Source organism: Nicotiana tabacum, chromosome 13 (genome assembly GCF_000715075.1).
Source record: "Nicotiana tabacum cultivar K326 chromosome 13, ASM71507v2, whole genome shotgun sequence".
Lineage (NCBI taxonomy): Eukaryota > Viridiplantae > Streptophyta > Magnoliopsida > Solanales > Solanaceae > Nicotiana > Nicotiana tabacum.
Window position 1 is genome coordinate 60,094,758 of NC_134092.1, and position 72,089 is coordinate 60,166,846.

Below are 72,089 nucleotides of genomic sequence, written 5' to 3' on the forward strand. Positions count from 1 at the left end.
AAACCCGAGCTTTCGGGTCGATTGGCCAAATGGGCCGTAGAGATCAGTGGGTACGATATTGAGTTTCAACCCCGAACCGCCATCAAGTCTCAAATCTTGACAGTCGTGGCTGATTTCACGCCGGTCCTCATACCCGAGGTTGAAAAAGAACTACTGATAAAACTAGGTATATCTTCGGGAGTCTGGATCCTCTTTACAGATGGTGCTTCGAATGCGGGGTCCGGACTAGGCATGGTACTAAAATCACCCACAACTAATGTAGTAAGATAGTCTATCAGAACTTCAAAACTTACTAACAATGAGGATGAGGATGAGGCCATGATTGCAGATCTCGAACTAGCTAAAAGCTTGGGAGCAGAGGTCATAGAGGCTAAGTGTGATTCCCTCCTCGTGGTAAACCAAGTTAACGGGACTTTTGAAGTTCGAGAAGACCGAATGCAGAGTTACTTGGATAAACTACAGGTGACTCTACATCAATTTAAGGAATGGACCTTGTAACATGTACCTCTAGAATAGAACAGTGAGGCAAACGCTCTTGCAAACTTAGGTTCGTCGGTTGAGGATGACTAACTCAACTCGGGGACTGTCGTACAACTCATGAGATCGATAATCGAAGAAGGTCACGCAGAGATAAACTCCACAAGTTTAACCTGAGATTGGACAAACAAGTACATAGAGTACTTAAAGAACGGGAAGCTTCCATCGGATCCAAAGGAGTCGAGAACTCTGCGCACGAAGGCAGCACGGTTCACTTTGTCCAAAGACGGAATACTGTTTAGAAGGATGTTCGATGGATCGTTGGCAATATGTTTGAGACCGGGAGATACCAACTACATCCTACGAGAAGTTCACGAGGGCACTTGTGAAAATCATTCTGGTGCCGAATCGCTAGTCCACAAAGTAATCAAAGCAGGGTACTATTGGACCGATATGGGGAAGAATGCAAGGGAGTTCGTTCGAAAATGCGACAAATGCCAAAGGCATGCGCCCATGATTCATCAACCCGGAGAACTACTCCACTCGGTCCTCTCCCCGTGGCCCTTCATGAAATAGGGAATGGACATCGTTGGCCCTCTCCTGTCAGCCCCAGGTAAAGTTCAATTTATTTTGCTTATAACTGATTATTTCTCTAAATGTGTTAAAGCACAGGCTTTTGAGAAAGTCAGAGAAAAAGAAGTCATAGACTTCATTTGGGACCACATCATATGTCGATTTGGGATGCCCTCCGAGATTGTATGTGATAATAAAAAATAATTCATCGGCAGCAAAGTAACTAAATTTCTCGAGGATCACAAGATCAAAAGGATCCTATCAACACCTTATCATCCCAGCGGGAACGGACAAGCCGAATCGACCAACAAAACCATCATCCAAAATCTTAAGAAGAGATTGACCGGCGCCAAAGGAAAATGGAGAGAAATACTACCCGAGGTTCTATGGGCATACCGCACAACATCGAAATCCAGCACCGAAGCAACACCGTTCTCGTTAGTTTACGGCGCCGAAGCTCTAATACCGGTCGAGGTCGGAGAACCTAGCATCAGGTTTCGATATGCAACGGGGGAATCAAATAACGAGGCCATGAATACGAGCCTAGAATTGTTGGACGAAAGACGCAAAGCCTCTCTCGTCCGATTGGCCGGCCAAAAATAGCGGACCGAAAGATATTACAATCGAAGAGCCAATATTCGACATTGTAACATCGAGAACTTGGTGCTAAGAAAAGTCACCCTCAACACCCGAAATCCGAATGAAGGGAAACTGGGTCCGAATTGGGAAGGACCGTACCAGGTCCTCAAAATCATCAAAAAGGATCCTACAAGCTCGGCACGATAAATGGCAAACAACTACCGAGCAATTGGAACATATTGCACCTAAAACGATACTACTGCTAAGGTACGACCCTTTCTGTTTTCATTTATATTTTAAACTAACCCTTGTAGGTGTTCGACCAGAAACAATGAGGGATTCTTCGACACGAAGACTTTAGGTCTGAAAGCACGCGTTGCACTCTTTTTTTCTTAGATCTGTTTTGTCCCAAATGGGTTTTCCAGCGAGGTTTTTAATGAGGCAACCATTGATCGTGCTAACTTAGAACAATTCAACAGTATTCGAGGTTTCTTTACAATCAACCTCGAACACTGGGGGGCATCACCCTCGAATGTCAACTTTGATGCGAGAAAGTTACTTCATGGCATCAGGGTCTCGATAGAAAAAATTTATAAGGGTCAAACGGTTAAACGAACCGCGCTCGCGTAGTTTGCTCGAGCCCTGGCACAAAACATGTACGCATGTATAATCATTTATAAAGAGAAGTATTTTTCTTTACACTTCCATACTCTCGACCTATTATGTAAATAGGCTTAAGGGCCGACTATAACAAGAGTTCGGATAATTACCCCCATGCATGCGCACTGCCGATCGAATTATTAAAACTCCGAGATCATAAGACCTTTTAGGCAACCCTCGATTTCTATAGGCCACGGCCAATCCACTCGGGGACTGACTTTTCAGGCAAGCTCGAAATAAAATGGGAAAATAAGCCCAAGGGGCAAATCCCGAACTAAAGAGGCTATGGCCGAATTAACACGGATCGGAGACGTCCGAATTCCGTAACAAAACAGGCCTTCAAATTCTTTCATAAACCGGTTAAAAAAGGCTACCCCGGCAAAATCATAAAAGGCTTCGATAATATCAAGCCTCGAAAACTCTAATGAGTACAAAATTGTTCGAACTCTTGAACACGTCCTTATTTCGAGCCAAGGCATTACGAGTTTTTTTGCAAATACAAATGATAAAAAACCTTTTCAAGCCGAAAAGGGGAAAACCCCATAAACAACCTTTCTTACAAAAGCCTAAGGGCTACATTACCTCGAGTTCGAGAAAGCACTAACTCGATCAAAAAACCTAAGGGCTATACTAGTTCAGTTCCAATCAAATTGTCTAAATCTCGGACACAATTTTATGCTAAGGCATTTTCGACCTTCGTAAAATAGAGAAAAGCAAAGGAAAAGCACAAGAATCAAAAAAGCAAAAAAAGCCTTATATATATATATATATTCAAAAGTTTTTTACAAAAGGCCGAATCGGACGCAGAAAAGATACAAAAGAAAAACAAGAAACTAATATCCTAAGTGGCTTGGTCTTTATCGGAGGCTGCATCCTCGGGATTTTCTCCGTCCTCAGATTCGCTCGAGCTCTCGAAGTCTTCCTCAGGGAAGGCCAGCCTTCGGGCTCTAGTGTCCTCCACCTTGGCATTTTCAATTTTGGCTGAAACATCGAAGCCCTAAGTACCTGACCTCCTCGAGAGTTTCCCTCCGAGCCTGCCATTTAGCATGTTCGACCATGCTCTTGGCCTTGGCCTAGTTGACCTCAACATCGATCCTGAACTGGGCCACTTTAGCATCAGCTCTTTTATTGGCCTCGGCCACCTCTGATCTGGCCACTTCGAGTTCATCGGCCAAGCCTGCCATATCATAAGTGGCCAAATCCAATTGATGCTAAAGCTCTTTAATCTTCTCGATCTGCACTGAGGCATTTTCTTCTGCAACTCGAAACTGGGTCTCAGCCAACTCCAATTGCGCTTGGACAACCTCCTTTTTCGAGGCAAGGACGTCCATATTTTCTTTGAATTTTTCTGACTCGGCCAGTAGCTCATCTACCTGTGAATTGAGCCATCCAATCTGTTCGATCCTCTGCCGAACCTGCAGAATCGGATCGTTAGTGGTTATCTCCAATTAATCTTCACTGTTGTGGAGAATTCGAAATACCTGCTCAGCCATTTCCTTGTACTCATCTCGAGTCGTTGCCAAATCTGCCCGAAGCTTCTAACTAAGAAGTTTGAAGGAGTCACTCTTTTCAGTGAGGTTCCGAACTTCGGCCCCATGCTCCTCCCGGATTCGGAGGAAAGCTTATGATGCAACACCGAAGCTTACAAACATGGAAAAAGATGTTAGAATTAACTAAAACTCTAAGTGTAAAATAAACGGTAGAGATACCATCGAAGTTACCCGATTCAGAGCATATTGAGCCACGTTGAAAAGGCAAGCGGGTCCTATGGTATTCATCATGGTTTGATCCTCTTCGTTCACCAAGGACCGAAGGTAACTAGCAATCCCCACAGGGGAATAAAAATTCGGACATCCTCCGGGACGGAGAGCACTATCTTCCGCTTACGATCGGGATTAACACTCGGGGCCGGGAATCAGTTCACCAGTTTTGGAACCGATGAAGACCCGGTAGAGCCCGACCATGATGCTTTCTTTGGCACCGATAATCCATCGAACCCGATAATTGCCTCCGAGGCAGCTGACTCGAGCCCATCCAAAAATTCGTGGATATCAGTCGACTCCTGAATACCCTCGTAAGATCTACCTTCCAACATGTTGGCCTCACGAATCATAGCATCCAAAATCTGAGGGGATCTGCTAATGTCGATTACCCCAAGCTCATCCCTCGAGATATCTTCTGCTGCCCGAGAAGTTTTGCCCTCTGTCTCCCCTTCAACCATCTCAGCTCGAGACGAGATAATCTCGGCTTTCCGTTGTTCAAGAAATATGGCCAGGGTTCCCTTATCTACCTCCGCCGATTCGGAGGATTATTGTATCACAACATTAGCCCGTACACATACTGATTCCTCTTCTCCTTCTTCGGTCTCATCCCTTAATCGACGGATCAAGTCCGGAGGCATGATACCGGAGCCCCCCTTGGGCTTGCGAGATTTCTTCGCCGGTTATTTCTTTTTCGAGACCGGGGAACTCGGTGCATCTTTTCTCTTCTTCTCTTTAACCTGCTTCGGGGAAGGGACCTCTTCATCACCAGATGGGGGCCTCATGGAAACATCCTTCCCAAGTCCTACAAAGGGAAAAAGGGAGGTAAGCAAGTGAAGAAGAACAAATGACAAACAAACTAAGAAAGAGACTTACCATGACGGCGGGCCTCCCATCGACTCTTTGATAGTTCCATCCAAGAACACTCGGAGTACGGTCTCTACAGCACCAAACCTTCAACCCATTGTTTAAGACCCGGAATCGGTTCCGGCATCCGAGCCATGACTGTAACAAGAAAGAAAAAGTGGATCAAGAAAATGAAAGGCAGACAGAAATTAAAGCGCTCGAACGGAAATAAGTACTCATGGTTCATATTCCATTTCTCAGGAAATGGCATGTTATCGGTAGGGATCAGGTCCGAGGTTCTAACTCGAACAAATCGGCCCATCCAACCCCGATCACGATTCTCATTTATACTCGAGAACGGCGCTTTGGTGGCTCGGCGAGCAATCCTCAATAGAGTCGGGGATTATAAGGGCGCATAAGGTGATCAAGGGTGAAAAGACACCCCTCGATTTTGCTTGAGAAGAATCGAAGGAGAATCACTATTCTCCAAAAAGATGGGTGGATTTGACCAAGGGTCACGTCATATCTCTTGCAAAAGGCGATGATGACAGGGTCTAATGAACCCAACGTGAAAGGATAAGTATAAACACTTAAGAACCCTTCAACGTGGGAAGTAATTAATTCTTCAGGCGATGGGACTACCACGTGCTTGTCGCCCCAGTTGCATTCCTATTTTACTTTATCGAGAATTTTCTCGGTGATTGAACATTAGTACCTCGAGATCGGCTCACATCAGCCCGGTACCGAAGAAGGTTTTTCAACCTTAAAATCGATGGCAGTTGAGCACCCTACCAGAATGAATTCCTCGGGGCGAGGCTCCGCCGCATCCTCACCATCGGCGGGTCGTGATGAAGAAGCGGCCTCTTTTTGCGGCACCGTTTTGGAGGTTTTCGCCTTTGATGAACAAAGGGAACGAGAATTAGGGTTGTATGCGATGTAAAATGTATGAAGCAAAGGGATTTTTTGAAGAAGATGCAAAAGTAGAGAAAAAGCTTTTGAGTGAAAAGTTTGGATGAGGATGAAAGTGTAAATATTTATAGCCTGGTGATGACGGTTCAGAACCGGTAGCGGCCGACCAATGACTGGAAGGCATTTAATGCCTTGGTAACTGGACCGACGTGATGTTTGTTACATACGTCATAATCGGGCTCATCGTTGACATCATCATCCACCAAGTCGGAGTCCAGCAATTCATATCGTTTCTCATCATCTTTCTTCCGAGAAATGAGGAGACTATCTGTATACGGTCAGAATCGAGTTTTGCCCTTTGTATGATTAATCGAGATTGGAACATGATGGTCCAAGATACATCATTGTAATATCAAGCCATGGTGCGAAGTATATGTTGTCGAGCTCGAGACCCAGAGACTGAGCAAGATCGAGGTCGGCCAAGATCGAACTCGAAGACCCAGAGACCGATCAAGATCGAGATCGGCTAGGATCAAGATCAAGTTAAGGAACAAAAAAGCCGTTATAGCCGCAATTAGGGGGAGAATCTCGGCGGAAATCACGGCACGTATCAAGAAGAAGCCGATTAATTAGCCTATCATGAGAGTCCTTACCGTATTTAGAATTGTATGAAGAGTAGGACTCCCCTACTATATAAAGGGGGTCTGGTCATTTGTAAAAGCAGACTAAAATAGTAAAAAAGCAATATACTACTCTTTTCTTCTCAATACTCTATTACTCTGCTCATATTTCATTTGTTATTTCATTTGGTTCAAGGGCTAAAGCTACACATCTTATTTAGTTTGCTTTTATTTTTCTTTACATTCAATTTCAATATCAATTTGCATATTTTCTCAGTTTGTTCCAAGTAAAATCGCGTGTCTTTAAAATCACATATAAATTCAATTGTTATCCATTTTTAGGGTAAACAATATTATAGTAGGGAATGTATTATTGGATTCAGAAATAAGTGGGAGACTTGGAGATTTTGGGCTTGCAAAGTAGTACGTGCATGGTGCAAATCCTAACACAACAAGAGTGGTGGTTACATTAGGATACTTAGCTCCAAAATTAACCAAGACTAGGCAGCCAACAACAAGTTTAGACTTTGCCTTTGGCGCATTACTGCTGGAAGTTGTTGTGAAAGGAGGCCAATTGAAGCGAAAGCATTGTTGGGTGAGTTAATCTTGGTGGATTGAGTATGGGATAAATGGAAGCAAGGTACCATTCTTAAAGTAGTTGATCCAAGGTGAGTAGATAAGATAGAGGCCGAGGTTGTCATTAAATTAGGATTGATGTGTTCAAACCCAGTGGCGGAGCTACGGTGCTCCAGAGGTGGCTAGGCAAACATTCTTCGTCGAAATAATTACACTGGGTATATAAGTAAAAATATATTGTATTTAAATATATATCACAGTTTACACCACCTTGACACAACTGAGCGTTGTAGCCTTGCGGTAAAGGGTGTACAAAATATGTCAACAAATACAGGTTTGAATCTTATTGAGCGTGTTTCTACATCACAATTTGTTTTATTTAAAAAAAATGATAAAACAGTCAAACTGCAACGTTGAATCACTTTTCCTTTTGCAAAAATAAGAGTACCTACCCAATTCCCAAATCCCAATCGGTTTTGACTTACATTTTTTTATTATTTTATTAAATAAATATTAAAAGCCATTGCCTATTAAAAGCTACTAATAAAAATAGAACTAAAGCTAACTTTATCAAAACAAATACTCCCTCCGTTCCATTTATATGAACCTATTTTCTTTTTGGTCCGTTCCAAAAAGAATGACCCCTTTTAAATTTGAAAACAATTTAGCTTAAACTTACAATTCTACCCTTAATGAGAAACTTTTATAATCACACAAATACTCCGGGCCCCTTTTTGACTTGTTTAGGATCACAAATTCCAAAAGTCTTTATTTTTTTCTTAAATTTCGTGCCCAATCAAACAAATTCACATAAATTGGAACGGAGAGAGTAAGAGAAACGTTCTGCCAATTGCCAAACAAAAGAAAACTCTCGCAAAGGATTTTGCTCTCCGTTTTCGTCTCGTTGCTAGCATGTTCAATTCCAGGTTTGATTCTCTTTCGTCTTTCTTCCTTTTCTTAATTTATTTTGGAATGTATTTGTGGCTTATTTTATTGTTAAAGTCTGAGATTGAAACTTTGCTCAATATTTCTAAATCTCAGAAATAATTTGCAACTAGAATAAAATAGTTGATTCTTAAGATTTTCTTTTAAAGAAGCTTGACATTTTCACTTGTAAGGTAAATGTGTTGTAGCCTACTCATAAAGAAGCATTGCTACAGCCCACTTATAAAGTATTTTTTAAAAGACGTTCTTCCTATTTCTAAGTATTTTTTAAAAGATGTTCTTCCTATTTCTAATAAATCATGCACTTGACTATAATTTTAGTTTGATTTGAAGTTTCAATGAACTTGAGGAATTTTTTTAGAAAAGTCAAAAGAAAATCAACCTAACCAAGATGAAACTTTAGACCAATTAGAAGTACCGTCGCATTCTGTCTTATTTAAATGCTCTAAATCATAATCCAGCTGAAAGGAATCCAATTTTAAATTATCATCCAAACATTCGTGATGAAATAAGGAGGTAATACCTTCGAATTGATCCTTGTCAACCTCGGAGTCATGACTTCCCTCAATCTAATTTTTCTTGATCAATGTATCGTTTTGTTTCTAAATGGTTTGATGATTAAGGTGACTGGTTGGAGTATAGTGTAAGTACAAATGCGGCATATTGTTTATCTTGTTACTTGTTTAAAGGTGATAATATTCATCAAGGTAGAGGTGATGTATATTCAAGTAAAGGATTCAGAAATTGGCATAAGATCAAAGACAGTTTTTCAAAGCATATTGGTGGTCCCAATAGCGTTCATAATCAAGCAAAAAGAAATTGTGAAGATCTAATACAACAACAATAGTCCATTTATGTTGCATTTGACAAACAATCTAATCAAATGAAACATGAATACTAGCTTCGCTTAAATGCTTTATTTGATGTGGTAAGATTTCTCTTGAATCAAGGATCGGCACTCCGTGATCACGGTGAAAGTGAATCGTCACTGAACAAGTGTAATTTTCTTGAAGTTCTTTCTTGGTCTCGAGATAGATGTGAAAATATTAAGCCTTTTGTGTTGGAGAATGCTCCAAAAAATTAAAAAAATGACTTCTCCAGACATCAAAAGAAAAGTGTGACCGCATAGAAATGTCACGACCCAAAATCCTAACATGTCGTGATGGTGCCTATCAATAGTACTAGGCAAGCCGATTCTGGAAAATACTTTCAATGTTTCTCAAAAGATAAGTCAAATGCTTTTACATGACAGAGTTTTCGTAAAAACAGGAGTTAAACTCAAAATATAGTGCGGAAAAATAGCCCCAAACATCGGGTGTCACCAAGTCACAAGCATCTAAACAACCGGTCCAAGAAATAGTGTCTACAAGAGTCTGTGTTAGAGTACCAATACAGAAAAGAAAATATAACAAAGAAGGAGAGACAAAGACTGCGAACGCCGGCAGCTACCTCGTGAATCTCCGATACTCAACCACGCACGAGATCAACATCCTCCGTGACCAGAAACACCTGGATCTGCACACGAAGTGCAGGGTGTAGCGTGAGTTCAACCAACTCAGTAAGTAACAATAATAAATAAGGAACTGAAAGATAGTGACGAGCTATACAATTTTAGTTTGTTTTCAGTAATCTCAGCAATAAAGTAGACATGCTTTCAAATCCGGCAATTTAAGTCAAATCAGTTTATACATTACTAAGTTCAAGTAAAACCGTATACAATATCTTTTAGGAGTTTCAAAACAGTGACATATAGCAGCTAAGTGCAACAACAAATAAAAGCAAGTACAGCCTCTCAGGGCAACAGTCACTCAACCTTTCTCAATAGCTCAACCACTCGGCTCTCAGCTCTCAACACTTCCACTCAATAGGTACCTGCGCTCCCTGGGGGTGTATAGACTCCGGAGGGGCTCCTACAACCCAAGCGCTATAATCCGCACGGACAACTCATGTTCTGCACGGACAACTCACGTGCTATAGTATCATATCAAGATCCACACAGAAACCTCACGTGCTACAGTATCATATCAGAATCCGCACGGACAACTCACGTGTTACAGTATCATATCAGAATTCGCACGGACAACTCACGTGCTATATTATAAATATCATGATCCGCACGGATAACTCACATTCTATGGTACCAATACCTCACAAACAGGCCCTCGGCCTCACTCGGTCATCAAGCTCTCTCGTCTCACGGCCCTCAGTAATAAAGGGGAATCAGCCCAAAACAGAATATATAATGTATCAACAGGGAATAACAGAGACTGAGGTATAATATGCAAGTAATACTATGACTGAGTACAAGTAACAATAAGCATAAAGATTCAACAGGTATCACGACCACTAAGGGTCTATACAGCACCAACACATAGCCTAAGCATGATTTCTAACATGATTTACTGTCAAATTTCTATACCACAGGAAGGAACATAGCTAACAACAAGCTTATTCAACTTTTCAGTTTCACAGAATGGACCAAGTCCTAATTCCTATGGTGCACGCCCACACGCCCGTCATCCAGCATATGCGTCACCACCAAACAATCATATAACAACAAAATTCAGGGTCTCTTACCCTCAGGACCAAATTTAAAACTGTTACTAATTACCTCAATCCGAGCCAAAACTTTACTCCAAAATGCCTTTGCCTCTCGATTCGGTCTCCAAACGCCTTGAACTTAGCCACAAGCAGTACAATACAATTAATATAGGCTAGAGGGACCAATTCCAAAAATCTGAAATCGGCCCGAACCTGGTCCCCGGGCCCATGTCTCGAAATCTGACAAAAGTCACAAAACCCGTAAGCCCATTCACTCACGAGTCTAACCATACCAAATTTACTCAAATCCGATAACAAAATCCCATTCAAAACCTCAAAAATCTAACTCAAGAACACTTCCTCCTTTTCCCCTATTTTCCACCCCAAATCACAAATTAGATGATGGAATTAAAGACATAATCATGGAATTTAACCAAAACCAAGTAAGAATAACTTACCCTTATCAACTCCACGAATATTCCTTCAAGAATCGCCCAAATTCGTGGTCTCTAGCTTAAATATGAAGAATGGGTTCAAACCCTCACTTTTGAAATTAAATATTGTTGCCCAGATTTCTTTCTTCGCGAACGCGACCGTCCTCTCGCATTCGCGTAGACCAATTTGAATGCCTCTCAGTTTAACTCTTTACGAACGTGACCAACACTTCGCGAATGCTATGTTTTACCAACTCTGACCTCCGCGAACGCGACCCATGCCTCGCGAACGCGTAGACTAAAAGGCTGGGGGTCCCCAGCTGCCTCACTCCTCTTCGCAAACGCGACACCACTCCTACGTTCGCGATGCACACACAGACCACACCTTCGCGAACGCGTAAGAGGAAACTCAAAAAACACAACAGCAGACATCAGCCATCAACCAAGGTCCAAAAATGATCCGTTAACCACCCGAAACTCACCCAAGGCCCCCCAGGACCTCAACCAAACATACCATCAAGTCCCAAAACATTATACGAACTTAGTCGAACCCTCAAATCACCTCAAACAACATCAAAACACGAATTACACACGGATTCAAGCCTAATGAACTTTCAAATTTTCAAATTCTACAAACAATGCCGAAACCTATCAAATCACGTCCGATTGACCTAAAATTTGGCACACAAGTCACAAATGACCCCATGAACCTATTGCAACTTCCGGAATTGGAATTCGACCCCGATATAAAAAGGTCACCCTCCCCCCCCCTCCCCGGTCAAACTTCCCAAAAATTTGACTTTCGCCATTTCAAGTCTAATTCTACTCCCGACCTCCAAATCACAATCCGGACACGCTCCTAAGTCCAGAATTATCCAACGGAGCTAACAAAACCATCAAAATTCCAATCTGAGGTCGTTTACACATAAGTCGACATTCAGTCGACTTTTCCAACTTAAGATTTCAATTAAGAGACTAAGTGTCTTAATTCACTCTGAATTCACTCCGGACCCGAACCAACTAACCCGGTAAGTCATAAAACAACAGTGAAGCATAAAAATGAGAAGAAAAAGGGAACGGGGCTATAACTCTCGAAACGACCGGCCGTGTCGTTACAAAAAACAATTAAGTCTATAATAAAGGATCTAAATGGTGATTAGTTTTCTCTATTAGTTGATAAATCTTTTGATGTGTCAAGAGCAAATGGCTATTATTTTACGATATATTGATATAAAGGGATTTGTGATGGAAGCATTTACTGGACTTGTTATGTTCCTGATACTAGTGTTTTATCCCTAAAAAGCAATTGTTGACGTACTTTCTCATCATTTATTAAGTTTATTGTCACGAACCAAAACCCCACAGTAGGCGTCATGATGACACCTAGTATCTAAGACTAGGTAAGCCTATTACTTACAACGATTAAGCCAGTTTTAATAATGAGAATTTGAAATAAAGTTTAATAAGAATACCGAAATAAAAACGTAATAAGCCTATGCAGAAATAATCATAACAACCTCCCAAGATTAGGTAATACATAGTCACGAATGTCACGCCCCGACCTCGGGGAGCACGACCGGTGTTCAACCGAGATACCCTGGTCAAGCAAGCCTACTAGAAGATATTTACCCGACCTTACCCATGAATAAAGTGAAGATTTATTCCATTAATCATACAATGAGAAGATTACATGGACAACACCAATTTCATTACCATTAGAACTTCATTCAAGAGTTCCCAAAATATTACATTACACATTTATAGTTTAGAAGTGGAAACATGAGATGCAAATACAACACTTTTAGTTTGACTTTCCCAAAACCAAGATACAACTCACACCATGTCTACGGAGCCTCTAATGGATACAAAAGAGTAGTATGATGGTGCGGGCAATAAGGCCTCGGCTATACCTCTAAACACTATACATAAGGAACAAAATATACAAGACCCCGCGATGAAGTGGATCTCACCAAGTTAGCTGAGAAAAGGGTGTACTGCTATCACTGATCGATGATGTCTGTTGTGGAACCACCTGCATCCATTAAAGATGCAGCGCCCCCCGGCAAAAAGGACGTTAGTACATATGAAATAGTACTAGTATGTAAGACTAAACACCCTCTCAATAGAACGAGTAATAGTATAATGAGAAAGAAATATGGAATCAATTAGAGCCTCAAACAATATTAACGTGTCGAATTAAGAGAAAGATAAATTTTCAAGTAATTATCAATATTTTTAGGTTGGGAGATCTTTATTACCGATACACCGTTGTGTTATTATCACGGAGTCCGATCACAGCCCGATCGGCTAAGTCATCTCACCCAAAGATATCCAATCACAACACCATCATGTGCACGGCATGGCGTTCGATCTCGGCCCAATCGGCTAAGCCATCTCACCACAATGTTGTGTGGGTCGACATCACTTTCCGCTAGCAATCATCTCATCCCATTTAAGGGGAATAATCTCAAAACATCAAGCTCATCCCATTTAAGGGGAATAATCTCATCACATCAATATGGAGATTTTACCCTTCAATCACTCCTACACCGGCACGTATAGATTCAGGGTTAGGTCAATTCAACCTACCCTTCCTCGGTGACTAGACGATACTCCCAAAACATTTATTATATAAAGAAGTTACAATTCATTTCATAGTCTTTCACACATCCTATTCATTTTATTGGCACTAGTGGCCACAAGTGTAATTCTCATTCTTCGCACGATGGCCACATTTTATATCTCATATTCACTTCTTTCACTTTCAAGCATCATCATAGATTATCGACAACAAGAGCATTTGGAACCCAGACTTTAAATATATAGATGAGCAACAAGAGTCTTAAGCATATCCACAATTTGACATAACAACTTTCATTTGAACACGAATTGAAGTCAAAACATTTTAATACGCAAACCATACTTGAACACATTCCCGGAGGAGAGCATAATGTGATAGGAGCAATTGTAACACATTTTGAGCATATAATTTCTGACACAATGCTTATTTGAAATAATCGGATTTATTAGGAATAACTCGAAACGTGAGGAATAAGAACATGGGCCAATCACACTTGAGACTTAAGAGAAGATCATGGAATTCAATTCAACAATAGAAGTTTAGCTAACATACCTCGCTTGAGCTTTTCTTAATTTACTAATACATTCCGGAAATCCTAGCGACTTCAATTTATTAGAGAGACGACAAAATCGAACCATAATTAGGAAGAAATTTATGGGTTCAACCCATTTAGGCATTTTATCAAGCAATAGGTGTGCAATATGATTTCAAAGTTCTTTTATGGTAGATTTCCTCCATCCCATGACCCAATGTTCACCCATTTGAGCTCAACAACCTTTCCACAACCCTTATTGGTACATGCATGCCCATGGGACAACTCTCACACCCAAGAATCACACTTTGCATTACCTACTTTCAGTTCAATCCCGAAATTGAGGGCTAGGGAGTAGAATCTTACCTCCTAGATAAAGACCTTGTGAGCTTTACTTGTTGAATTTCAAGGCTTGAGCAAGGATTTGATGTATGGAGATGTTGGTGCCCTTCCTTCTCTCTCTAGCTCCCTTCCCCTCTCTCTAAACACCAAATTTTTGCCTTCTAAATGAGCCTCAATAGCTTTTAATCAAAATGGGGTCGGGTTATAAAATCAAAAAATGGACCCTCCGAACTCAACTCTGCGGTCGCAGATTGCACCGTAGATCATGTCTGTGGCCCGCAAAATAAACCGCAAAAACTGAGCTGGCCTGCCCAAGTCTGCGGCCGTTATGCGACCCGCAGAACAATTATGCGGTTGCATAACGTGCCACGAAATCTCCCTCCGAAATTCTTCATGTTGGATATGCGATGGATGTGCGGTCCGCAAAATAATTATGCGGCCGCATAATTGACCGCAAAATATCCTTCAAAATTTGGCTTAGGTTCTGTTGCATTCTACGGCCGATCTGCGGTCCGCGAAGAGGTTCTACGGTCGCATAGGTGATCGCAAAAATGCCATGTTCTACAAAAAATATTCTTCAACTCCCCGACGCACTGTACAACCCAAAAGGTTTGTACCGACAAACCTCAAACACATTAGCCTATCTCGGCACCGCGAAACCTCGATTTCTAGGTAAAATTTTACGGGGCCTCACAACGAACTCTAGCTAAGTACATGGAAAGATCGAAATACAATACTGTTCAAATGACAAGATGACAGTACAACATAAGGGAAGGACTCCAAGGGACTGCGATGAACAAGCAGCTCTACCTTGAATCCTCGCGATCAATAAGCTAACTCTGCCCGAGTCCGATATCTCCAATACCTGGCTCCTACATAAAAATGTACAGAAGTGTAGTATGAGTACACCACAATCAGTACCTAGTAAGTATCAAGACTAACCTCAGTGGACTAGTGACGAGGTACAAGTCAAGACACTCATTAGACAAAATAACCTGTGCAGTATAAAAGTATAAAGCTAATAATGAAAACATGAATCAGTCAATGGCAACAAGAATTAACATGTGACATAAACAGTAAAGCAATAAGAACATCGTGAAAATACCATTGAAACCAAATAAGGAATACAAATGACAACTAATGAATCAAGCCATTCTAACACAAGTTTCACAACAAAAATTACCCGAGATACCTCATCTCATAGTCAGAAGTCACGGGTCTCAACCCACTATCATATGCTCATGGCACCTTGTGCCCACATTTTAAATCACAACCGCACAGATAACTCACGTGCCAATATCTCAATCCGTCCGGCATGATCACAGGCTCACATTCACAATCCGCCTGACGTGGTCACAGGTTCACAATCACAATACGCCCGGCATGGTCACAGGCTCACAATCACAATCTATCCGGTATGGTCACCGGTGTCAATATGGAAACAGATAATATAAGAACACATGGGCATGACTAATAAATATCAAGTTTCATACTCCTGAGCTCGTATAAGTGGCATGCTACGGTGTATGCTTGTGCGAGTGTACTATTGTAGCCCAAGTCAACAAGTAATATTAAGACATCGAGTAGCTCATCGAAGCAACACAACAAATCGTGTAAGGTGTATGACATACACAAGGAAAACACACCATCACACGAATATCACCAACAAAATGTCCCCAAGCCATATCACATCATCCCTGACATTGCCACTCTTATCTCTCTGATAGCCACCTGTATCACTCCGCCCTGACAATATCATTATCCACCTGTATCACTCAGATAGCCACCAGTATCACTTCGTATAATAGCCACCCTTATCGCTCCACCCGGACAATAACACAATAACTACTCGTATCACTCCGTACATTCAACAACAATGAGATGCCATCCTTATGCCCCACATAACAACAACCAAACTACACAACAATTCACATGTGCTAACATCACAACAACACGACATATCAACTCGTACCACAAGTGCCCATATTCCACAACCTTTCCAAAGATCCAACAATATAAATAGTTCCACAACAAATAGCCCACGGCTCAAACACAATGTGTACAGAATCTCAATAATAACAAAATGAACGGGAAAGTAACTCAATAAGGAACAACACCCCCTTTAAACACAACTCCAATTAAAGTAGATTAATGACTTTCGATAACCTCAATTTCAATTAATTGTTTAAGGATAAACTCGATAGTGAAAATATTTCTATGAAATGGCAAACTTCGAATTCTAGTGTATAATTAGGCTAACAATAAAAGAGATGGCACGAACTAGTACTACGTCTAAATGCATGAGAATAACCCGGCAACAAAAGGGTTTCATATAACAACAATTTCAACTAAGAGTAACTCAACAATAAAAGAGATCACATAATGATAAAAGTGGTAACAATTTCAAATAAGCATATAAAAGCAAACTCGACAAGTAAAGGATGTGACATGTAACGACAACTTCAAATAAAGCATGTGATAGTAGACATGGCGAATGAAAGATATAACATGTGCTAACAATTCCAAATAAGTACATGAAGGAAGCCTAAACCGGTAAATTTCCACATATAAGCCCGATTACGTACTCGTGACCTCGCGTACACGGCTTTCACATAACACAAATAGCACAAATCACTCAAATCCTAAGGGGTAGTTCCCCCACACAAAGTTAGGCAAGATACTTACCTCAAAGGAGCCAAATCAATACTCTAAAATGACCTTATCGTGTCAAACAAACCTCCGAACGGCTCAAATCTAGCCAAAATAACTCAATATCATAAATAAAAATCATAGGAAACAAATTCCAGATAATAAAGTTTCGACCTTTAATGAAAACTAAAAAGTCAATCCAAAAAGTTAACCTCGAAACCGCGTCTCAGAATCTAACAAAATTAACAAAATCCGATCACCCATTCCGATACGAGTCAAACCATATCAAAATTATCCAATTCCGACATCAAATCGGCCTTCAAATCCTCATTTTATATTTTTGAAAGTTTTCACAAAAATTCTCATGTTCTCCAACTCAAATCACTAATTTAATGATAAAAACAAATACGAAATAATGAAATATAATCAAATCTGGATAAAGAACACTTACCCTAATCCAAATCGTGAAGCTCCAAAATCGCCCAAAATCGAGGTCTCTAACTCAAAAAGTGATAAAATATCAAACCCACGATATATAATATGTTTTGCCCAGAACTTCCACATTTGCGGACCAACGAGGCGCGCCTACGAGCACGATTACTGCATATGCGGCCTTCACTTAACAGCCCCAAAACCGCACCTGCGCGCCAGCTATCGCTTCTGCGATCCCGTAGAAGCGTGAGAAACACCCGCAGAAGCGTAAACGACTATGAGCCTCAACCTCGCAGCTGCGATCCATCTCCGTAGACACGTACCCGCACCTGCGGTCCCCTATCCGCAGAAGAGAAACAACTGGACATGCACCAACTTGCAGAAGCGACAAAAATCACGCAGAAGCGTGTCCGCACATGCGCTCCAGAATGCGCAGATGCGAAACACCAGAACCAGACCTCCCCAAAACATAGAAATGATCTGAAACTCATCTGAAACATACACGGGGCCCCCGGGACCTTGTCCGAACATACCAACAAGTTTCGTAACATAATGCGGACTTGCTCAAGACCCCAAATCACATCAAAAAACATCAAAATTATGAATCGCATCCCAAATTGAACTTAATGAACTTATGCTTTCAACTTCTACAACTTGCGCCGAATCATATCAAATCAATCCAGAATAATCTCAAATTTTTCATACAAGTCCCAAATTACATAACAGAGGTATTCCAACTCTCGTAATCACAATCCGAGCCTGATATCCACAAAGTCAACTTCCGGTCAAACCTCCCAACCTTCCAAACCTTCAACTTTCCAATTTTCGCCAAAATGCATCAAATCAACCTATGGACCTCCAAATCTAAATTCGGACACACGCCTAAGTCCAAAATCACCATACGAAACTATTGGAATCATCAAAATACCATTCCAGAGTCGTCTATATAAAAATCAAACTTCGGTCAACTCTTTCACTTTAGCTTCTAAAACAAGAATTGTTCTTTCAAATTATTTCTAAATCATATGAAAATCGAACTCGGCCATACACATAGATCATAATACACAATATGAAGCTATTCGAGATCTTAATCCACCAAACGGGACACTAATTCTCAAAACCACCAACCGGGTCATTACATTCATCTTCTGTACGTGGACAATGTTATGACGGAGCAAGCATATGCAAGGTGATATTAATGGTCTTAAAATGTTGATTGTACAAGAAAGTAGATCGGCTCATTCTATTCATTTTTTTGCCCATCAACTTTAATTAACTCTTGTAGCGATTTCAAAAAAATGAGTTCAAGTGGGAGAACTTGTGTTATTGGTTTGAAAAAGAAAAACTTCAAGAGGCATTAGATATGGGTGAGCTAGAAACATGTAGAGGCTTAAATCAAGATCTCGGTCTTGTTAGAGCCAGTGATACTCGTTGGAGATCTCACTACAAGTCGTTTGGAAATTTTATACTTTTGTTTGACTCTACTATTGATGTACTTGATACTCTTGTTGAAGATGCAAGAACTTTAAATGAAAGAGCTAAGGTATCGGGATATCTTAGAAGTTGCCAAATGTTTGAGGTTGCTTTCATGTTGCGTTTGATGAAAGATATTTTGGGAATCACATATGATCTAAATATATCGCTCCAGAAAAAAGAGCAGAATATTGCTAATGCCATGATACTTGTTGAAGTAGCAAAAAGAAAACTTCAGATGTTAAGAGTTGATGGATGGAATCCACTTAAAGATAAGGTATCTACATTTTGTATCAAGCATGATATTCGAATACCCAATTTTGATGAGCCCTATGCTAACTCTGGAAGATCACGGCATAAAGTAGTTGATCATACTACTTTACATCATTATCGTGTGGACATATTTTATAAGATTATTGATCGACAACTTCAAGAACTTGATGATCGTTTCAATGAGGGAACAAATGATTTATTTCATGGGGTAGCTTGCTTGAATCCCGTTTCATTCATTTTCTAATTTTGACATAAGGAAGATAGTGAAAATGGCTAAATTATATCCTGACGACTTTTATGAATTTAGGTTGGGTGTACTTGAGAATCAACAACAACAACCCAGTATAATCCTACTAGTGGGGTTTGGGGAGGGTAGTTTGTACGCAGACCTTACCCCTACCCTGTGGTAGAGAGGCTGTTTCCGATAGACCATCGGCAGTTCTTGGAAGGAGGGAGCCGAGGGTCTATCGGAAACAGCCTCTCTACCCAGGGTAGGGGTAAGGTTTGCGTACAAACTACCTTCCCCAGATCCCACTAGTGGGATTATACTGGGTTGTTGTTGTTGTTGTTGAATAAATTGTTGTTGTACTTGAGAATCAACTTGCTAATTACATTATGGATGTACGTGATATTGATGAAAGGTTCTCATATTTAGGTGGACTTGGTGAACTTTCAAGAAAACTAGTTGAAACAAAAAAGAATATTACTTATTCTCTTGTATTCCGCTTGGTGAAATTTGATTTGCTTCTGTTAGTTGCCACTGCCACCGTTGAAAGAGCTTTTCCTGCGATGAAGTTTTCAAGAATGACTTGCGAAATCGAATGGATGATAAATTTTTAGATGGTTGCATAGTGCCTTATGTAGAAAAAAAAAGGTATTTCGTACTATTTCTAATGAGTCTATTATAAAAATAATTCAAGAGATGAAACTCGTCGAGTACAATTGTAATAATATTTTTGGATTATGCTTTCAATAGTATTGTTTTTTGTTGATTTCTTTATATGAGTTTTGATTTATACAATTGTTAGTTATATAATAAGTATTTTTATTATTTGGCAAAATATTGCCTATTTTAGCTTAAAAGTTTTCAGTGCACCCATTCTTCGAATTGTTTTTTTATTTACTTATTCAAAATTTGAACACCCTTCGTGAAATTTCTGGCTACGCCGCCGAAGAGATCTACCATGAGGCAGATGGTGAGGTACTTGGAACCCAATTGGCGCCGCCGGAGATGCTGGGAAGAAGAGTGGTGCTAATGTTGTTGAGTTTGAGGACTTGGTGCATTCTTATCCATCATCGTCTTATTTTGTAGAAAGTAAGCACATGGTCATTGGCTTACGCTGGTGAGAAGGATACTGATCTCGAAGCTAATTCGATAATGACGTTTTGAATATTTAAGTCCTGCTGTGTAGCTTACTGCAGAGTATGTGCCCACCTTAGATTATTTATTCTTTTCGAGACTTGCCCATCTTACGAATATACCAAATCTGGGAAGATACTTACAAGCACCTGTTAAAATCCGATCCTTTAATTGCCTCCTCCTACCAACTCCCTCTGCATCTCTTTACCAAAAATCATCTTCCAATGTCCATGCGTTGTCATGTCTCGGTATCTTTTGGCTGGCTTGCATCGAAGCTGCAGAAGACGAATGTGAAAGTCGACAGCCTCACTGTAAATGAAATTCGGACGCCATAGCTTTGCTACTTCTGTTTGTTCAAAAAGTCCTGCAAACCTTCATTATGCTCATGGAAAGAAAGCAAGAAAGATAAAAGAAAAAAGAAACGAGTGCCAGTAATAACATTTCCCGACAGGATCTCCACCGCCGTTAAAGCTGAAGCTAATGAACGAAAGAACATCGGATCTAAAACCTAAAAGGCAGTTCACATTCAAAAATATGAACATAATCTACATGTAATTTCAATCGAGCTTCAGAAAAGAAGGATAACATTCTAGCTCGGCCTGTCAACTCCCAAAATTTGATGCAATTTCCATTGATGCAAGAAAAGAATCCACCCGTACACTCTGGAACTTCACCACGATGCAGGAGGAAAGTAGAAAAATCAGAGCCAGTTTCAAAAATAGATCTTTCCCCCTCCCTATATATTCTTCTAAAGAAAGATTTAGTCCAGCTGCTCTGCGTTGCTGAGATACCAATGACTTCTCGGAATGATTCCAGATTCTCAATCAGTCACACCATTCAACAAACAAGGCCTACCTAACAGGCAACAGCTTCTGTTTAAAGAAAAAGAGATTAATGTCTACATCACATGCTACATGAGATTGCTATCAGCAGTAATGGGAAGATACAAACGAAACAAGCTTGTGTAGAGGAATTGCACATAACAACTGAGCATCGGCACAAAATCTTCAATTTTGCTCGCTACCATTTGCTATGACTTAAAATTAAGGTCCACCTCACCACCACACTGGACTCAGCATAATCTTCCCGTTTCCTTCCAACAGAACAAGAATCTTCTATAGCAAAAGTTCACTTATTTATAGTATTCTCCTCTCCATTCTCTTCTTCACTGTCTTTTGGGCCCCCACCAAGAATTTCAAAATCATCAAAACCTGTGGTAGACGGTCATGATCGTCAAAAGATTGCAACTAACAAAGATTTCTTAAGTGAGAAACATAAGTTACCTGCACCTAATGCTTCAATATCATCAACTAGTGGACCTAAGGGAGCTATGCTGCCTGAAGGTGGGTCAACTGTCATCCAGTCTGAACTTTCCATGTCCTCCGAGCTTAGTTCCCTTCTGGAAACCCAGTCATGAACAAGCTCCATTTTGTCATAGGAGATGGAGTCCATACAGTCCGGATCCATGTTTTTCCTATTGCTGTAAGCAATAAATTAGACACACTCTATTTCATCTCAAGAAAAGGACAACAGTTTGTAAATTTCTCCCTTTACCTTTGCCTCAGCCACAAGTTGTAGTGAACAAAAGCAAGATCATTAAGTCTTTGATGCTCAATGCAATTTTTTGTCTCATGCATCTCTTCTAAAGGAATTCGACCTGGCTTGAACCTGATCAAACTTGATGTTTGACTGAGAATACGGATGGCCAGGCGAGCCAAATTTGGGCATCCTCCACCATAAGTTGACCACCAATCAGCTGCAAGAATTACAACATAATGACTTTACACACTTCTGAAACAGACAAATATTCACACTCCCAGGAGTGTGATGCTAAATTATTACTACTTGTTAATTTGCTTTGCCAAAATCCAATAATTACTGAACTAAAGAATCTGACATGGTTGGACAAAAAAGAATTTAACTTTTCTCCATAATCTGTAATGTCAAATATATGCAAACAAAGGGCAAATTAATGGGAGAGATACTAGTTAACAACTGACGCAGCTTGAAACCTTGACCAAGAATGCAAACATGTTTACATGGTTTCCTGTAACTAGAAGAATACATTTTATGCAACAGAGCATAGTTCGAACTTGCTTGCGTCCATTAACAAACAGAGATTTTCTCTGATCAAAGGATCTTAAGTAAAATAAGTATCCATCAATTTCTACCAAGCCTATACAAATAAAAGCTTGTCGCCATAAGCCGACACACTAGAAAGAAAAGGGAACTAAACAAGAAATAGAAATGAATAAAGAAAATACAGTATGTAAATTTGTTTTGAATGAAGTGATTCTTCCAATGATGATCGCGACCACTAGACTATCCGAGAGGAGTTAGACTGAAGAGGGATAGAGATACTGGCATTTGACACTCTACCGACAAGAAACTCCCAGAACATAGGTAAGAGGTCATATTCAAGTTGATTAAAGTAACTTTACCAAACCACTAATAGTTTGGAGATTTAAAACCACACAAATAGTAGGTGTATACAGGAATCCATTTCATGGAATGACACTGACCAGGAAAAAGAGAGTCTCTGGCTCTCACTGCCATTTTCCTCCCAAAATCTCCAGCACCACTGTGGTAAGAAGTAGTTTCTTTCCCAATTTTGTCTTGGATTTTAGGATCAGGAACCAATTTCTCTATACAATCATATAAAAGTGATCTGATATGGAGGCCCACCTCTTCCTCAGTAGTATAGAAAAACTTGGGATTGAGGTAAAACCCCGCAGCATGAAGAGGATGTCGCTGAAGTGGTTCCCACCTGTGATCTATAATATTCCAATAAACTAAGTAATCCTTCTTATTCACAAGCTCGCTCTTAATTGTTTCTTTTGCTCGATAGAGCCCTGCATAAACATATGCCATCGCAGGCCTCTCCTCACTACAGACTATCCTCAAAAGCCTCAAGATGGGATCTGTCAAGCGGGTAATCAAGCTGCAAGTAGACCAAAAGGACTGATTACTGATATAATCTAGCACAGCGAACCCCTCTGGTTTCTTTGAATGTGGGCTCTCCATCCATTCCACAGAAGTAACCATTGATTGCAAATTGTGCTTGATATTTACCATTCGGTTTAGTGTCCGAAAGTCAGTTGCTGAGCGTGTAACTCCTAGATCAACTAAGTCAACTCCAAAGGTGAACTTTCTCATCATACTCAAGAGAATGTTATTATTGTAGATGAATCTTGATATAGACTTTGCTTGTTCCATTATTGTATTGATCCACTCAAGTCTTTTTATGTCCTCGAGCATCAAATCAACGGAGTGAGCAGCACAAGGAGTCCAAAAGAGTGTAGGGTAAGCATCAGTGAGCCTTTTCCCAGCAATAACATATCGCTCCTCGCTACTAGTTACTACTTGCAACACATTTCTCACACCAACTTCCTCAACTACCTCCTTAAGCAACTCATAAAGAGAATCCGGAGAATTTATTATGCTAGATACATCCACAGACCTTAAAAACATTGTCCCTTCAGGGCAGTAGACCAAAAAGTTTACTAGTGTTCTACCCTTACCTGTAATCCACTCATCAACCAAAACAGAGCAACCACTCCTCGCCCAGGTGCTTGAACATTGATCAAAGTCGTTCTTCACTTCTTGAACTGAAGCTTTTAGAACCCAGCTTCTAAGGTCATGGTAAGAAGGGCCTGTAACTTCTGCTCCTTGTGAAGCGATCGCATCAATCATCGGTTGGAAATAAACAGAATTTACAGCATCAAGAGGCACCCTGGCATCTAAAAGGAATCTGGCTACTGCCATATGGACATGATTGTTCACTCTTTTCGACATTACAGCCTGGTTCATTGCAAGAACCATGGCGTTATTATTTGAAGAAGAGGCTTTCCTGATCCTACCTTTTTTTTTCCTACCACCCAATTTATTACATCCATGGTCTCGATTCAAAAACAAATTAGAGGTTTGTTCAAGAGCTTCAACTGGCATCGGAAGCAAGTCAACTTCCGAATTCAGGCCACAACTATTAGTCAATGCAGCAATCTCACTAGTGCCAACATTATAAGTTGATATTTCCTCAGCAAGCTTTTGTTTTTTTCTCTTCTTCATTACAACCCCATTTAAGCTCTCTTGCATCAAAAGGCGAACATCAGGCTGAACTCTCAAACAAGTAGATGCATTACCTTTCTGACCCGCAAGATGTTCTTTAATCCTATGAATTCCACCACCCTTAAATATTTTTCCACAATATATACACTTTAGCTGCACCCTAGCCCCATTCTTATACATTTGACAATGCTTCCACGCGGGGTCATGTTTTTGTGAAGTAACTGGCACTGGTTCCAAATTAGAATCCATTATACATTTACAAATTCTTTAATTACTCTTTTAACGTCAATCTATATCAGAGTCTAAAACGCCCGCGACAATATTAAAATCCCACGTATACTTATAAGGATAAAATGAATAATCTCAAGGCGTAAAATAGAAAACTTACTTGTAAATTGTTTTTCCGCTTTTTTGAGAAGAGAAAGATGGGAGAAACCGAGTTTGGGATTGCGGATTGGTTTTTTTTTGCCCTTTTACTTTATACAAAGAGAGAAAGTCGAAGGATGACCGGTTGGGATTGTAAGTCGGGAATTTTGAAGTTCGGGTTGACCCGACCATTTGCTTCTATAATTTAAGGGTCAAAATAAGGACTGGACCGGTTTGGTGAATAGGAGAACCGGATATTTCAGTAGCCCGTGGCTGGAAAGCCGGATACGATTCCGGGGTCAATTAGGCTGGCAGGTGAACGTCAGTTTCGTCTCCTAAACCGGACATTGACATTTGTTACGGCCGAAACCTCCAGATCCGGTCCGTGATCCATTCCTTGTTTTTTTTTCCCCTTGAAAAGGCCACGCCCCCTTGTCTATTGTGCATACTTCCACGAGAATAGGCAAAGAAAAAATACTACTCCAACAGAAGAACTCTTAGGTGCCATGAAAAAAGAAAAAAGAAACCCTAATGACTCGATGTCGTAAATCTTTTCTTTGTGGAGAATTCTGCTTCTCGATTTTTTTTCTTCTTTTTCTTAGCCACGACCCGGATACATTTGTGTCTTGCATTACTTTCTCACAGTAGTGAGTTCAAGACTTCCATGAAAATTTAGTTCTTGAAAATTATGTAGCATTGATGAGACCCATTCTTGAAGAAACTTCGCCGATCAAGACTCGGAAGGATGCAGGGGATCAAATTGAGCATTCGTTCGTGGACATTCTTGGAGTTTATATGGTTCGGATTGGAAGGATTTTCTTTTCTATGTCGTTCGGTTAGTATTATCAACTTGGTTCATAACTTGTGGTTTGTTGAGTCGGTTTTCTCCACTGTTTTGGCCTAGAAGAGGCTCATGAAATTTCAATTCTTGCAAGTTTGAATTTTGGATAGTTCTGCTGGGCAAAAAAATGTGGACAGTGAAAGAAGAATTGTGAGGTTTTTGAGGCAGATATAAAACTCTCCTCAATTCTGAATTTTGTGGAGTTTATGATTTCAAGATGGATGGATACCATTTCTTTTTTAATCTGTACTTCCTCAAAATGGCCTTTTGAAGTAAAATTGTCATTTTTTTTCCATGAGAACAAGTACTCCGCCAGTTTCAATTTAAATTACACACTTTCTTTATTATTCCGTTCAAAAAAGGATGACATATTTTTATAATTAAAAATAATTTAATTTTAAACTTTTTATTTTACCCTTAATGATAAGCTTTTATAACCATACAAATATCACAAAACTTTTACCCCTTAATTTTTTAAGACCACAAGTTTTAAAATTTTCTTTTTTTTAAACTCCGTACAATCAAACTACCTTATCTAAATTGAAACAAGGAGTATCATCATTATAATTACTAAATAAAAAGACACCTTAAATCACAAGTATTTTTACAAAATATTCTTGGAAATCTTAATGATCATTTTGTCCTCGAGCAAACAATACTAATTCTTCACAGACCACCAATTTTTTAATGGTAATTAGAGGCTTTATTTACCGAGGAAAAATACGTACAAACAAAAAAGAACACATAAGTCGGAGATAACAACAAACAACAACAAATCCAGCTTAATCTCATATGTGAGGTTTGAGGAGAGTAGTATGTACGCAGCCTTACTCCTACCCTGTAAAGACAGAGAGGTTGTTTCCGATAGACACTCGGTTTAAGGAACAGTAAAAATAAATTAACAAGCAATAAGTAATAAAGAACTAAGAATACAAGAGTAGTACTAGTACTACTGGTAAATTTAGGAGAAACTCACAACTACCTGTCAACCTACAACCTTAATTCTCGATCTCCACACCTTCCTATTGCTAGTCATGTCCTCGGTTAGGTGAAGCAATGACATGTACTGTCTAATCACCTCTCCCCAATACTTCTTTGGCCTACCCCTGCCCTTCCTCAAGCCCCCCATGGTCAACCTGTCACACTTCCTGACCGGGGCATCTATGTCTCTCCTCTTCACATGCCCAAACCATCGCAACCTCGATTCCCGCAACTTGTCTTCTACAGATGCCACTCCTACCATGTCTATAATAACTTCATTCCTAATATTGTCTTTCCTGGTATGCCCACACATACATCTCAGCATCCTCATTTCAACTACTTTCATCTTCTGGACATGGGCCTTCTTGACGGGCCAACACTCAACTCCATATAACATAGCCGGTCTAACCACCACCCTGTAGAATTTGCCCTTAAGTCTAGGCGGCATATTCTTATCGCATAAAACCCCCGAAGCTAGCCTCCATCTCATCCACCTCGCTCCAATGCGGTGAGTAACATCCTCATCAATCTCCTTGTTGCCTTGGATTATAAACCCAAGATACATGAAACTATCTCTTTTGGGCATGACTTGAGTATCAATCTTCACTTCCACTTCTTCTTCCTGCCACTCATCACTGAACTTGCACTCCAAGTATTCAGTTTTCGACCTACTCAACTTGAAACCTTTGGACTCCAGCGTCTGTCTCCAAACTTCCAACCGAGCGTTAACACCCCCTCGCGTCTCGTCAATCAGTACTATGTAATTAGCAAATAACATATACCATGACACCCTCGTGTTAGCACATCCAACGCTAGGGCAAACAAAAACGGACTAAGGGTCGATCCCTGATGCAACCCCATCTCCATAGGAAAATGTTCTGAGTCTCCTCCCGCAGTCCTCACATGAGTCTTAAAACCTTCGTACATGTCCTTAATCACCCTAATGTACGCTACCGGGACTCCGCTAACCTCCAAACATCTCCATAGCACCTCCCTTGGGACTTTGTCATAAGCCTTCTCAAGGTCAATAAACACCATGTGCAAATCCCTTTTCCTCTCCTTATACTGCTCCACCAATCGTCTCACCGGGTGAATGCCTTTTGTAGTTGACTGTCCCGGCATAAATCCAAACAGGTTCTTAAAGATAGATACACATGTCCTCACTCTCCTCTCCACCACCCTCTCCCAAACTTTCATAGTGTGACTCAAAAGCTTGATACCCCTATAGTTGTTGCACTTATGGATATCACCTTTGTTTTTGTACAACTGAATCATCAAACTCCACTGCCAATCTTCGGGTATCTTCTTCGTCCTGAAAATGACGTTAAACAAGTTAGATAGCCACTCCAAGCCTACCCTGCCAGTTTTTTTCCAAAATTTCACGGGGATCTCGTCAGGCCCAGTCGCCTTACCCTTGCTCATCTTCCATATTGCCACATCAACCTCCTCACACTTAATACGCCTACAAAACCCAAAATCTCTCTGACTCTCTGATTTATCCAACTCACCTACCACGATGTGCCTTTCTCCTTCCTCGTTCAAGAGTTTATGGAAGTACTCCTGCCATCTATGCCCGATACATGCCTCTTCCACCAATACCTTACCATCTTCGTCTTTGATGTACCTCACTCGATCCAGGTCCCGAGCCTTCCTCTCCCTAATCTTGGCTAACTTATACAACTTCCTATCCCCTACTTTACCCCCAAGAACCTCGTACAATCGGTCACAGGCTGCAGTCTTAGCCGCTGTGACCGTGATCTTCACCTCTCTTCTTGCCTTCTTATAACACTCCATACACGTCCTCTACTCTTCCTCATCCGTGCTCCCCACTAGCTTCAAATATGCTGCTTTCTTAGCTTCCACTTTTACTTGGACCTCTTCATTCCACAACCAGTCCCCTTTGTGGTCACCCGAGTAATTCTTCGAGACCCCTAATACCTCCCTAGCAGCTTCCTTAATGCAGTTCGCTGTCGTGGTCCACATACTACTCGCGTCCCCACTACTACTCCAGGCCCCCATAGCTAGCAGCTTCTCCCCTAACTCTTGAGCCTTTCCCTTAGTCAAGTCTCCCCACTAGATCTTCTTCCTTGCTCCCTTGACCTCCAAGTCCATGACTAAGAGCCTATGCTGCGTCGACAGATACTCGGGATAACCTTGCAGTCAGTACAAAGGCCCCTATCACCTTTCCTGAGGAGAAGATATTCAATCTGAGTCTTGGCAACCCTACTCCGGAAAGTGACCAAGTGGTCCTCCCTCTTCTAAAAACCCGTGTTAGGTAGAATCAAGTCAAAAGCTTTAGCAAAATCCAACAACGAAGTATCGCCCTCGTTCCTAACCCCAGAAACCGAACCCGCCATGCATCTCATCATAGCCCCTAGCCGTCTCCCCAACATGACCATTAAAATCACCCCGATGAAAATCTTCTCGGACTGCGGAATACCACGTACAACCTCATCCAAATCTTCCGAGAAGCGCCTTTTGACCTCCTCGCTCAGTACCGCTTGAGGCGCGTAAGCACTAATCACGTTAAAGGTGAACCGATTAACTACTAGCTTAATAGTCAACAACCTAACATACACCACTAACTCCTTGAGATCCCTATCAACAAAAATACCTACCCCGTTCTTGCCCCTAACACCCTTCGAATACCATAGCTTATACCCATTAACATCCCGAGCCTTTGTACCCCCTATCTAGTCTGCTGGACACATGCTATATTAATCTTCCTCAACTCTATCGACTTACCCGTCAATGTCCCTATATTCCAGGATCCAAATTCTCAACCTTGTGCATGCTTTACCCCCCTTGCCACCCTTGCTCCCCACCCGCTCACCCACCCGCTGACCCACTGGCGGACACGACCTTACACTACCATCGCTCAAAATAGCCACTGCACCAGCAAATACCAAGGTATATAAACTAAACCTTAACTACTACAAATGTAGACAAGCAGGCAAAGCCTAAAGCAGACAAAGCTTAAATATAAGCTGAAATGTAATGTAACTTAAGCACGCAAGAGACACTAGTGATACAACTAATGGCATATAAAGGCAAGCAAGCTGAAGGAAATACAATAATCAAGGATAAAAGGCAGCCGACAAAATATTAACCCACAAAATAGCAAATTCTAAGCAAGAACAGTAGAACCTGGAGTCCAAACGGGTGCCGAGAAAGATGTTGTCCACAATAGCTATGTTCTAGAAATTCCCACGCGCTACGCTCGAGGTTCGCCATAGAATCATCTCCATGAAAAAAATCCATGTTGCCACTGCTAGGTCTAGGAATTCGGCCAGCAGTAATAAAGAAAGGGGAAAGAGGAGACGGGAGGAAGCAGAAAGTAACAGATGCCGCCAAAGTTTCCACTGCCGCTAGGGACTAGGGTAGTGCGAAATCGCCTCCAGAAAAAATGGGGAAAAAAGGGGGAAGAAAGAAAGAAGAAGAAGAAAAGGAAAAGATAGAGAGGCGGGGGATGAAGGAGTAGCAAATGACTCAATAGAATGGGGGAGGGGGGAGGGGGAGGGGAGAAGCCTTCGCGAAGATGACCCCAATTTTTATTTTCACCTAAATACGAGGTAATAAGCTGTAAGGCCTCGTAAAATTTTGCAAAAGAAAATAATGTTTCGTGGTGCCACCGCGTCTCGAACTTTTTGGGTTGAACAATGCATCGAAAAGTAAAGTGAGAGAGAGTGCCCTAGAGTGAGAAGGTGTTCTTCAATTCTTGCCCAAGTTTTGGAAGATTAAGAAAGGAAAGTCAATAGGTCTTCATCCTAGAGGTAAGATTCTACACCCTAACCCCTAATTTCAAAATTATCTGAAAATGGGTAATTAGCAAGAAAATTGTTGGGCATAAGAGTTGTTTATTTTACATGCATGTGATATCAAGGGGTGTAGGAAGGTTGTTGAACTAAGCATGGTAAAGATTGGGCTGTGGGATGATGGAATTCTTCATAATAGGACCTTGAAACCTTATGCACACCTAGTGTTTGATAAAATGCTCAAATGAGCTAGAACTATGACCATCTTCCTAATGTTGATTCAATTTGTTATATTTCTATAATAGATTGAAGTTGCTAAGAATTTCGGAACATTTAGAGTGTAAGGAAGCTCAAGTGAGGTATGTTGGCTAAACCCTTCTCTTAGAATTGGATCCCACGATATTCATGTGAATTATGTAAGTCCCGAGTGGATCATTATAAAATTGACTCTTCCGAGTAAGATTGGGTTGAAAGATATATGTTCAACAAGTATTCTAAATGCTTCATTTATGTTATGTTATAAATTGAGGATGTGTTAAAAATATGGGCTGTGCATTAGAAATGTTCGACTGCAAGTTAAATTCAAAATAAGGCTATTATGCCAATTTTTGTGAAATATCTCTATGTGCTTTAGACTCTTAATTGTTCACATGTGTACTACATGCCTTGATTTAAATTGTTGTTGTTGTTGATGATGTTGATGTTAGAAAGTGAAAAGGTGAGCATGAAACATTAAATATGGCCAACGTGCCAAGAATGATCTTATAATAATGGCCATTAGTGCCAATGAAATGAAAAGATGTGAAAGTAATATGAAATGCGATGATTGATATAAAAAGGTTGATGTCTCAAATAAGACAGCCTAGCCGATCGGATCGTGATCAGTCACCATGCCGTACATATGGTGGTGATTGTTGATCTGTTCCAAACCTATACCACAATTGAGTAGCTAGGCGGTCGATGCAATAATAAACCCAACAAAGGTCGGGATCAAATCCACAGAGAGTTAGAATATGGGGTTAGGTGTATATCTATGTTACTTGCAAGTTTTGGCTTTAATTGCACTTCCACAAACTTGATTGATTTTTCTATTTTTAACTTTACTCTTAAGATTGCAATAATTGAAACTAAGGACAATATTTTTATTGTTGTTTTTCAAATGTTTAAAGAGAATAGGGTAGTGACTTCTACCTAGATGGATATTTAACGGGTAGCAAAATCTAGGAAAAACTTGATTAGTTGGGATAGTAATATAGCTATCACACCCAGGTACTCACTCTATACCTCTCGGTAGTTTGAGGTGATTTTACCCAATTTAGCTTTCTCAAGTCTAAATGGGTATTCATGCAAATCAAATGATATTGACTCAAGTTGGGTATTACTATCTCTAGGTTTAACCCTTTTATTGGGGCTATCAATTTCTTGAGTTCACCCCAATTCCTTGTTAGCCTAGTTTTCCTAGACTTAGTCCCTCTTTCTCAAGTAGAGACTAAGTCATAAAGGCATGAATCAATGTTTGCAACCATTAATTCTTGAGTTATAGCAAGAACTAGGCTAAAAATTACCAACCCATTCACATTCAAGCCCTAAAATCAAACACTCATTAAATACCCACACTAGGGTTGGGTCACAACCCTAGCTATGGGTTTAGCTATTCATGGAAATAACATAAATTAAAGATTAAATGAAAATAAAATCCATAATATTAATTTATGGAATGAAAATCTAATGTTAAAAAGTGAATCTAGTACAAAAACTCTAAAAACCGAAAAGTCAGCTGTATACATAACATCACATAACCTTCTATCCCCTAAAAATGACAAAAGTTCTATTTATATTGAGCTAAAAATATCGAACAAGAATGCCCCTGCGGAGGTTGTGCGGCCGCGTAATTCTGAGGGCGACGACACTCTTGCTTTCTCGGCCGCATAGTTCTGATGCGGTCCGCGTTCTTCTCTTTTGGATCTGTCTTTGGTTCTTCATTTCACGGACCGCATAATTTCGATCGCGGTCACACAAGGAATTCCGCAGCCGCACAATTCTGGTGCGGTCTGCACTTCTCTCTTTTGCTCAAGTTGTCAGCTCTTTGAATCTCAGTCATCGCGGTCCGTGTAATTTCAATCGCGGCAGCACAGGGACTTTCGCGGCCGTATATTTCTGGTGCGGTCCGCACTCATCATTTAGCCCAAAAATCACTCTTTGGATCTCCCTCTCGCGGACAACGTAATATTGATTGCGGCCGCATCATGGCTTTCGCAGCCGCACAATATTTGTGCGGTCCGCGCTTCAAACCTCTTTGCCCAACCTTGGTTTTTGTTCAACTTTTGACTCCTTTGTGAGTTGATTTTGATTCCTTTGGCTCAATTTGAATAATTCCTGCAAGCAAGCATATTTCATTAGTTTTCGGGAATACCTTCAATTATTTTTGGCCTAAAACACAAGTAAAAGAGAGCAAATAATAGGTTAAAATCCCCACTTATCAACTCCCCCAAGCTTAAGCTTTTGCTTATCCTCAAGCAAATAAGGTACTTTCCACCTCCACTAGAAAAAATGATATTTCAGCTGGCCTAAGGTAAACCAATCATGCATCAATTGGGACTAACAATTACCCTCAACACAAATGAATTATCAACAACACCATGTTTTTGACCTTTTGAGAACCATAGTTCTACTGTGACACTAGAGTATCAAGAGTTGACTTAATTCATCAAGGAAGCTCGCTCTATCACATAGGTCATTGTGGAACCCAAACTCCTCCTCCTCTACTCTCCATGAGCAAATCTCACTTTAGAATGTAACCCTCAAAACAAAGATTGTGAAGAAGTGCGCTCATCTCTCTCAAAAGAATGTCACAAGTCGTGCTCTAAGTACCATAAGCCTGACCCTTATGTAAATCACCACTAATATAAGCTCACTCAACTTGAAATCATATAGGGTTTTTGCGAGAACGTAATGAAGGCTTTTGGATCATGGTAGGACTTATTGGCATATGATGGTTTCATCTTTCCTTAAGCACTCCATTTCCTCTTTTTTTGGCTCATACTTTCTTGACTCTTGGAGTCATTTTCTTCTTCCTTAGTGGAACTAGAGAGATGTAATGTCACTCTTTCTTGCTCATGATAATCATTTTTCTCCTTTTCTAAGCACTCTATGCTTTTCATCCTTGCTTTCTTTGAATCCCTTCGACTTTCTACTTTATTCACTTTCTTTTTTGGAATATTTCTTTTTGGCTTTTCTTCCTTTTCCATGTCACTCTTTTTTGTTCTTTGTACCTTTTATCACTTTCACATTCCTCATCTCTCTCCCAAACTTATGCTTTTGCCAATTGTATCAAGAATGCTAAGGAAAGATCGGGTGCGAAGAGAGGTCATTATAAAATGGATAAAGGTTTGTAACATGGCTATTGAATGAAAAAGGGCTTCTGCTCAAAGGGGTTGACTAGGGATATCACATTAGTAGGCTACAGAAGCTTTCAAGTTTCAAATTGGATTAAGGAGAGCCTACAATCATTTCTCAAGTCGAGCTACACTTAGAATTTTGCTAGACAAACATTCAGGGCAAGTTCTAGACTTATTGACACAGAACTTGGACTTGCAATTCAATACCTCACCTCTCAAGCTGCTGGATTGTTAAAGAGAACATAGTCGAGGGCCCACAACAACCCTAGCTAAGATTGAAAATCACAAATGGCTCAAAGAAATCACTCAATGATTGTTTTAGCCAACACAAGAGTATAAAGGTCACAGCTAGAGCTATTCTTTGCCAATCAACTTGTTTCTAACCATAAGGTCGAAGGTAAATGTATTAGTACCAAGTGAAGCCTTCTTGAGACACTTTTATTCATTACTACTATATATACAAAAAACATAAAGAAAATGGACTCAATCCCTTAAGAAGGTTGTCATGGGAAGAGCCACCCGGTTCACACACATCCACCTTTGGAAAGAACCATGGCATTAAGTAAACCAAAGGCTTATAGTTCACACAAAAAGTAAAAAGAAGCTAACAACTTAAAAAGAAGCTACTAAAGTAAATAAGAAGCTATGCTACTAAGGAAAAATAACGAAAGTAGTTATGAAGTAAACTACGGAAAGTAGACTGAATATGTGCAAAATGAAGTAAAGCGAATATATACATAATGGGAATGAATATATACGTTGAATGGTGAGAATATATACATACCAAAAGTGAAAATAAAGATCAATAACGATAACAATAAAGACAAAGAAAAATAGTATAATGGTTATTACATACCAAATGTCATCAAATCAAAATGGACCACCCCCAACCGAAAAATAGCATTGTCCTCAATGCTTATAACAAATAAGAACAGGAAAAAGGAGATAAAGAGTAGGGAAAACTCCCTATGTGGTCTCTGTCTGCATCGAGTCATCAGAACCATCCGTATACTCTAACTGGATCTCCACATCCTCTGATTGGGGGATTACGGGGTTGCTGAGCATATGAATCAGCTCTGCAACAGTATGTGCAGTGGTAGCCGGCTCCTCATACTGGCTGGCTGCTGCATCTGATGCCTCGGGCACTGCTGCATGTACTGCTGGGACTGTCTCCTCTATGAGCAAGTCTAGTGGGATATCACCAGTAGAAGCAATCTTCTCAACCTCTTTGCTCAACTTCTCCATCGACTCCTTAGATGCCTAAGTCTTACGCATCTTCTTCACCTGCTTCCCCAAATCCTTGATAATCCTCCCATGTGTGTCAAGAGTCTCCCAGATCTTCTTCTGGTCGTCCAGAATCTTAAACTGGTTGTCCAGAATCTTCTTCAAAGAGTCATTCACTGATGGAGGTACCTGAAGCTCTAATGAGGCTGAAGACTGTGTTGCCAATGCATTGGATATGGCAGTCAGCTTTGTGGTAGCTGCCTGCATCCAGTTGTTGAGACTGGATAGTGTCTATGAAACCCACAGTGCAGTCTGAGGGTATGTAGAAGATATGGGCACTGACAATGGCACTGAGAGGGAAGGTCCGGAGGAAGGAGGAGGCATGGCTACTGCTACAGCAGAAGTATCGGCTGCTGTGGAGGGCTCGGTAACTGACCCGGTAGTCACTACCCCTGGCTCTTTAGACTGGCCAGTGGAGGTAGTGGCTTTACCCCTAAATTTAGGGTTGTCCGCTCCCTGGAGGTGGTACCATGAGAAAGGCTTTTTAGCCTTCACCTCCACATCAAAATGTCTCGGCTCTACCCCTTGGTCTTGGAAATACTCTGTGAGGAAGTTGGGGTAGGGATACGATCTCTCTTCTTTCTGGACTGCATTGGAGATGTTGTAGGACATCAAGTTTCCCACATTAATAGGATAGCCGGCCATGATGGAAGCTACCAATACTGCCCGGGGAAGTGGAAGGACATTCTCATGTTGGCACGGGTCAAGACGGCTGCACACGAATGTTGCCCACTCTTTTTCTTTAAAGTTTAGGGTGGCTCTGACAATTTGAACTCCTGTTGTGAGACATGCGGGTGTTGTCCCCAGAATAGCAAGTATCTCAGCAAGCCATGGGCGAATTGCATCAACCAAGGCTAGCTTCTCCAGGTATTGCACTGCCTCAACATCTTCAAACCCTACATATGTGTTCAGTGCGTGGCCATCAAACCGGATTTTCAAGTTTCGGACCTTCGTCACCTTTGTACCCTTTTTGATGTGGGCAACATTGGCATAAAATTCCTTGACAAGGTATTCATTTGCATCATGCATCCGGCAGGTGAACCATTTCCATCTTTTTCTCTCCGTAAATTACCGTAGGACATTCGGCTTGTTCTGGCTTAGGTCTTTGGTTATGAATTATCGCTCAAGAGTGAGCGACCTTTGGGGCCACCATTCCTGAAATTTTCCATACGCCTTCTTACTTACAAATCTATCAGCCCACACCTCCGACCTCTTTGATCTAGCCAAGCCTCCCATCATTGTGTCACCCCCTCTCCCGTCATCCGGGACCTCATCATCATCATCTAAATTAATTGGGGTAGCTGTTGTGGCGGGTATTATAGCTGTTGTGGCAGGTGGTCCAGATGCCTGACTACCTCCCTCTGAGCCATCAGAAGAACTAGAGGAGGAGGTAGGTTCATCGACTAAACGGAGTCTATCGGGGAATTGTTGTGATTGTGCCCCCGGTTGTGGTTGTACAGAATCCCCCTCAGACGTTTTCCGGGATGGGAGGTATTCACTGGTGTCTGAGGATTTCGGAGGTGGTCTACCAATAATAGTCTTTTTGCCCAAGACTTTCTGGACTGATAGTGGTATGTTAGGCTTTCTGCTACTCCGACCTCGTGAGGATTCTGCCCTCCCTTTGGAAGCATCACCTCGACCACGTGAACACACCATTGTCTGCAACAATCAAGTAGTGAAAGTCAGTTAAAATTGGGGTTCAACATGTGTTATTGAATTATAGTTGGAAAGAAAGACACTAATTCTCAGAACAGGGCAGTGCGGACCGCACAAAATTGAGTGCGGCCGCGGACTGCCCATCGCGGACTGCACAAAAATGATTGTGGCCGCGAAAACCCATCGCGGACCGCACAAAATTGAGTGCGGTCACGGAAATCCCAGGTTCAGACTATTGGTTCTCTGAAGTTACCTTAGCGCGGACCGCATACATTTGAGTGCGGCCGCGAAAACCCATCGCGGACCGCACAAAATTGAGTGCGGCTGCATAATCGATTTGTTGGGTCTCTGAAGTTTAATTGTGCAGACCGCACAAAATTGAGTGCGGCCACAAAAACCAAACGCGGACCGCACAAAATTGAGTGTGGCCGCACAAATTTAGCAATGACAAGTGCCTTCAACCTAGGGTATCGCGGACCGCACAATTTTGTATGCGGCCGCATACCCTAGCGCGCACCGCATAAAAATATGTGCGGCCGCGAAATTCAAATCAGAGCGGCACTGAGGTATGATTAATACTAGGGTTTTAACTAATTAGGCAAGATTTGTGGCAATTGAACAATAAAGGCTACTAACCCCAGACCCCATTATGTATTCAAACACTACCCACATGCTTCTAAACAAGAATTAAGCATCAATTTGACATTTTTGGCATAAATTTAATCCTAGATAAAAAGAAAACTACAACAAGGAGGAAAGAAAAGAAAAAGATGAAATTAATTCATTGAAATTAACATACCAGTAATGAAATGTAGTAGGAAATTAACAATTGATGAGTATGGGATGAGATTGAAAACAAGAAAGAGTGCACTGTGCTTGGGAGGTCAGAGAGTGTAAAGTATGAATAATCTCGAAAACTCCTATTTATACTTTGGCCACACCGACTTACCTAAGTGCGGCCGCACAATTTTGGCGCGGTCCGCACTCTTTACCTTTTCTAACTCGACAGCTGATTTTGTGATGCGGTCCGCATAAAAATGGCTGCGGCCGCATAATCTGTGCGGTCCGCAAAAATTTTGATCGCCGCCGCGAATCTTTAAGGGATTTTGTCAGGCCAAACTTCAGAGAGTTGGCATTTTCCATCTTTCAGCTGTGTGACCGCACACAGAATTGTGCAGCCGCGAAGGGCTTGTGCGGCTGCATAATTCTGGCGCGGTCTGCACAATTTTACTACTTGGCCAATTTTTTTTCTTGTCCATTTTCTGCACTGCACACCTAATTCTTGCATACGCTTTGCAACTAGTTAGTCCAAAATAATGCCTAATCTAACAAGAAAATCAAAAGAAAGAAAAATACATGTGTAGCCTCCCAAGAAGCGCCCCATTTAATGTCGTGGCACGACACATGTTACCATCATTCATTTGAAATGGAGCAATGCCACAACGTGGCCATTATCAACCTTACCAAGGTAGTGCTTCACCCGGTGCCCATTGACTCTAAAAATCTCACCATTCTTATTTTTCAAATCAACAGCACCAAAAGGAGTCACATGTACCACTTCAAAAGGACCACTCCACTTTGATTTAAGCTTTCCGAGAAACATCCGTAACCGAGAGTTGAATAAAAGAACAAGGTCACCTTCTTTGAATTCTTTGTTCCGGATATACTTATCATGTAGGTACTTGATCTTGTCCTTATACAAGGACGAACTGGAGTAAGCATGGAACCGGAATTCATCAAGTTCATTAATTGCTCCACCTGAAGATTGGCAGCTACATCCCATTCAAGGTTCAATTTCTTCAACGCCCACATGGCCTTATGCTCTAATTCCACCGGAAGGTGACATGCTTTCCCAAACACCAACCGATACGGAGACATACCAATTGGAGTCTTGTAAGTTGTTCTATAGGCCCAAAGCGCATCGTCAAGTTTCCTTGACCAATCAGTCTGATTTGCATTGACAGTCTTGGATAGAATACTCTTGATCTCCCTGTTGGAGACTTCAACCTGTCCACTTGCCTGGGGGTGATAGGGGGTTGACACCTTGTAAGTGACATCGTACTTGGAGAGTAAAGTGTCAAAGGCTTTGTTGCAAAAATGTGAACCACCATCACTAATGATGGCCCTTGGAGTACCAAACCTTGTAAATATGTTCTTCTTCGAGAAATCTAACACACTCCGAGCTTCATTGTTGGGCAAAGCCACGGTTTCAACCCATTTGGAAACGTAATCCATAACTATCAATATATAGGTGTTCCCACATGAGCTCACAAACGGACCCATAAAATCAATGCCCCAAACATCAAAAATATCAATCTCCAGGATGGTGGTGAGAGGTATCTCATTTTTCTTGGAGATCCCATCGGCCCTTTGACATTTATCACAATGCTTAACGAGCTCGCTAGCATCTTTGTACAAGGTAGGCCAATAGAATCCACAGCTTAGGACCTTTGTAGCAGTTCTCGCTCCACAATGGTGACCACCATAGGGCGAAGAAAGGCAAGCTTCAAGAATACCCAATTGCTCTTCTTCTGGAACACATCTCCGGATAACACCATCAGTGCAAATTTTGAAGAGATATGGCTCATCCCAATAGTAGTCCAGGCAGTCCCGTTTGAGCTTCTTCCTTTGGTTTGAGGAGAACTCATTCGGAACAATGCCACTCACTAGATAGTTAGTTGGCCACATCAGCAAACCGTGGCATCCCAATCATAGAAATGGAAAGAAGTTGTTCATCAAGAAATGAATCATTGATCTCAAGGCCATCATGTGGCCTCCCCTCCTCCTCCAATCGGGACAAGTGGTCCTCCACTTGATTTTCACTACCCTTTCGGTCTTTAATCTCTAGATCAAACTCCTACAATAGAAGCACCCACCGCATCAAACTTGCCTTAGAGTCTTTCTTGCTCATCAAATAACCAAGTGCCGCATGGTCGGTGTGAACAATCACCTTTGTACCCATTAGGTATGGGCAGAACTTCTCCATAGAGAAGACAATGGCTAGGAGTTCTTTCTTGGTCACCGTATAGTTGACTTGGGCCTCGTTCATGGTCTTGCTAGCATAGTAGATCGGATGAAAGATTTTATTAATTCGTTGGCCAATACCGCACCAACCGCCACATCGCTTGCATCGCACATGAACTCAAATGGTAAGCTCCAATTTGGCGCGGTGATAATAGGAGTGGTAGTCAACTTATACTTTAGTAGTTCAAATGCCTTCATACAATCTTCATTGAAAAGGAACTTGGCATCTTTCTCTAATAGTTTGCACAAGGGGTTTACAACCTTAGAAAAGTCCTTGATGAATCGGCGGTAAAACCCCGCATGACCTAGAAAGCTTCTCACTCCCTTTACGGAAGTAAGGGGAGGGAGTTTGGATATCATTTCAATTTTTGCTTTATCAACCTCAATACCATTCTTGGAAATCATGTGACCGAGGACAATGCCCTCGTTGACCATAAAGTGACACTTCTCCCAATTCAGCACGAAGTTAGTTTCTTCACAGCGTGCCAATACCTTATCCAAGTTATCTAAGCACTCTTCAAAATAATTCCCCACGATAGAGAAATCATCCATGAAAACCTCGAGAAAGTCCTCCACCATATCGGTGAAGATAGATATCATACACCGCTAAAAAGTTGCCGGTGCATTGCATAACCCGAATGGCATCCGCGAGAATGTAAAAGTGCCATATGAACAAGTGAAGGTGGTCTTTTCTTGGTCTTCAGGTGCAATTAGAATCTGGTTATATCCGGAATATCCATCCAAGAAGCAATAATACGCACGTCCGGCTAACCTATCTAATATTTGATCAGGAAATGGAAGCGGAAAATGGTCTTTCCGCATAACTTTGTTGAGCTTTCTATAATCCATGCACACTCTCCACCCGGTGACAGTTCTTATGGGTATAAATTAATTTTTGTCATTTGTGATCACAGTCATGCCCCCTTTCTTTGGGACACATTGCACTGGTGAGGTCCACGAACTATCAGGAATGGGGTAAACCACCCCGGCATCCAACCACTTGATGATCTCTTTCTTTACTACATCTTGCATGGCCTCATTCAATCGTCTTTGATGTTCCACGGAGGGTTTGTCATCCTCCTCCAAAATGATTTTGTGCATGCAAAAGGCGGGGCTTATACCCTGAATATCTGCCAATGTCCAACCTATTACTTTCTTCCTACTTTGAAGCAACGCAAGGGTGGCATCTACCTGCACGTTAGTTATGCACGAGGAAAGAATAATAAGTAAAATGGAACAAGGGCTTAGAAACTTATACCTGAGGTGTGAAGGCAAAGGCTTTAGCTCCAAGGTGGGAGGTTCCTCGATTGAGGGCTTTGTTGGTGGAGTTTTCCGGTTTTCGAGATCCAAGGAATGTTTTCTGGGCTTATGAGTATATGATCCCATTCCTTGCAAAGCATTGACATATTTTACAAAGCCTTCCTTCTCATCCTCATCATGATTCAACAACACAATTTCCAAGGTATCTTCCACATTTATCACAGCACTTGTGTCATCAACAATTACTTCGGTCACAAGGTCCATGAACGAACACACTTCGTTGCTATTTGGCTGCCTCATTGATTTACAAACATGGAACACCACTTTTTCATCGCCCACCCAGAAGGTGATCTCTCCAGCTTCCATATCAATAAAGGCCTTCCCTGTAGCAAGGAAAGGTCTCCCCATAATGATTGGCACCTCGTAGGCAACCTCACAGTCAAGTATCACAAAATATGCGAGAAGGATGAACTTGTCGACCCTAACTAACACGCCATCAATTATTCCCATTGTCCTTTTCATTGTACGATCCGCCATTTGCAACCTCATGGATGTGGGTCTTGGTTGCACAATCCCCAACGTTTTGAACACAGAATAGGGCATCAAGTTAATGCTTGCCCCCAAATCACATAGAGCTTTGGCGAAATTGACACTTCCAATAGTGCACGGGATTGTGATAGCACGGGGTCTTCCAACTTTGGAGCCATGGAGTGCACCCATAGCACTCACTTGATGTGTTATTTTGATCATTTCACAGTTCATTGATGTCTTCTTTGTTACCAAATCCTTCATGAACTTGGCATATCCCGACATTTGTTCTAAGGCTTCAACCAACGACACATTTATGGAAAAATTTTTCATAATATCAATGAATTTCTTGAATTGATTCTCATTATTTTTCTTTGCAAGTCTTTGAGGGTATGCAAGAGGAGGCCTTGGCATTGGTACCTTAGCCTTTGGCACTACCGATTCCGGTAGGTCAGTCACGTGCTCCCTAGACGATTTCACTTCTTCTTGCATCTCCTCCACATTTTCATCAATATCAATCCTCGCTTCTTAATTAGCTTGAACATCATGGCTTGGCTCATCATCATCTTGTACAAACACATCATCACCCACATGTCTTCTTTGGTTTGAGGTGCTAGCAACTCCACCTTTCCCACTTCTTGTTGTCACGACCATTGCATGCCCCGTATTTCTACCTTTTGGGTTCACCACCGTATCACTAGGTAGTGCCCCCTTTTGGTGAGTATTTAAATCTTGAGAAATTTGGCCAAGTTGACCCTCCAAGTTGCGGATAGAAGTGTTGTAGGAGGCTAATTGGGCATCGGAGTCTGTGTTTTTCTCCATCATTTGCTTAAACATGTTTTTAATCCGTCCCATTTCATTATTGGAAGAACTAGGACCTTGTGACGGATATGGAGGTGGGTTGTTTGGTTGTTGATACATCGGGGACCTCTGAAAACCTGACCCCTGATTTCCTTGATTGCTATTATTCCAACTCCCTTGATTATTGTTGTTCCCCCAATTGCTTGATTGTTGCCACCCCAATTATCTTGATTATTTCCTCCCGAATTTCCTTGATTACCCCAATTGCTTTGATTATTGTTGTTGCCACCACTCCAATTTCCTTGGTGGCCTTGGTTGTTCCAGTTTCCTTGGTTTCCTTGTGATCTCCATTGTTGTTGATTTGGAGCATTGCTTCTTTGACCTTGATAATTGTTGACATATTGAACCTCTTCATCTTTCTCATCATATGAATCATCTTGATTATACCCACTATTATTTTGCTCAAATTGTTCCGGATGGTTTTGTACTTGTTGACCTCGTTGTCGTCTCTTGTTTACCATTATGTTCATCCCTTCCATAGCATTCACCTGTTTCGACCCTTGAACCTGTTGAAGCTGAGACTTGGCCAATTGGTTCATGGTGGTTGTCAACTCCGCAATAGATTGGCCATGATCATGTAACTCCTTGTGTAGGTGAATAACATTTGGGTCACCCTGAGGAACATTGGCTCTACTTTGCCATGCCGAAGAGGTGTCTGCCATCTCATCCAAGATTTCACAAGCTTCAGAATAAGGCGTGTTCATGAAGTTACCCCCAGCAAGTTGATTTACCATACACTGATTTGTTGTGTTGATCCCCCTGTAGAAGGTCTATTAGATCATGGCCTCGGTCATATCATTGTTCGGGCATTCTTTGATCATGGCGCGATATCTTTCCCAAATCTCGTGCAATGGCTCATTGGGTTCTTGTTTGAAAGCTAAAATTTCATCCCTTAGTATAGCCATGTGCCACGGAGAGAAGAATTTGGCATTGAACTTCTCGGACAACTCATCCCAAGTATGGATAGAATGATTGGGCAATCTCTCTGACCAGTCCAAATCCTTTCCCCATAGAGAAAAGGGAAATAGCCTTAACCGCAGTGCATCCTCTGTGACATTTGGTTGCTTGCTCCCCCAACAAGTATCAACGAACCCCTTGAGGTGCTTGTAGGCATTTTGGTGTGGAGCTCCAGTGAAAAAGCCCCACTGCTCAAGCAGTGTAAGCATCACGTTGGTAATTTGGAAGTTGCCCGCCCTAATCCGGGGCGGGACTATTGCACTTGCATAGCCCTCATTCGGCAACACCTGGTGCGTTGCCCTTTGTGGAGGTGGTCGGCCTCGCCTGTTTACTTAAGGCTCGGGATGAACCTCATCCACTTGATCGTCATCTACCTCCTCCCCCAATGGTAAATTTTTGGGGGGGCTCATTGTTAAGGGCCATTTTGTACCTAAAAGCAATTCACAAACAAAATTAGTGACTCGGAAGGAAAGGAAGACAAAACATACAAATACCTAGATATATAGCTAAATCCATTTAACTCCCCGACAACGGCGCCAAAAATTGATCTATTCCAAAACTACACCATAATTGAGTAGCGAGGAGATCGATGCAATAATAAACCCAATACAGGCCGGGATCGAATCCACAGAGAGTTAGAATATGGGATTAGGTGTATATCTAAGTTATTTGCAAGTTTTGGCTTTAATTGCACTTCCACAAACTTGATTAGTTTTTCTATTTTTAACTTTACTCTAAAGATTGCAATAATTGAAACTAAGGACAATATTTTTGTTGTTGTTTTTCAAATGTTTAAAGAGATAAGGGTAGTGACTTCTACCTAGGTGGATATATAACGGGTAGCAAAATCTAGAGCAAGCTTGATTAATTGCGATTTTATTATAGCTATTACACCCGGGTACTCACTCTATACCTCTCGGTAGTTTGAGTAATTTTACCAAATTTACCTTTCTCAAGTCTAAATGGGAATTCATGCAAATCAAATGATATTGGCTCAAATTGGGTATTACTATCTCTAGGTTTAACCCTTTAATTGGGGTTATCAATTTTTTGAGTTCACCCCAATTCCTTGTTAGCCTAGTTTTCCTAGACTTAGTCCCTCTTTCTCAAGTAGAGACTAAGTCATAAAAGCATGAATCAATGTTTGCAACCATTAATTCTTGAGTTATAGCAAGAACTAGGCTAAATATCACTAACTCATTCACATTCAAGCCCTAAAATCAAACACCCATTAAATACCCACACTAGGGTTGGGTTACAACCCTAGCTATGGGTTTAGCTACTCATGGAAATAACAGAAATTAAAGATGAAATGAAGATAAAATCCATAATATTAATTTATGAAATGAAAATCTAATGTTAAAAAGTGAATCTATTACAAAAAATTTGAAAACCGAAAAGTCAGCCATATACAAAACATTACATAACCTGCTATCCCCTAAAAATGACAAAAAGTTCTATTTATACTGAGCTTAAAATATCGGACAAGAATGCCCCTGCGGAGGTTGTGCGGCCGCATATTTCTAAGTGCGGCCGCACTCTTGCTTTTGCGGTCGTATATTTCTGATGCGATCCGCATTCTTCTCTTTTGGATCTATCTCTTGTTCTTCATTTCACGGACCATATAATTTCGATTGCGGCCGCACAAGGAATTTCGTGGCCGCACAATTCTGGTGCGGTCCGCACTTCTCACTTTTGCTCAAGTTGTCGGCTCTCTAAATCTCAGTCATCGCGGTCCATGTAATTTCAATCGCGGCCGCACAGGGACTTTCGCGGCTGTATATTTCTAGTGCGGTCCGCGCTCATCATTTAGCCCAAAAATCACTCTCTGGATCTCCCTCTCACGGAACGCGTAATTTTGATCGCGACGGCATCATGGCTTTCGCGGCCGCACAATATTTGTGCGGTCCGCGCTTCAGACCTCTTTGCCCAGCCTTGGTTTTTGTTCAAATTTTGACTCTTTTGCGAGTTGATTTTGATTCCTTTAGCTCATTTTGAATAATTTCTGCAAGCAATCATATTTTATTAGTTTTCGGGAATACCTTCAAGAATTTTTGGCTTAAAACACAAGTAAAAGAGAGCAAATAATAGGTTAAAATCCCCACTTATGAATTGTGCTGGAAATTGTAATTTAAGTTGTGATTGTGGTCGATGTCCCTAATGGATAGCCTAGCCGATCGGGTCATGATCGGACTCCGTGTTAAAGATGGTGGTATTGATATTGAGAGTAATTCTGGTTGATGTCTCTAATGAGATAGCTTAGTCGATCGAGTCGTGATCGGTCTCCATACTGAGAATACAGTGGTACTGGTATTGTGAATAATGGTATTATGGACAATGGTATATCGATAATAAAAATCTCCCAATATGAGATATGGAAATTAATTTGAACAGTGTCTTGATCCTAAATTGAGGTTTGATGTTGATTAAGGCTTTCATTGATATTATGATAATCTTGTTTGTATTATTTGTCATTCTATTGAGAGGGTGTTTAGTTATACATACTAGTGCTATTTGATTATACTAACGTCCCTTTTACCGGGGGCGCTGCATCTTTAAATGGATGCAGGTGGTGCCACAGTAGGGGATATTGATCAGTGATAGCAGTACACCTTCTTCCCAGCTGACTTGGTGAGCCCCACTTTATCCCGGGGTCATAAATCTTTTGTACGTTGTGTATTTTGTTTGAGGTATAGACGAGGCCTTGTTGCCGGCATTATCATTGTACTCTTCCTTATCTATAGAGGCTCCGAAGACATACTGTGGGTTGTGTATTGGTGTTGGGAAAGACAAACTCGTTATGTTGTATTTGAATTACCATTTCCATTTCAGATTATGAAAAATGTGTGGAACGGAGACTTTAAAACATGAAGTAACTATTGGTAATGAATTGGTATTGTAGACATGATCACGTTTGTGTCTAATTAATGAAATTTTGTATTATCTTTATTCGTGGATGAGTTTGGGTAGAATGAAATCTAACATGCTTGCTCGGTCGGGTTCACTCGGTTGAGCGCCGGTCGCGCTCCTCGATTTTGGGACGTGACATAAGCTCACAGCTTTACAAGAGTCAGAAAGTCTCACCTAAATTCTACATCGAAGGACCAACTGAAGAAATAAGGAAGAAGGCATCAACCTAAGCATAGTAATCTGAAGAAGAAATGATCTTGTAACAACAGTCTTATTAGAACATTGTATGCACTCCATAAGAAAATGGCACCTATCACGACTAATGAACGGGAAGTAAAAATCAAAAGTAATATTAAAGATCATATGACTTGTACAAAAATCCAATATGCATGGGCACTAAGATAAGCCGTGTATTCATGAAACAAGTGACAGAACGACTAGGAAAAGTAATTGCTTACGTTTCATATAGCTGAGAAGGCATGAAGGAATTATTTAATCTATGACCTATAGTTAGTTACGCTATGAACACACTTAATATTTCAGATTAATATCCATGCAACATATATATTGACATTCTTACAGCTATAAGAGACTTCCGTATATCATTAATAGAAAAAATTGAGTCCACATAAAAAAAAGCTTGAATAGTTAGAAGATTATAAAATGGATGTTCCATAGTGTCCACGAAAAGTTAATATAATAACTAATACTCTGAGCTACAGATTGGAAGATAGCTTAAGCCTACATAAAGGCTGAGAGAGAAGAGGAAGCTCGAAATTTACATCAACTAAGTATATGAGGAGTCCGATTATTAAACCCAGATGATTATAAAAATCGTGACTCAGAACATTGTAGAATCACTCTTAATAGTAGAAGTACAAGAGAGATAGTATATCAGCCATATTCTATAATAGCTCTACGATAAAGCTAGTTAGAAGAGTACCATCCTTAGAGATAACAAAAGATGGAGTGGAGATGACAGGCTAAATATGTGCTCTCACTATTGCTGACTCCGAGACATTACTAGGGCAAGAGAGGATCATTCTTACCATACAGGTAAAGAACACAGACGATAACAATGCCGTAATCTAGAATACTAAAGAAATAAGAAGACATGATCTGAGACAAGCAGTATCATGTGGTCAGTACTTCAAAGATGATCATGGACTATAAAGTATAACTGGATGGACGACTCTCTAGATCGACCGTTCAGTTCAAAAGTGTCCGTTCGGACAAGCTATGATAAAAACATAAATGTGCTAGCTTTTACATAAGTACCACAATCTAAAATATCAAGACTGTTAGTAAGCTAAGATGACAAGTCATGTATAAATTTTTCCGGGATAAGTCAGGAGACTAGAATGCAAGGTTGAGAAATTCAAGCCTATCCTAAATCACTCACTCCTCAAGAGGAGCAGAAATATATGTATATCTGTATACAAGGTGCGACAGAAGTGTTGAATAGCAATGTTACAAGTACCAAGCTGATAACTAAGCTTAAGAAAAGTAAAGCGAGAACTATGAGAGCCAAGGTGAGGATTGTATTTTGTTCTAAGAGCATCAGAATAAAAAGTATATGATGGGCAAGGTCATAGAATAAGAATTCCTAAAGTACGAACATATGGAAAGTCACAGGCGACTGGATATTCCTAAATATGTTGCCTACGAAAGGCGTCATGAGATCCGGTAAGAAAGGCAAGCTTAGTTCGATATATATGGGGCCTTGTCAAGTCATTCGACGGATAGTAAGAGTAGCTTATGAGCTTGAATTGCCTACAGAGTCAGAGTCAGTCCATTATTCATGCTACACAGGTGCATTGGAGACCTTTCTCGAGTTGTCCCAGTAGATGACGTTCAGATTACAGAGGATCTATCCTACGAGGAGATTCTAGTGGCTATTATAGATCAACAAATCCGTAAGTTGATGATAAAAAGGTAGCCCCATAAAGGTATTATGGAGAAATAAGAACGTTGAAATAATGACATGGGAGGCCACGGAGGAGATAAAATCAAAGTACCCCCACCTATTCAAACCGAAGATATGGCTCGAGATGGGATATAACAGCACAACCCAATTCATACTAGTAGGTCATGAGGTAAGCTCTTATTTTTGACTTGCAGTACTTATGATTGACGGTCGTGCGAGGAAAAATGTTGTTATTTATAGACCTTGGCCCTGCGTGACATGTATAGTATGTTTTATGACTGCGTGCAGGTTGGTTTTAGTCAAGTGTACAAAGGATATTCTCGCGGAATTTTTGCAAGTCTCTAAAAGTTAACAATCGAGGATGAATGTTTCTAAGGGGGAAATGATGTTACACCCCGTACTTTCATGTTGTAATTAATTTTAAGTGAATCAATATAATCCGGAGAGTTTAAGGACCTTTACAAAGATAATGATGAGTTAAAACAAGTGTTAAGGAAGTATCATGAGGCTTGGAAACTAAACGAATCAAAGATGTTATAACCCGTACTTTTAGGGTAAAATTAGGAGTGCTTAATATGATAATGAGTTAATATTTTAAGGTTTTTAAATTATTTAATAGTCATATTTTATATTTTTAAGTCAAGCAATTTGTAAAACAAAAGTCGGCAAAAGTTATCGCAAGTTACGTTCATATATTATCTGAAATTTGGGTCTAATATCACTGAGTTGTTCACCCAATATACTTGGCATTATGGGGTGATACACCTACTAAATTAAAGATATATGAGTCTAGTATCCAAAGCATTAAACCATTCATCGATACAACATTGGAGTAGAGAAATATTTGCATTTTTGTGAGACTGTGAAGGCAGTCCTATGGGACCCACTTAGGGCTGTCGAAATATTCAGATATATATCAAATGCCTACAGCTCATTTTCAGTCGTATTTTTCACTATTTTCAGACACAAAATACTCCCAAAACTCTCTCTAACAAGTTCATGAAGATCCAAGAACGAATCCAAGTGTTCTCATCCAAGATCAACATTAAAGATTAGCTCAGGTGAGGGATAAAGCTTCTATTGTGTTGTTGTGACATTAAGAGTTGTTGTGAGCCAAGAGGATCTTGGATTACGAGTTTTAGTTTCTGTATAATGTAAGTATATTATCTCCTTGCTTGTGCTTAAGTTTATTCAAGTGTTGGTTGAGTTATTTGAATGAAAAACTACAAGCTAGTGCTTGAAATAACATGAGGTGTTGTCTTTTTGCTGGACTGTGTTAAGGCTATATATATGGTTTGTTGTGGCTGCAAATTGTGAGAAATAATTTGATTATTTTATGGATGCTTTTGTTAAGCTTATCTATGTGTTAATTAAGTTGACTGAAGAAGAAAACATGAAAACAAGAGATTGACGATAAAGGTTAAGGTGCTAGGCGTGTGGACTGTTTTTGAATATTATTCTTATGATGTTTTGTTCTGAAAATGATATGGTAAGCATAAGTATGATGTTATAGATGTTGTAGGCAGATTCATGGAAAAGGAATTAAATTCAAATTATATTTTGTTAATCGTAAATCTATCTTGCCACTCAAAATAGTTGTTGAAGTAATCAGAAAGCTTATTATGAATTGTATTCTTGTTGTTTTGATTGTTCAATGACTTTTAATAACTTATGTGATGTGGTATAAACAAGGGAGGTTCTGTCCGTTTTCTTGTAGAATACTGTTATCGGAATATGAGAGTTACGATGCTTATATGATGACGACGAAGTCGTTTTACTCATTGTAGATGTAAAAAGATCATATTGACCTTGGTTGACGATTAAAAAGAAGATTACAAAAGTATGCTAAGGCTAAACCTTTTCTTCATTTCATGATCCCGCAACTAAACGTGTGTGACAAAGAGAAGTTCGTATTCCTGCATATATGTACATTATCCTTGTCTCATAAGTTACAGTATTCTCCCTTATCAGGACTTTTTATTCAGTTAAGTATTGTCTTCTTTAAGTTAAGAGAGCAAAGGGTCTATATATATACACTATTACAATATTTCCACCACCGCTGAGCTATAATCGGCGGGCAGGCCCCTATTGGGTAACCTCTCATCAGGATGGTAAGTTATATACCGAGCCTACTGTGGCCAAGCGCCTATGAACGAGCCCAGAATAGCCGAGTAATGATTTTGATACCAAGCCTAGTATGGTCGAGCGCCTATGAGCGAGCCTACTACGGCTGAGCAGTTACACGTATCGAGCTTTATAGAGCTGGGTAGCTATTTTATCTTACTATATTGAGAGAGTTGAGTCAGTATCAACAGATAAGCATATCTTTAGATTATCTTTGACTCCCAGTTACTTTCAGTTATTATATTATCAGTTCAGTTTCAGCTTTCAATTATTCTATTGCCTTACATACTCGGTACATTATTTCGTACTGACATCCCTTTCACCGAAGACGTTGCATTTCATTCCTACAGGTTCAGATAGACAAATGGGTAGACGTCCTCAGTAGGTGATGTCCGAGTTCAGCTTGATCAGTAAGCTCCACGTCATTTGGAGTTCCTGGGTCTAGAGTTTTGAGAACATATTTTTTTTTTGTGTGTACACATATTATATGGGTAGGCTGGAACCCTGTTTTGACCACAATAAAACCATTAGTAGAGGCTTGTCGACATATCCGGTCAGTTAGTGCAATATGTTGGCCTTGTATGTATATTCTTTTGGTTTGTTAGATGTAGTGCTTATGACGGCCTTGCTAGCCCAGCTTTTTACAAATGTTCTGTTGGAGCTAATCACCGTTAAGTTTTATATTTTATTCCACAAATTGTCCTGCGTTGTGGCCTTGCCGGCCAAAGTACCACATTGTATGTTTAGAGCCCCTTAGTCTCTGGTTGGCATACTCGGTCAAGTGAGTCACCAGGTGTCAGTCTCGCCTCCCCAGTTTTGGGGCAATACATAAATCATAAGTCAAAAAGGAACATACAACCAAATAAGGCATAAAGAAGCCTACAGTCTTGCCCGAGTACGAATAAAACATGACACCTATGTATATGCTCATCACCATGCATATCTCGTTACCCCAACATATTACAATTAGCAAACAAGGTCATTTTCTAAGATATTTTCTCTGAGACCAAGACTAGGAAAAATAGTTTCCTTTTCCGAACAAGCTTCAACCCTCCAATAAACTCTTTCCTCTATTCATGACCTCCAAATTCTCCAAATCTAGCCAAGAAATATTTAAAAAGGCCAAATAAAGTCATAGAAACCAATTCCAATAAAGTTTTAATCTTTAATCAAATCTCAGAAGTCAACAAAAAGTTAACCCGAGCCACATGGTAGAAATACTAATCTAGAACCAGATCATGTTGACCCATAACTCTATGAGTCCAAATATGTTATTTGTTTTCAAATTTGAGTCCAAATTGGTGTTCAAAACCTTAAAATATACTCTCTTAAGTTTCAGACAATATTCTCAAATTTTACTCTTTAATTTCATATTTTAGGTGTAGAAATCCATGGGGTGTCAAGATATATGATCAAATCTAAGTAAGAATTACTTACCCTCAAGATTGGAGTGAACCCTCTTCACAATCGCATCTTCCTATTCTTCAAAACTCAAAAATGGTGAAAATGAGTTAAATTGCAAAATTCGGACATTTAATACTCGTGCCAGCAAAATACTCATCCTGATCACGATAGCTGACCCATGAGATTGTGAATCACAAGTCCCTCTACTAGAAATCCTTAACCAGAATTGTGATTGAGCCCACGCGATCGCGAAGCACACTCAGACGACCCTACACAGTCTTGAACCTTAACCATGCAATCGCGAAGCATAATTCACCTTCCCAGCCAAAACCTCCTATGCGATAGTAGCTTCCCTCATGCGATCGCTATACATAGCCTGCTATCCCTATGCGATCGTGTACCATTCCACGTGATCACGAAGAAAAATATCCTTGCGCCCCAATGCCTTCTAGGCTTTCGTGAGACATGGCTCTATGATTATGATGCACTACTATGCATTAGAAAATCAACAATCCAAACTCAATTGGAAATGCTTCGAAACCACTCCAAAACTCAGCCGAGTCCCTCGGGACCCTGCCCAAACATACTAAAAAGTCCGTATAGCTTATACAAACTTTTAAAAAGGATAGAAACACTAAAAACAACATAAAACAAAGAATCAAACATCAAATCAATAAATCCCAAACATTCTTATGTTCAAATTTTTAACTTTCGACTAGAAGTGCCAAATTAACCCTGGGCCACTCGAGAACAAAATCAAACATATGTACACGTCCTAAATCATCATAAGAGTATATTAGAACCTTCAAATTACCAATCCGAAATTGTTTACCCATAGTATTGACTTTGGTCAACTCTTCCAATCTTTAAGCCTCAACTTCGAAATAAAGTATTTCAAATCACTCTCGAACCTATTAGAACCTAAACCACTCATTCTCACAAGACATAAATCATCAAACAAGTCTATGGAAATCCTAAAATAGGGTAATGGGGTTCTAGAGCTTAAAACGACCAGTCGAGTCATTATATTCTCCACATCTTAAACAAACATTTGTCCTCCAACGGTTTTTCAAATATACCTAGGTTGCTAAAAAGGTGTGGATATCTGCTCCACATATATAACTCAGTCTCCCAAGTAGCCTCCTTTCTTGATTGTCCTTTCCAAAGAACCTTCATAGAAGCGATCTCCTTTGACCTCAACTTTCGAACCTCCCTATCCAAAATAGCTACCGGATCTTCTTCTTAGGCCAAATTCCCGTCTAGACGCACTGTGTTGAAGTCCAAAACATGTGACTTATCTTTATTATACCTCCAAAGCATAGAACATATGAAATGCTGGATATACCCCCGATAGGTTTGGAGGCAAAGCAAGCCTATAAGCAGCCTCACCTACTCTCTCAAACATTTCAAATGGTCTAATAAACCTCATGCTCAACTTGTCTTTCTTCCTAAATCTTATCACACATTTCATGGGTGAAACTTTCAAAAGTACATTTTAACCCTCTATAAATGCCACATCACAAACCTTCTTGTCCACATAACTCTTCTGTCTAATATGAGCCGTTCGAAGTCATTCTTGAATCAACTTTACCTTCTCCAAGGTATCACATACCAAGTTTGAACCCAACACCCTAGCCTCACCAGGATCAAACTAACCAATATGAGATGACACCCTCTATCGTACAGAGACTCATATGGAGCCTTAATAGTTATTGTAAGAAAACTCTGCCAAAGGTAAGAAATGATCTCAGTGGCCTCAAAATTCAATCACACAAGCTTGCAAAATGTCCTCAAGAATCTGAATAGTTTGCTCGGACTGACCATTCGTTTGTGGGTGAAAAGCGGTGTAACGACCCAATACGTTGTTTTGAGTATTAGAGTCTTGTTACCATATTTGATGCTTTACATATGTTTATTTTATGTTTAATGACTTGTGGGATTAGTACGTTCGATTTATGGGAGGTTTGAGACTGAATAAGAACACTTAGTTCAATTTTGGAAATCTTAAGCTATAAGAGTTGACCAAGGTTTAACTTTGAGTAGACGATATCGGGTTGATGATTTGATGGTTCCAATAGGTTCGTATCGAGATTTTGGACTTGAGCGTATGCTCGAATTTGGATTTTGAGATTCCTAGAAGCTTTTGACTCTATTTACCGAAACTTGGCAATTTGAAGAATTGAAGAGTTCATAGGTTTGACCGAAAGTTGACTTTGGTGATATCAGGTTCCGATTGGTGTTCCGAGACCTTGAATAAGTTCATTTAGTTGATTGGAACTTGAGTGCAAATTTTGATCATGATCCAGAATGTTGAGGCATGATGCAGACTTGTTTGGCGAAGTTGGAATATTTGAAAGTTAAGCATGGATTTTGATCTTCAATTCTTGATTTTGTTACTGTTTTTGATGTTTTTAGCCTTGGAATAAGTTTGGATAAGGTATACATACTTTTTTGGTATGATTGGACGGGGCTCGAAGGGCTTGAGTTTGTTTCGAAATGATTCCGAACCATTTTGGAGTTACTTAAGGTTGCTGGTGATGGTGTGTTACACCTGCAGGGTTTTGTGCGCCGATGAAATGCCGCACATGCGGATGAAGGGACACAGAAGAGAAGTTGGAGCTGGAGCTGGGAGACTACACCTGCTGAGGTCAAGGCACGGATGCGCTATCGTGCTTACGTGTGTGTTTGCGCACCTGACATCCCTTAGATGCGGTAGGTGTATTGCCTATGCGAGGTCCGATTTGGAGGAGAATCTTGCAGATGCAAGCTTTCAATCGTAGGAGCAAGTTCACAGATGTGAGTCTTTTAGTCGCAGATTCATGTCAAACTTATTTATTTCGAGGGTTAGCTGATAATTCACTATTTTGAGTTTTGGAACAAGAATTTTGTAAGGGATTTTCAATACTATTTTGTGGATAAGTAATTTTCACTTGGATTTAATTATAAATCTTGATTCCTCATGGATTTATACACTTAGAACATGGATTTTTAAAGAGAAAATTGGGGTTTTTGTCTACAACTTAAGAGGGTGTAGTTTGGGTATTTGAGGGTTGATTTGGACTCGATTTTTGGAATCTAATCACATATTTAGACTAGTAGAGTTATGGGTAGTCGAGATCTACCCTTAAACTCAGGTTTGACTATATGGGCCCGAGTTGACTTTTGTTGACATTTTGAAATTTGATCAATGATTGGAGCTTTATTATTTGGAATTAATTTCTGTAGCATTATTTGACTTTATTATGCAACACTTGACTAGATTCGAGTTGTTGTTGGTGGATTTGAAGGGAAAAGTTGTTTTGAAATATTGAAGGTATTCTAGGATGGACGTAAGTCTCTTGTCTATCATTGTAAGAGGAAGTTCTCCCTGTAGGTGATTTATTTGCTACTTCTTATTTGATTTAGGTGATGTGTATAAGCGAGGTGGCGAGCGTATATGCGTATCTAGGTTGTGACCCTAGCCAGATAGTGTTAGGATTATAATATGCATTGTTTATCCATGTTTCATTGATGCTTTGACTACATGATGAAATCTTAATCATGATTAGAGACCATGCTAGAATTATAACTTTTTGATTTGAATATGGCAGACTTCTTTCACCGTGTTGGGCTTTCTAATTTAGCCATATTTATGCAAATGCCTTACTTGACAATGATTTAAGGATTATTGTCTCTTGTTGCTCATGTTTGATGTGATGATCGAGCTTAAGAATATTAAATGAACATATTACACTGTTATGAAAAGTTGAATTACATGATTAGCCATAACCATCTCTTATTCATGTTATTATTCATCCGCATTTATTATTAATTCTAGGTACATCTTTATCATATCATCTCTTATGCCCATACATGAGTTGGTAAGTTGGTTACTGAGGAAAGTTGAGAATTTTGGCATTAAGGACATTGCGAGCGGATATGGATATGCATTATGGATTATTCATTATGATTAGATCAGGTTGCACGCTGCAACAATACTTGGATATGGATCCTCCCTCCATTATCAGATGATTATCCATGTTACTTTGGGCCCTATGAGTGCAAACACCTAGATTGGTGCTTAGATGGACACTTGGCCAGTGTCAGGCATATGGATTGTTTCTGTGAGATATTGTGATTAGATCAAGATCATGCATATGCATCTTAGACTCATGTAGTAGCTCTCAGATATAACATTGATTTGTTTGTGTCATGATTTCTTTAAATGTAATTGAGATACTTGACATTGAGTTGTTTTTCCTTTGTTTGAAAAGCATGCCTAATTACCAGATCTTACTGTGCCTTCGCTTTTGTAGTAATTTGATGATATCATGCCTTATCTCTTGTACTATTTATGCTTTTATTTGCTTATAGAACTATTAGTAAGTGTTATTGTCGATCTTCCGTCACTACTTCTTCGAGGATAGACTTGATACTTACTGAGTATCATGCTTTTGTACTCATATTACATTTTTACTCATTTTTGTGTAGATTTTGAAGCTAGTATTAGTTGTACCCATCCATTCATTTAGGATCTTGCAGTGAAGACTTTGTGGTGAGCTTCCCTATTTATTTGGTCTGTAGCGCATGGAGTCCCCCTCCCTTGTTTATCTATCTCTCTCCGTTTACTCTTTCCAGACATATGTTGGTATTTGGTTGATATAGTTTACTCTTTCTTAGATGCATGTACTCTATGACACTGGGTTTTGGGAATTTATAGACAACTGTGGTAGTGTTTAGACCCTGTCTTGGATTCTGTATGTCATGATATTATTTTAAGAATTATTCTACTTTCATTTATATCATGACTCTATTAATGACTTAATAATTGATTTCTATTATTGATGTTGAGTGTTGTCTTGCCTAATAAGCAGGTTAGGCACCATCATGACCTTTGGTGGGATTTTGTGTCATGACAAGTTAGTATTAGAGCTCTAGGTTCTAAGGGTCTCACAAGTCATGAACAGACTTAGTAGAGTCATATGGATCGATATAGAAATGTCAGTATGTATATGTGAGAGGCTATAGGGCTTCAAGATTCTTCCTTTTCTTGAATCATTATCGTGCATTGTGTTTTATTTGAATCTAAATCTTTCTCTTCTACTCTCATATAGATGGTGAGAAATCGCGCTTCAACATAAACAGTAGGTGAGGGTGAGGCAGTAACATCGGCTATTACCGAGAAAGGTAGGGCCCAGGGCAAGGCCAAGACTCCCGCTAGGGGTTGCACAACTATATCTAGGGGTAAAGCACCTATCGTAGACTGTGAATGTGCCAGAGTAGTGTTAGTAGACCCACATGCGAATCAGGTTGAGGATCATATCATGGATGATCATGTTGAGGCTCTGGTACACACTTAGCATCCAAAGGGTTTTGTTGTTGCACCAATGTTCCAGGAGGCTATGGCCAAGATGGTAAGCTTTATTGATGCCTTGAATCTGGCTGGAGGGGTTCTAGTGGCCCCAGCCACATCTCAGGCTGGAGGGAGAGGCCGGACCACTATCACTCATATTTTGGAGCTGGATGCATTCAGAGGTCAGTTTGAACACCTTTAGCAGATCACATGACTGTGAATGAGTATGAGGTGAGATTCACAAAGTTGTCTCATCATGCTGCTTTCTTGATCCCCACTGAAGTAGAGAAGGTGAGGCGGTTCATCGAGGGATTGCCTTATGGCATCAGGATTTCTATTGCTCGAGAGTCATAGGTTAGGACTACTTTCCACCAGGCTGTGGAGATAGCTTAAAGGATCGCGTGTATTCATAGTCAGGGGAGAGAGGCCATGATGAGGGATAAGAGGCCTTTTTGTTTTGGTAGTTTTAGTGGTACCTCATTTGGAGGTAGGGGTCAGTTTGGTAGGGGCCATCATTGTAGGCCAGTTATTCTACACAACATGTAGCTAGGGGTGTAGTGTCTCGACCGTATTTTAGCACTCCAATTCCATCTTCCTTCAGCGCTCACCTACTGAGTTTGCACTGTGCTTCATCTATTCAATGTTCTTCCAATGTGTATTCGGGTCATTACAGGCAGATTCAGGTTCATCATCCTCTATCAACTAGGGGTTGTTATGAGTGTGGAGAGTTTGGCCATGTGAGGAGGCATTGCCCCGAACTTGCTAGAGCTGCAATTTCGTACATTTCTCAGTCTACGGTTCCAGCACCAGTTGCTTCATCCCCTGCCCAGTCATCTAACAGGGAAGGTCATGCATCTGGAGATCGCCCTAGATGAGGGGGCTAGATTGGTGGTGGATAGACCTGTGGTGGTCTAGCTCGTTTCTATGCTTTTCCGGGTAGACCTGATGCACTGGCCTTAGATGTAGTAATCATAGGTATGATTTTGATTTGTCATAGAGATGCTTTTGTGTTGATCGATCTGAGGTCTACCTATTCATATGTGTTATCGTATTTTGCTCCTTATTTGGATATGCCTCGTGGTTCTCTTGATATTCTTGTTCATGTATCTGCCTTTATTAGTCATTTATTATGGCGGATCATTTTTATCAATCTTATATGGTTACTATTGGGAGTTATGAGACTAGGGTTGATCTTTTGTTTCTTAACATGGTAGATTTTGATGTGATTTTAGGTATGGATATGTTGTCTCTATACCATGCTTTTCTTGATTATCATGCTAAAACTGTAACATTAGCCATGCCAGGATTACCAAGGTTAGAATGGAGGGGTTCTCTTTGTCATACTTCTAGTATGGTAATTTCATTTCTGAGGGCTCAGCGGATGATTGAGAAGGGGTGTTTAGCGTATTTGGCTTTTGTTAAAGATACCAGCGCTAAGACTCCTATTGTTGATTTAGTCCTAGTAGTGAGTGTTTTTACGAATGTGTTCCTTGCAGACCTACTAGGCATGCCACCCGATAGAGATATTGATTTAGTGCCGGGCATGCAGCCCATATCTATTCACCATACAGTATGGCTCCAGTTGAGTTGAAGAAATTAAAAGAGCAGTTGCAGGAGGTGTTGGATAAGGGGTTCATCAGGCCTAATGTATCGCTTTAAGGTGAACCAGTGTTGTTTATGAAGAAGAAGGATGGTTCTATGAGGATGTACATTGATTACAAGTAGATGAACAAGGTCACTATCAAGAACAAGTATCCATTGCCTCGTATCGGTGATTTGTTTGATCAGATTTAGGGTAGCAGGGTGTTCTCGAATATTGATTTGAGATCAGGTTATCACAAGTTGAAGATTAGGGCTTCACACATCCCTAAGACGAATTTTTGGACTTGTTTTAGACATTATGAGTTCTTGGTGATGTTGGAGCAATATTATTGGTGATGGAGGAGGAAGAAGGACATCGTTGGACATGTTTCATTGTGCTTGAATTGTCAGCAGGTCAAGTATGATCATCAGAGACCATGTGGTTTGCTTCAAAAGATAGATATACCAGAGTGGAAGTGGGAGCACATTACTATGGACTTTGTGGTAGGATTGCCACAGAACTTGAGGAAATTCGATGCTATTTAGGTCAACAGATTGACTAAGTCTACGCATTGTTTGCCGGTCATAACTTCTTACACTTCAGAGAAGTTGGCTTAGATCTACATCACAGAGATTGTCCGTTTGCACGGTGTGCTAGTTTCTATTATAATAGATCTTTATGCAGTTCATATCGCACTTTTGTAGAGCTGTTTAGTGATAGTTGGGCACGCAGGTAGAGCTTAACATTGCATTTCACCTAGAGACAGATGGGCAGTCTGAGCAGACTATTCAAATCGTTGAGGATATATTGAGAGCCTATGTTATTGATTTTGGGGGCTAGTGGGATCCGTTTCTACCATTGGCGATGTGTGCTATAAGAATAACTACTAGTCCATTATCCAAATGGATACATATAAGGTCTTGTGTGGGAGGTGTTGTTGTTATTCGGTTGGTTGGGTTGAGCTTGGTGAGGCTAGGCTGTTGGGTATAAATTTGGTTTGTGATTCTTTGGAAAAGGTGAAGTTGATTCAGGAACGATTTCGTACATCGTAGTCCAGACAAACAAGCTATGGTTATAGGAAGGTCCGTGATGTGGCTTTCATGGAAGGTGAGAAGGCTCTCCTTTGAGTTTTTGCTATGAAGGGCGTGATGAGATTTAGGAAGAAGGGCAGTTTGAGGCCTAGGTATATTAGATCATTCAAGGTTTTAGAGAGAGTTGGTGAGGTGGCTTACAGGTTTGCTTTGCCACCCAGCTTGTCAGGAGTTCATCCGATATTTCATGTTTCGATGCTTCAAAAGTATGATGAAGACAATTCATGTATGTTGGATTTCAGTTCAGTACAACTAGATGAGAATTTGGCTTATGAAAAAGAGTCGGTGGCCATTTTGGATAGGCAAGTTCAAAAGATGAGGTCGAAAGAGGTTGCATAAGTGACAGTTCAGTGGAGAGGTCAACCAGTCGAAGAAGAAACTTGGGAGACCGAGCATGATATGCAGAGCAGATATCCTTATCTTTTTGGCATTCCAGCTATGATTCTGAACTCGTTCGAGGACAGACATTTGTTTAAGAGGGGGGGAATGTAATGATTCGGCTTATCATTTTAAGTATTAGAGTCCCCTATTTGATGCTTTCCATATGTTTGTTTGTTGTTTTGTGACTTTTGAAGTTGGTTGGTTTGGTTTAGTTTCAGGAGGTCTGAGACTGAATTGGAACACATAGTTCTATTTTGGAAAGCTTAAGTTGTAAGAGTTGACTGAGTTTTGACTTTTTAGTAGACGGTCTCATATTGAAGATTTGATGATTTCAATAGATTTTTGTGGTTATTTTGGACTTGAGCGTATGGTCGGATTTGAATTTGGAGGTTCCTAGAAGGTTTGACTCTATTTGCCGAAAGTTGGCAATTTCAAGGATTTGTGAGTTCATAGGTTTGACCGGAAGTTGAATTTGATAATATCGGGTTCCGATTGATGTTCTGGGACCTTGAATAGGTTCATTTAGTTGATTGTAACGTGTGTGCAAAGTTTGGTTATGATTCGGAATATCAAGGCATGATTCAGACATGTTTGGCGAAGTTGGAATGTTTGGAAGTAAAGCATGGATTTTGATTTTCGATTCTTGATTTCATTGTTATTTTTGGTTTTTTGAGCATTGGAATAAGTTTGGAGAAGGTATTCGGACTTGCTAGTATGATTGGACAGGGCTCCAGGGGCCTTGGGTGTGTTTCAAAATGATTGCAGACCATTTTGGAGTTAGTTGAGGTTGTTGGTGTTGGTGTGTCACACCTGTGGGGTTTGGTGTGTAGGTGTGATGTTGTACGTCCGGATGAAGGAGCATAGTAGTGAAGTTGGAGCTGGAGCTGGGAGGCCACACCTGCGGAGGTCCAAGCGCAAATGTGATGTCGCACCTGTGTGTGTGTTTGCGCACCTGCGATTTCGCAGATGCGATGGGTATGCTGCAGGTGCGAGGTCTGACTGTGGAAGAGAGTCTCAAAAATGCGAGCTTTGGGTCGCATGAGCGAGCTCGTAGATGCGAGCTTTTTAGTCGCAGATGCGACATTGTTGGCAGACTTATTTATTTCGAGGGTTAGCTCCTATTTCACTATTTTGAGTTATAGAGCACGTGAAGACGCGATTTTGGATGGGATTTTCCCTATTACCCTGTGGGTAAGTAATTTTCACTTGAATTGGATTATATATCTTAATTCCCTATGGATTTATACACTTAGAAAATGAATTTTAAAGAGAAAATTGGGGTTTCTATCTACAACCCAACATCGTGTATTTTAGGGATTTGAGGGTCGATTTGGACTCGATTTTAGAATTTAATCATATATTTGGACTCGTGGGATTATTGGATAGTCGGGATCTATCCCTTGACTCGGATTTTAACCATGTGGGACTAGGCAACTATTGTTTACTTTTTGAGATTTGATCAAAGATTATAGCATTACTGTTTGGAGTTGGTTTCTACAACATTATTTGACTTTATTAAGTAATACTTGACTAGATTTGAGTTGTTCTATGATGGATTTGAAGGGAAAAGTTGTCTTGGAATGTTGAAGGTGTTCTCTGGTGGAGGTAAGTCTCTTTTCTATCCTTGTAAGAGGGAATTCTCCCCATAGGAGATTTATTTGCTACTTGTTACTTGATTTAGACGCCACGTATATGCGAGGTGACGAGCGTAAATGCGTAGCTAGGTTGTGACAATAGCCAGATAGTGTTAGGCTTATAATATGCCTTGTTTGAACTATGTAAATTTTTTATCATATTTCTTTGACGCTTTGACTACACGATGAAAACTTAATCATTATTAGCGACCATGCTACTTGTTGATTTTAACTTGGAGGACTTTTTTCACCATGTTGGGCTTTCTAATTTAGCCATATTTTTACAAATGGCTTACTTGACTCAAGTTTTAGGGATTGTTGGCTCTTGTTGCTCATGTTTGATATCATTATAGGGCTTAAGATCATTAAATAAACATATTGAATTGTTATAAAAAGTTATATTACAAGATTAGCCATAACCATCTATTATTCACGTTATTTTTCATTCGCATTTATTATTATATTGTCACACCCCGACCTGGAAGCGAGACTGGCACCCGGTGCCTTAACTAACCTAGTGTACCAAATTGAGACTAAGGGACTCTGAACACATGATGTCATACTTTGGCCCTGGGGCCACCTTGCAAGACAATTTGCGAAGCAAAATATAAAATTGAATGGAAACTAGCGCTAACTAAACATCAATATAAAGCTAGGCTGAAAAGGCCGTCATAGCTACTACAGCTGACAAACCACCAAATTATACATACCAGGCCTACAAACCCAACATACTGCACTAACCAACAGGATATGTCTACAAGCCTCTACTGATAGATGTACTATAATCGGAATAGGGCCCCGACCTACCCATAACATATATACAGATATACATAAGATGTACACAAAAACTCTAGACCTGGCAACTCCGAAAGACATGGAGCTTACTGATCAGGCTGAACTCTGGAAACACCTACTGAGGAGGTATACCCGTCTGTCTATCTGAACCTGCATGCATGAAATGCAGCGTCAGAAAAGGGACGTCAGTACAAAATAATGTACCGAGTATATAAGGCGATAACATAACTGAAAGTTGGAATTGAACTGATAATATAATAACTGAAAGTAATTGGGAGTCAAAGATGATCTGGAGATATACTTACCTGTTGATACTGACTCAACTCCTTCAATATAGTAAGTAAAATAATTATCCGGCCTTATAAGGCTCGGTATATATAACTGCTCTGCCGTAGTAGGCTCGCTCATAGGCGCTCGGCCATACTAGGCTATGTATCTCGACCATGCTGGGCTCGCTCATAGGCGCTCGGCCACAGTAGGCTCGGTATATAACTTTTCATCTGATCAGAGGTTGCCCAATAGGGGCCTGCCCATCGATTATAGCTCGATGGTAATGAAAATACTGTAATACTGTATATATAGGCTTGCTGCTCTCTTGACTGAAAGAAGACAATACTATATTGAATATAGAATCTCGATAAGGAATAATATTGTAACTTATGAGACTAGAATAGTGTGAATAAATTCATGAATATGAACTTCTCTTTTGTCTCATTACTAACACATGTAGCTACGAGATCATGCCAAAATGAAGGAAGGCTTAGCCTTAACATACCTTATCACAATCATTGTAATATCCAAGTTGAACTCACCTCTTCGCACCTTAATCTACAAGAATGATAATAATACTATCGTTAAGTTACGAAAGGTACAACTATCACACAACGAACGACAAACTTATTTTGTATTAAAACGGGCAGCATCTCCCCTATAATCCTTACTTCCTCCAAATTCAAGATAACACCAACAATACAAGAACAGAACAATAACAACATATATACATCATTTTCCAGCCCTATATACACCATCAAATACTACAAAACAGCCCAACACACCCCAATCTCTTCATACACAAAACGACCACCGTAGTAGTGTCAAACGACCCGGAAATGTTATGACGAATGACCAGCCAATCACCCTACATTTATATGGTGTTTATAAACCCCCTTCCTCCTCCAAAACTCCACAAAACAGTAGTAAAACATGCAGCCCAACAGCAACACAAAACAGTCTACAAAACAGTCCGCTACAAGTAAATAACTCGAACTCACGGCTTCCGATCACCGTCCCGTGAGTTCTTACAAGTATAGAATGACTTACCATGTAATTTCAGAAGAAAAACTGGATGAAAGAGAGCAGTAAACTCACCTTATTTGTTGGATAACTCAGCTCCTATCTTGGTTCTTCAAATTCTAGGTTTTACCTCCAATTAGAACTTGAAAGGGAGAGAAAATCAATTAGGGTTTGTGGGAAATTTTTGGGAGGATTCTTTGCAGAGCTTATGTCTGGTTATTATGCTCTATTTTAAGTCTAATATATGAAGAAAATAGGCCCTTAAAAGGCCTCTTTGGACGACCCGAAATGGCCCATTTTTTTGGGCTCTCATTTAAGCAAGTAGGTGACACACCTACTTGTCACCTAGCAGCTTGCGTAGTATCGCACAAATGCCCATATCTTTCTACTCCAATGTCGTATTGACAAACGGTTTAATGCGTTAGAAAATAAACTCATAGATCTTTAATTTGATGGGTGGAACACCCCATAACGCTAAGTATATTGGGAGAAAATCGCAGTTACATTTGACCCAAAGTTTCAGTAAAACTTATGAATGTAACTTGTGATGACTTTCATTGACTTTTGTTCCACAACTCTCTTGACTTCAAAACATAACACACGGATGTCATACGACTAATATAAATCATAACATAATCTCCTTATCATGTTAAGCACCCTAGTCTCACCCCAAAGGTATATGTTATAACATTCCCAACTTGTCAACTTTCGACGAAACATTATTTTCTTCAATTGCTTTATCTTCTGAACCGTCCAACCCTCTTTGTACTTGTTGTTCATGATCTTCAATATTTGTAACCTCAGAGGTAACATGATTAAATTAATTTTTATACTTTTAAATATTATCTCATTTTTGGTCCTACATTAGTTTGCTTACGATGCATTTTTATGTACGAAAATATAGGGTGTAACATCATTCCCCCTTGGAAACATTCGTCCTCGAATGTTTACTCTTAGAGACTTTGGAAACTTTTGCCAGAGTATCCTTCGTATACTAGGTTAAAACCAACCTGTACGTAGCCAGAAAACATACTATGCATGCCACACCTGGCCAATGTTTATAAATAGCAACACTTTGCCTCACCAACCGTAAATCATAAATACTAAAAGTGAAAAATAAAAGCTTACCTGCTGACCTGCTAGCCTGAATAGAGCTATGTTGTAGCATCCCATCTCGAGCCATATCTTCAGTTTGAAATAGGTGGGGGTATTTAGTCTTCATTTCTTCCTCCGATTCCCACGTCATCTCTTCTACATTCTTGCTCCTCCATAAAACCTTTACGGAAGCTACCTCCTTTTTTCGTAGATTGCGGATTTGTCGGTATAGGATGGCAACTGGAATTTCCTCGTATGACAAGTCCTCTGTAATCTGTACATCATCCATGGGCACCACTCGGGTAGGATCGCCAATGCACTTCCGTAGCATAGATACGTGAAAAATCGGATAAACAGACTCCAATTCTGAGGGCAACTCTAACTCATAAGCTACTTGGCCCACTCTCCGAATGATCCTATAAGGCCCAATATACTGTGGGCTAAGCTTGCCTTTCTTGCCAAACCTCATCACGCCCTTCATAGGTGATACCTTTAAGAATACCCAGTCATTAATCCTGAACTCTAAGTCTCGTCGCCGCACGTCAGAATATGACTTCTGACGACTCTGAGCTGTCAACAGTCGCTCCCGGATAAGCTTTACTTTCTCTATGGCCTGTTGAACCAGGTCTGGCCCATATAACCCAGATTCTCCAACATCAAACCACCCTATAGGAGATCGGCACTTACGCCCATACAAAGCCTCGTACGGAGCCATCTGAATACTGGAGTGGTAACTGTTATTATATGCAAACTCGACAAGAGGTAGATGTTCATCCCAACTTCTTTTAAAATCCAACACACATACTCGTAACATATCCTCGAGCGTCTGAATTGTGCGCTCGGCTTGTCCATCAGTCTGTGGATGAAAAGCTGTGCTGAGATTCACCTGAGTCCCTAGACCTCTCTAAAATGACCTCCAAAAATGTGCTGTAAACTGAGCCCCACGGTCAGATATAATAGAAACTGGTACTCCGTGTAGCTGCACTATCTCCTTAATATATAACTTTGCATAATCTTCTGCTGTATATGTAGATCTAACCGGTAGGAAGTGAGCTGATTTCGTGAGCCTATCGACTATCACCCATATGGAATCGAACTTACGATTAGAACGAGGTAAACCCGTGATAAAGTCCATATTTATCGCCTCCCATTTCCATGTCGGGATCTCTATAGTCTGCATTAGCCCTCCAGGCTTCTGGTGCTCTATCTTCACTTGCTGGCAACTAGTACATTGGGCGACAAACTCAGCAATGTTCTTCTTCATATCATTCCACCAGTACACATCCTTAATGTCATGATACATCTTCGTCGACCCAGGATGGATGGAATACCATGAATAATGTGCCTCTAACATAATCCTGTCTCGTAGCCCTGCTACATCTGGAACACACAAACGACCCCTATATCTGAGAACCCCATCTCCCTTTAGCTCTAACAGTGGCTTCTTCTGCTGCGGAACTCGCTCTCTCAGCTCGACCAACTCTGGGTCCTCGTACTGCCTTTCCTTGACTTCCGCTATGAGGGATGATTTTGTAGTATTTTGGAGTACAACTCCACCATCCTCAGAATCTACTAACCGAACCCCCAATGAAGACAATTGATGAATCTCTCTAGCTAATTGTCTTTTCTTGGGCTCTACATGTGCTAAGCTACCCATAGATCGGCGACTTAAGGCATCTGCTACAACATTAGCTTTCCCTGGATGGTAGAGAATGTTAACATCGTAATCTTTCAATAACTCAAGCCATCGCCTCTGTCGCAAATTCAACTCTTTCTGCTTGAAGATATATTGTAGGCTTTTATGATCAGTAAATACATCAACATGAACACCATATAAATAATGCCGCCATATCTTAAGTGCATGGACAACCGCAGCTAACTCGAGGTCGTGGGTCGGATAATTCCTCTCGTGCTTCCTCAACTGCCTTGAAGCATACGCAATTACCTTCCCATGTTGCATCAGGACACATCCTAACCCGACACCTGATGTATCACAATACACGGCATAACCCTCTAGACCCTCTAGAAGTGTTAGAACTGGAGCTGAGGTCAACTTGTTCTTAAGCTCTTGGAAACTCCGCTCGCAAGCCTCTGTCCATTGAAACTTAGTTTCTTTCTGTGTCAACTTCGTCAATGGTGCCGAAAGGAAAGAAAAACCCTCTACGAACCTCCGATAGTATCCTGCTAAGCCTAGAAAGCTACGAACCTCTGTCGGAGTGGTAGGTCTAGGCCAAGATTTCACGGCCTCAATCTTCTGAGTGTCCACCTTTATCCCTTCATCTGATACAATATGCCCCAAGAATGCTATAGACTTCAACTAGAACTCACATTTAGAAAACTTAGCATACAACTTATGATCACGGAGGGTTTGGAGTACCGCTCGCAGGTGGTCCGCATGCTCATCCTCTGAACGGGAATAAACCAAAATATCATCAATAAATACTATCACGAACAGATCTAAAAATGGTCGGAATAGGCTATTCATCAAGTCCATAAATACAGCGGGTGCATTAGTCAACCCGAAGGACATGACAAGGAACTCGAAGTGGCCATATCGGGTCCTGAAGGCTGTCTTCGGAATATCTTTTTCCCGAACTCTGACTTGGTGGTACCCCGACCTCAAATCTATCTTTGAAAAGCATCTAGCCCCTGCAACTGATCAAACAAGTCATCGATCCTTGGAAGTGGATACTTATTCTTAATAGTTACCTTGTTCAGCTGCCTATAATCGATACACATCCTCAGCGAGCCGTCTTTCTTCCGCACAAATAGTACTGGTGCACCCCAAGGTGAGGTACTGGGCCTGATGTAACCTTTCTCCAACAAATCTTTTAACTGCTCCTTCAACTCCTTCAATTCGCCAGGTGCCATTCTATATGGAGGGACGGATATTGGTTGAGTTCCTGGAAGCAAATCGATGCTAAAATCAATCTCTCGCTCTGGAGGAATACCTGGAAGCTCATCTGGAAACACATCTGCATACTCTTTGACTACGGGAATAGACTGAAGTGTAGGTATCTCAGCATCTGCATCTCTAACTCGCACAACATGATAAATGCACCCTTTTGCGATCATTTTCCTCGCCTTCAGATAGGAAATAAACCTACCTCTGGGCGTTGGTGTATTACCTACCCATTCAAGGACTGGCTCACCCGAAAAATGAAATCTGGCTGCCTTTGCTCGGCAATCAACTGTGGCATAGCAAGCTGCCAACCAGTCCATGCCTATGATAGCATCAAAATCCATCATCTCTAGCTCAACTAGGTCAGCTGAGGTCTGACGACTACAAATTGTCACCGTACAACCTCGGTAAACCCGTCTAGCAATAATCGATTCTCCGACCGGTGTAGATACCGCAAAAGGATCACTTAGTATTTCAGGCACTATACCAAACTTCCTCGCGACAAATGGGGTAATACACGATAAAGTAGATCCTGGGTCTATCAAAGCATAAGCATCGTGAGAGCAAATGGTTAATATACCTGTCACAACGTCTGGTGAAGACTCCTGGTCCTGTCGACCCGCTAAAGCATAGATACGGTTCTGATTACCACTTGAACTGGAACCTCTACCTCTGCCCCGACCTCTACCAGCCGAAGACTGAGACTCGCGCCCTGAAGGATGCACGGACATAGATGATCCTGTTGCTGAACTCGCTGGTTGTGCCATTCCCCCCGAATCTCTATTTGGGCAATTCCGCATCATATGCCCTGGACGCCCACATGTATAACAAGCATCAGAACCTGCTCGGCATTGGCCCAAGTGTCCTCTACCACAGATGTCACACCGTGGAGGAAATGACCATGTCTGCGCAGATCCTCGCTGTCGCTGCAAACCCGACGCCCATGAGCTCTCACCTGGTCCTGACTGAGTATAGCGGTCATACCTGTAACCCTGTAACTGAGGTGGCGGAGGCCTAGGTGGCCATCCGAAGTACTGGGTCCTATAACTACCCTGATATTTCTCCTGAGACCTGGGAAATCTCATCCTCTTACGTTGCCCTTGCTCAGCCCTCTCTGTACCCTGCTGCCGACGCCTACCCCTTTCTATATTCTAGGCGAATGCCTGAATCCGGGAGATATCCATACTATCCTGCAATGCAGCGGTGGCACATGCCTCGGTTAACTCTGGGGCTAACCCTGCTATAAACCTGTGAATCCTGTCCCGCATAGTAGCAACTATGGATGGTGCATATCTGGCCAATGAGTCAAAATGGAGACTATACTCTCGAACACTCATATTACCCTGCTTAAGGGCTAGAAACTGATCGACTCGAGCCTGTCGGATCTCCCGTGGTAAGTACTGGTCAAGGAAGGCATCTGAAAAATTCTCACAAATAACTGGAGGTGCATCACGTCCCCTGGACCTCTCCCATCCCCAATACCAAAGGATGGCTATATCTCGGAGTCGAAAAGCTGCCAGCTCAACTGCCTCTTTCTCCGTGGCATGCATAACACGAAAGATCCTGTGAAGCTGATCTATGAAATCCTGCGGGTCCTCCCTCTGATCTGTCCTCGTGAACTCGGGGGGACTCAAAGTAATAAACTCTCGGACCCTTGAACTCCCTGACCCCTCAGAAGTTCCTGCACTAGCTGATGCCCTAGCCTGTTGCTGGGTAGCTACCAACTATGTCAACAAATGCACCGCACTCCTTAAGTCCTGATCTGATGGAAGTGGAGGGGGAACTGGATGTGCGGTTTCCCTAGGAATCTCCGTAATTGGTGGGGGAGCCGGTAATGGCTGAGTAGGGGTCTCACCTTGAGCCTCAGACTGGGCCCCATCTACTGGGGGTACCCTGCCGGTCCCCTCACCTACTGCTGTATCTCTCCTCTGGATAGTCGTAGTCTTCCTAGTCACCGTCATCTGTGCATGCAAACACCAACACATAAGTTTAATTCAGATTTCCTATAACTCAGTTCTGTAGCACGATTTAGATTTCAAAGAAGGGTAACCAACTCCTAAATGCCCTGTAGTGCCCTGCTTACACATCTATAAACAAGACTCTACTAGACACGGCTTGTAGACTCCCTAGGATAGAACTGCTCTGATACCAAGTTTGTCACGCCCCGACCTGGAAGCGAGACTGGCACCCGGTGCCTCAACTAACCTAGTGTACCAAATTGAGACTAAGGGACTCTGAACACATAATGTCATACTTTGGCCCTGGGGCCACCTTGCAAGACAATTTGCGAAGCAAAATATAAAATTGAATGGAAACTAGCGCTAACTAAACATCAATATAAAGCTAGGCTGAAAAGGCCGTCATAGCTACTACAGCTGACAAACCACCAAATTATACATACCAGGCCTACAAACCCAACATACTGCACTAACCAACAGGATATGTCTACAAGCCTCTACTGATAGATGTACTATGATCGGAACAGGGCCCCGACCTACCCATAACATATATACAGATATACATAAGATGTACACAAAAACTCTAGACCTGGCAACTCTGAAAGACGTGGAGCTTACCGATCAGGCTGAACTCTGGAAACACCTACTGAGGAGGTATACCGGTCTGTCTATCTGAACCTGCATGCATGAAATGCAGCGTCCCCAGAAAAGGGACGTCAGTACAAAATAATGTACCGAGTATATAAGGCGATAACATAACTGAAAGTTGGAACTGAACTGATAATATAATAACTGAAAGTAATTGGGAGTCAAAGATGATCTGGAGATATACTTACCTGTTGATACTGACTCAACTCCTTCAATATAGTAAGTAAAATAATTATCCGGCCTTATAAGGCTCGGTATATATAACTGCTCTACCATAGTAGGCTCGCTCATAGGCGCTCGGCCATACTAGGCTATGTATCTCGACCATGCTGGGCTCGCTCATAGGCGCTTGGCCACAGTAGGCTCGGTATATAACTTTCCATCTGATCAGAGGTTGCCCAATAGGGGCCTGCCCATCGATTATAGCTCGATGGTAATGAAAATACTGTAATACTGTATATATAGGCTTGCTGCTCTCTTGACTGGAAGAAGACAATACTATATTGAATATAGAATCTCGATAAGGAATAATATTGTAACTTATGAGACTAGAATAGTGTGAATAAATTCATGAATATGAACTTCTCTTTTTGTCTCATTACTAACACATGTAGCTACGAGATCATGCCAAAATGAAGGAAGGCTTAGCCTTAACATACCTTATCAAAATCTTTTCAATCACCAAGTTGAACTCACCTCTTCGCACCTTAATCTACAAGAATGATAATAATACTATCGTTAAGTTACGAAAGGTACAACTATCACACAACGAACGACAAACTTATTTTGTATTAAAACGGGCAGCATCTCCCCTATAATCCTTACTTCCTCCAAATTCAAGATAACACCAACAATACAAGAACAGAACAATAACAACATATATACATCATTTTCCAGCCCTATATACACCATCAAATACTACAAAACAGCCCAACACACCCCAATCTCTTCATACACAAAACGACCACCGTAGTAGTGTCAAACGACCCGGAAATGTTATGACGAATGACCAGCCAATCACCCTACATTTATATGGTGTTTATAAACCCCCTTCCTCCTCCAAAACTCCACAAAACAGTAGTAAAACACGCAGTCCAATAGCAACACAAAACAGTCCACAAAACAGTCCGCTACAAATGAATAACTCGAACTCACGGCTTCCGATCACCGTCCCGTGAGTTCTTACAAGTATAGAACGACTTACCATGAATTTTCAGAAGAAAAACTGGATGAAAGAGAGCAGTAAACTCACCTTATTTGTTGGATAACTCAGCTCCTATCTTGGTTCTTCAAACTCTAGGTTTTACCTCCAATTAGAACTTGAAAGGGAGAGAAAATCAATTAGGGTTTGTGGGAAATTTTTGGGAGGATTCTTTGTAGAGCTTATGTCTGGTTATTATGCTCTATTTTAAGTCTAATATATGAAGAAAATAGGCCCTTAAAAGGCCTCTTTGGACGACCCGAAATGGCCC

The 72,089-nt window shown here is 40.8% G+C and overlaps 3 protein-coding genes and 1 pseudogene across 6 annotated transcripts; 2 read left to right on the forward strand and 2 right to left on the reverse strand.

Annotated features, from left to right (window-relative positions):
• LOC107797272 (L-type lectin-domain containing receptor kinase S.4-like) overlaps nucleotides 1-7,186 on the forward strand; it is a 12,334-nt pseudogene extending 5,148 nt beyond the window's left edge.
• An 11,633-nt stretch (nucleotides 7,187-18,819) lies between these two features.
• LOC142168135 (uncharacterized) lies at nucleotides 18,820-19,446 on the forward strand. The gene has a single exon (XM_075228796.1). The coding sequence runs from the start codon at nucleotides 18,820-18,822 to the stop codon at nucleotides 19,444-19,446; it is 627 nt and encodes a 208-aa protein (XP_075084897.1).
• Nucleotides 19,447-20,970: 1,524 nt separating this feature from the next.
• LOC107797271 (uncharacterized) lies at nucleotides 20,971-26,110 on the reverse strand. Of its 4 annotated transcripts, XM_075227998.1 has the most exons (5): nucleotides 25,019-26,108; nucleotides 23,085-24,857; nucleotides 22,117-22,318; nucleotides 21,846-22,042; nucleotides 20,971-21,773 (listed from the first exon to the last, which is right to left on the reverse strand). In XM_075227998.1, coding segments are annotated over exons 1-5 (2,256 nt in total). In that variant the 5' UTR covers nucleotides 25,020-26,108; the 3' UTR covers nucleotides 20,971-21,690. The 4 variants fall into 4 exon arrangements, with proteins under 4 accessions (XP_075084099.1, XP_075084098.1, XP_075084097.1 ...); XM_075227997.1 differs by having other exon boundaries at nucleotides 21,852-22,042; nucleotides 23,085-26,110; XM_075227996.1 differs by having other exon boundaries at nucleotides 21,846-22,036; nucleotides 23,085-26,109.
• Nucleotides 26,111-28,064: 1,954 nt separating this feature from the next.
• On the reverse strand, nucleotides 28,065-28,612 carry LOC142168136 (uncharacterized). The gene is made up of 2 exons (XM_075228797.1): nucleotides 28,175-28,612; nucleotides 28,065-28,130 (listed from the first exon to the last, which is right to left on the reverse strand). Exons 1-2 carry the CDS (start codon nucleotides 28,610-28,612, stop codon nucleotides 28,065-28,067), a joined length of 504 nt encoding a protein of 167 aa, XP_075084898.1.
• Nucleotides 28,613-72,089: the final 43,477 nt, after the last annotated feature.

Excerpts from the sequence above, each read along its gene's own strand:
- LOC142168135 (XM_075228796.1), top strand. The coding sequence starts at position 18,820 with ATGGGTGAGCTAGAAACATGTAGAGGCTTAAATCAAGATCTCGGTCTT.
- LOC107797271 (XM_075227995.1), bottom strand. The coding sequence starts at position 24,879 with ATGGATTCTAATTTGGAACCAGTGCCAGTTACTTCACAAAAACATGAC. Across the intron at positions 22,319-23,084 it reads CAGAGACTCTCTTTTTCCTG|CTGATTGGTGGTCAACTTAT; the intron begins GTCAGTGTCATT and ends TAATTCTTGCAG. Across the intron at positions 22,043-22,116 it reads AACTTGTGGCTGAGGCAAAG|CAATAGGAAAAACATGGATC; the intron begins GTAAAGGGAGAA and ends TATTGCTTACAG.
- LOC142168136 (XM_075228797.1), bottom strand. The coding sequence starts at position 28,612 with ATGGAGTGTTATAAGAAGGCAAGAAGAGAGGTGAAGATCACGGTCACA. Across the intron at positions 28,131-28,174 it reads TTTGGAAAAAAACTGGCAGG|GACGAAGAAGATACCCGAAG; the intron begins GTAGGCTTGGAG and ends CGTCATTTTCAG.